The sequence below is a fragment of the Tinamus guttatus genome, unplaced genomic scaffold (genome assembly GCF_059628265.1).
Source record: "Tinamus guttatus ecotype Peru unplaced genomic scaffold, ASM5962826v1 Tinamus_guttatus_pri_ptg001087l, whole genome shotgun sequence".
Classification (NCBI taxonomy): Eukaryota; Metazoa; Chordata; class Aves; order Tinamiformes; family Tinamidae; genus Tinamus; species Tinamus guttatus.
Genome location: NW_028289621.1, coordinates 1270174 through 1341278, shown reverse-complemented (window position 1 = coordinate 1341278; position 71105 = coordinate 1270174). Strand labels below are relative to the sequence as shown.

At 44.8% G+C, this 71105-nt stretch overlaps 1 protein-coding gene across 2 annotated transcripts; it reads left to right on the top strand.

Moving 5' to 3' along the window:
- Positions 1-41282: 41282 nt before the first annotated feature.
- On the top strand, positions 41283-70866 carry HTR2C (5-hydroxytryptamine receptor 2C). Of its 2 annotated transcripts, XM_088538554.1 has the most exons (3): positions 41283-41876; positions 59863-60063; positions 69600-70866. In XM_088538554.1, exons 1-3 carry the CDS (start codon positions 41492-41494, stop codon positions 70427-70429), a joined length of 1416 nt encoding a protein of 471 aa, XP_088394680.1. In that variant the 5' UTR covers positions 41283-41491; the 3' UTR covers positions 70430-70866. The 2 variants fall into 2 exon arrangements, with proteins under 2 accessions (XP_088394680.1, XP_088394681.1); XM_088538555.1 differs by lacking the exon at positions 59863-60063.
- Positions 70867-71105: the final 239 nt, after the last annotated feature.

Here is a 71105-nt window from a genome sequence, read left to right as displayed (position 1 = left end):
AGGGGAGAAGTGAGAAAAAGCATTTGGTGAATTATTATATGAACTGACATCTGGGCAGAGATGGAAGAGGTTCTACTTGGAGCACCCACAGCTCCAGTGTGAGGATGGGAGGACAAAAGCGAGACTAACAAACTTATTTTATTTTTTTCTTCTTCTTCTGAATAGAGATTTAGCTCTTCATTCAACACTTGGCACCTTCATGCATGAAGCTATTGCACAAAACCTGGGCCAGTGTAAGAGAGGATAGAGTGTTAGATAAAGCATTTGGGCCCAGAAAGCAAAGCAATACAACACAAGCTAGAATAAGACGCAATCCTGGCCTCCCCTTTGTGATGTTCTTGCAACCATCTCATCATATGACTCGCTTAACATTTTCCTTAGACTTGCATCGAGTGGTTTTTATAAGCATGTGTATTTTTGACAAGCATTTGGGGCTCTTTCCTAACAGAAAAGCACTTTAATTATTACAATCATAAAGATGCATCGCTGTATGATTTGCAGGGCACTTAAGGGGCTTGGCAAATCACTTTGAAACTCAAAAGTTCCTTTTGAAACCTCTGCTGGAATTTGTCCCAGGAGTCACAACTTTGTGTAGCTGTTTATCCTGGCACGTGTTCAGAACATGTGGTGGTTTTGCTGCATGGTATTATTGCGGATCTGATCCCATAAAGATAATCTCGCCTGTAATACGCTACAAGAGTTCCTGCTGGGGTGGACCCCATCATTAGGAGTGCTGTAAACTTGCAGAAAACTGGTGCCCAACTCGAAGGGGAGCAGTGAGCCTCGAGCAGCTGGGCTCTTGCAAGGCATTTCCATTTCCAGTGTGCTCTTGTGGCCAAGAAGGCCAAGGGGATCCTGGGGTGCATTACGAAGAGCGTCTCCAGCAGGTCAAGGGAGGGGATCCTGCCCCTCTACTCAGCCCTGGTGAGGCCACATCTGCAGTATTGTGTCCAGTTCTGGGCCCCACAGGACAAGAGGGATGTGGAGCTGCTGGAGAGAGTCCAGCGCAGGGCTACGAGGATGATCAGGGGCCTGGAACATCTGCCCTGTGAGGAGAGGCTGAGGGAGCTGGGCCTGTTCAGCTGGAGAAGAGAAGCCTGAGAGGGGACCTGAGCAGTGTCTAGAAGTACCTCAAGGGAGGCAGTGAGGAGGATGGGGCGGCCTCTTTTCAGTGGTGGCCACCGACAGAACTAGAGGTAATGGCCACAAACTGAAGTACCAAAAGTTCCACAGGAACTTAAGGAAATTTTTTTTAACAGTGAGGGTGCCAGAGCCCTGGAACAGGCTGCCCAGAGAGGTTGTGGAGTCTCCTTCTCTGCAGATCTTCAAAACCCGCTTGGACGCAGTCCTGTGCCACGTGCTCTAGGTGACCCTGCGTGTGCAGGGGTTGGACTGGATGATCTCTAGAGGTCCCTTCCAACCTTCATCATTCTGTGATTCTGTGATTCTATGATTTGGTTGTCCAAATTCACTAGTTGGGCTTTAAAATCCTGCCATAGCCGTGTAGGCCGGAGGAGGGTTTTTGTCTTCGATCCCTTGTGTCCTCGTCGCAGAAGGATCTCCATGATCTGTTTGTTCTCTACCGCCCTCGTATGTGTTAAATGTTGTCTCGGTGTAGAAAATGCCATGACCCGCTCAGATCTCGTCTCCAATCACACAAGACTGGTGGGCTCAAGAGCTGTGACCTGCCTTCTTGTGCCCCCTCTGACACGGGTGCCCTGGGTGATGCTGAGCAAGGTATTTCTTTTTTTTTTTTTTTTTTTTCCATGCTGTGGTTTGCTTCTCTGTAACTGGGAGATAAATCTGCAGGCTCGGAGGGCACAGATGCAGTAACGCTCACCCATTTGCATCCTGGTGTTGGGAAAGGCCTTGGAAGGACTGTGCACAAGTCATGGTTGCTCACAGCTCACCCCATTCTGCGTTGCATTCAGGAGACAGGAATTCTGAGGGCCAGTGTGTGTCTTCTCCCTCTTCTCCTGTAACCCAAAGCTTTTATCTGGGGAGATGTTGAGCGTAGCTGTGCGTTTGACAGGGTAGTGATGAAAGAACCTATGGTAGGAGAGGAAAAAATACAGCAAGGAGATAAAAGTGTAACCTATCCTAGGTAATCTAGGATGATGTTCCTGTGCCAGCCCATAAAACTAATAGTCCGGGCAAAAATGAATAGAGAACACTGAAGAGCAAGTTATATTAGGTCATCTGAATGACTCTGAGTTACATATGGTGCCTTGAAAAAGAGTCTTTGGAAATGATTTAATTTTCCACTGTGCACGCACAGTGTGCTGAAAACAGCACACGTCCTTTAGCAGATGTGCTTAAGAAACCAAACGTTTTCCCTTTGGGAGCGTTTCCTTGGTTGTTTTTTAAGACGCATCATGTTTCTGTGTGTTTTGATGTCCCCGGGCGCTGCGGATCGGCTCAGATGCAGGGTGGCACTTGGGCCACGGGGCCCTCTGCGCTATCCCTTCGTCTCTGTGTGACCTGTCCCTGTCCGTGGGACCTGCCATGTTCTGCGAAGCTCCTGCAGGCTCCAGTTTGCCAAGAGGATCAATTTCTTTTCCTCATTAAATTGTAAATACGTGAGCGCTCGTCTTCGCAGCCCTGTCTTGGGATGCTATAAACAGCCGTGGGGACTCTGTGATCCCAATGCACTGCATGACTCTTGCACGTTTGGTGGTGCCTGTAGTTTGAACCAACTCCCCTGAAGAAAAAGGAGGCCAGATGGAGCTCTGAGGGGTCGGAGAGCCTTGGCCGTGCAACCTGTGGGAGCAGCCGTGAGGCTGGGAGCTGTTTTGGAGGCTCTCAAGGAGCTGAAGATCTCCCTAGGTGGGTACATAGTGAGCTCAGCTGCTTTCAGGGTGGCTCTGTGGCACTGGGAACCTTGGGAGACTCATCTGGTGGGTGCCCAGTCCAGCTGGGTAGAGGAGAAGAGGCTGGGGAAAGGGCGAAACAGCTAAAAGAGCCTAGCAGAAAAGGTGAAATTGGGGAGCGTTGTCGCAAGGAGATCTGTGGGCCTCCTGGCAGCAAAGAGATGGGGTCCTGCGAGCCCCGAGCCAAAGGTGCTCAGGTTGCTCTGAGGTCCCATGGGCACCTCCTGGCAGTGCTGGAGCATTGGGATGCCCTGCAGAGCTTCACTGCATGCAAGGACTCAGCACCTCCACGTGGTGACGGCTCCAGTGTGTCCCCATGCATGTGCCGAGGTGGCCTTCCCTTGATCTGCCACCAAAAGCAACATTTGAGATGCTTACTGCTCCCCTGCTTCACTAAATAGGCAGGGGAATAGACAATTCTCGTGTCCCCTTTTTAAATGTGTTTTTCTAATGTGTTACTTCTGTTCGATCGCATGTTTTGCAAACAAATAGTTTATTTTTGCTTATTGTCATTTTGTCCCTGTTACTAAAAATATTCTTTGGGGGATTCCTTGGAAAATGAGAATCGTTTCTTTGGTATTACTAACCTCGGAGGTATTCTGCAAACTGAGATTTGCATGCATGAAAAGCCTTCTGGGATCACCTGTGAAAGATGCAGCTTTTATAACTCAATGATGGAGATACTGATTAACATCTAGTAAAACAGAGCTGAGAGTAAGGTAACAGAATCCAGCGTATAACTGCTTTGGAAAGTGCATGGATCCTTCTTTGCGGTCGTTATTTACTTACCAATTATAAAAGCAAGCCATAACTTTTCTTTTTTTTGGAATGCTTTAAGCTGTGTAATTTTCTTCTGAGTAGAAATTACTCAGGCTTTCACTTGGTGGCTTTTATTGTATTAAGCTTTAGAAACATGCTGTACTTTAATCGTCATTATTCTTTTCAGCCATATCATTAAGCACAGTGGTAGCGAGCTGGTTAAGGGCATGGGGTTACCGCAAGGAAATTTGCTTTGTTGGGGAGAAAAACGGTGACCAACTTGCATCAGCGGTTAATAAATTCCATGCAGTCTGCAGCTGCTGAAAAGACTGTTTTATAATGCTGTTTCCTGAGTAAATGCCATTATAGAATTTCCTTAATTATCCATCGTTCTGGTTTTGAAAATATCCAATTTCTGCTGAAGCTGGGTGGTAATGAGCTCACCGGCGGCTCGGCACGAAGCTTCTAACTGGCAACGAGACTGGTCTGCGATTGCATTTTTGCCCCTTGCAGAGCTTCCGTTGGCTTGATGATTTACTGAGTGTTAAGATTAAAAAAAACAAGCCAAAAAAAAAGGCTTTATGGGAATTGTGACACTGCTGAGGCCCTGCTGGGAGGGGAGCTGAGCTGTGGATCCATCCGTGTCTCCTTCCTCCTTCCCGATCTGCCTGTCCTGGAACGAGGCCGGAGCCACTTGTTGGAACCAAGGTGATGAGCTCTCGTCTATGGAGACGCCATCATCTTCCTCATGCACAAATTGGTTTTTCCGCATTAACGTTGGATACAGGATGAACGTGGCATGTTCTCATGGCCACGCGCTGAGGCTCTGTGGCCGCAGAGCCGGGCTTGGACGTTGCAGACCACCCTTCTCCAAGGATGCCAAGATGCCCCTTCCTGAGGTGGCAAACCCAGTACAAGGAGCAGTGGCCCCGAGTAGGTCGTGTTTGGAAAGCCCATCCCGTGACAGCTGTTTTTCCAAGACGTGGCAATGCCCATGGATATAGGTACAGTCGGCACCTCCAAAAACCGGCGCTCTTCTATACGTCTCCAGTAGCATTCCCAACTGGATCACGCTAAACGGAATGCATTGTTTTGTTGGTTGAGCTCTTAAGATTAAATGCAGGGTTTTCAAATGATGGAGCCTCAGAAAACATCATTTTTCAGCCAGCCTCACACTCGGTCAAATTAGGAACTGAACCATTGCCTTTCCGAAGCGCTCGCAAGGGGGATTGGAGTTTTCTTCATGAATAAAATTTTATCCTCGCAGTTATTTTTGCTGTGGAATGATGTTTCTGTTTAACATCCAGGAAATTTTTTACTCCTCCAGAGCAGTAAGAGGCTTTTAGGGATGTAATTAAATGAGGATTTTATGTTTCTCTTGGGATCTTTTTTGGGGGGCTTTTTTTGCTGTTGAAAGAATAGGGATATAACGTAACTGAAAAAGTTTTTTCAATGAATGGAGCATTTGATACCGCAGAGGCACAGCTGCAAGAGGTTCTCCAACCTCAGATTAGCAAAACTACTATAAATTTATTTATAATACAGTGTTCTCCAGGTTGCAGCCATGCTTCTGCTACCTCAAATTTGGTAAAAGTTAATGGCATAGAAATGGATGTTGCTCATAAACTGTATTGATTAATTTTGGAGCTACTGGTTATCGTAGCAGATCTGGATTCCTGCATCGGAGGCCGGTGGGGATAATTCATTGCAGGGTTGCAGTTGGACTTAACGTTTTGGGTACTTAATCCAAGGGGCGATAGCTCTAAGGGCCACCTTGAGGCGACAGCAAGAGGTGTTTGTAAGAGGAAAAGGTTGACGTTAAGAGGAAGAAAATGTTTCACAAAGGCATTTGGGATCAGGGAGCTGCATCTATTACAATGAGGAATATTTGGAGCCATCCTCGGAAGTCTCGGGTGCCCCAGGGACCCACAGCAGCGGGTAACTCCGGCAGTCCCGCACGGTGGCATATAGGAATTTTGGTTATAGTCAGAATCTGATTTATTTTTTATTTTTTATTTTTATCACAGAAAATCTTTCTCTAGTAATATTTGCATTAAAGGACAAAAAAAAAAAAGAAAGTCCCCGAAAGCCCCAAACCTGGAGACACGTGGCAGTTGGAATCACATAAGCGTGCTGCCAGCTTTAATGCATTTGTCAAAACCTTGGTCACGGCAGACTAGTCAAAACGTGACCCCTTTTGGAAAAGGCAAAAGAAGCCTTTTCTCGAAGAGAAACTCGGGGAAAATAGAACACTGCTGGAATTGCTTTTCATCGAGCAACACTTGGCAGCACTTTTTTTTTTTTTTTAATTCCTAAGTGCTTTCTCTCTCAAATGAATATAATTAAAGAGATTATTTACATGCTTTAAAATAAGCTAACAGAATCACTATGCATTAATGTGTTGAGGTTTTTTTTCTTTTTCTTTTTTTTTTCCTTTTTTTTTTCTTCTGGTTGTAAAGAAGGCAGAGCATGCACAGCCCAGCCACCAAAAGGAAGGCTCTTAAATATCTGTAAATCAGACTCGTTTAATATTTAATGGGGACTGGCTGATCTTTAAAAGCAAGAGAGATGGCATCAAGGGGTGCCGTCCAGTTAGAAAATTCATTTTAATTCTGGGTATCCTGTCCCTTCTATCCCCAATACAAAAATAATGAAACCTGCATTGCCTCCAAGTAAAAATACGTATCTGAAAAGTGAAGATTACTTCCAAAACTGTATTTAATTCCTCTGTAGAGTATTTGATGTTTGCTTGGGACTCCCACCAGCTGCTGGATAGACCCAGCTTTGGCCTTGGGCGCTGTTGGGTGCGCGATGGTGAACAGTGCACAGGGCAGCTTGGTCAAGTGGTCTGGAATAAAAATGATTTCCAGAACAGTTATGAAACTCTTTTAAAGGAATTTATAACTCTTTTGAGCAGTGCAGTCTTGGCACACATTCAAAAATGATCAGTCAGCATCTTTACATTGAGTTTTTTTTCTTTAATGGTTCTTTTAATTACTTCTGAAAATTGTATCCGTTTCAGGTTTGAGCTATTTTCAGCTGCTGGTTCTCAACCATGGGGATTAACCCCCTGCTCCAGCTATAATGAGAACTGAAATTCCCACTCGGTTGCCTGGTTTTGGAGTGCGAGGGCTGCAAGACCCGTGAAACGGTGGAAGTTTCCAATGTTGGCAGCTTCAGACCTAGAATTCAACAAGCCTGGGACGCTCTGATGCCCTGTGCTGGCTCTGAAGGTTGTCTGTCCGTCCGTCCTCTGTGGCACTTGCTCCGTGGTGGCCGGGATGCCCGTGCAGCTCTGCTGCCCTCCTTCATTTGGGTGGACCGTTTTGGATACCCAGCGATGCAGGACGTGCATCTCTCTAGTTTACGTTCCCTGTTAACTCCCTATTTCTCTATTTTATCTCTCTATTTTATGTTCCCCGTTAACTCCCCTGCTGTGCCAGCTGTCCCGAGGAGCTGGACAGCCAGACCGGGCTCCAACATTTAGGCAATTGGACAGGTTGTTCCCGCTTTGGGCGAGTGTTGCGTGCAGGGACCGCATGGGACCAGTCATTGTGTCGGGCTGTCACCGTCCCAAACCTGCACGTGGGTCACCCAGGCTGCAGAGTGGGTGCTGTGGACCCGACTCATTTGTTTGGTAGAAAATGGGTAAAAAGGGTAAATGAAAAGGATATTTTATTGTGATTTTCTTTTCTTTTTTTTTATATATATATATTTTCATGCAATTCATGTAAAAGACTTCCAAGAATTTAGACCATATGTGGGATAATGCCATAAAAGAGATGCATGTAATGGTCTTACATTACTGCTAGGAGGAGTTTTTAATTTCCAAACTGGGGGTAATTGAAATGTCGTAGGATGTTGTGGCTGCTTGGCCCGTGCTGGAGGAGCACGAGGATCCCCTCGGCATCCTCTCTGCCCGCACAAGGCCGTGCATTTCCATGAGCTTTAACTGTTATTCATCGCAAAGTCATTGCGAATCCAATGTTTCCCGGAAGAAAATGAAGTTTAAGGCACCGTTATTTTACTTAAAAATTGCTTTGGAACTCCTCATTAAAAGGAGAATCATCTTAAGATGTTTATATCCTAGTTGTAACTATAGAAGTAAAATTCTAATGTGAAAAAGTCAAAGGGGGGGAAAAACCACACGCATACAAAAAAAAAAAAAAAAAACCTCTTAACATTTAAACCCCAACTAGCTCAGTGTGACAGTGTGATTCAGTTATTACTGCTTTTGCCCTTGCAATTTTTTTTCTGAGACCATCTTGAAACACTAAAATCCCTAAATGAGTAAAGCTGCAGTTTTGTGGGCATGAGCTTTCCAATCAGCCCTGTGCTCATTTGTGTTAGTAACGTCCCTTGGAGCAGATGCAGGGTGTGTGAAGAGCGTGGCTTTCTTGTTGTTTTTTGCCCTTTCTTTAATTTTTCTTTTTTTTTTTTAATTAAAATCTGATATTTCTATTTGAAGGCAGAACATTTGAAATAACCCCCTTCAGAATTGAAATAACAACTCGTAATTTCTCTGTTGAGGTTTAAACCCATCATACTTTTGTAAATTTATGTTCAAATTAATATTAAAGATATTAGCTGTTTCCCGCTAAAACATAAAGCAAGCTGCTGCTCAGAGAAATCTCTGGCTAAATGCACAAATTTATATTATTTACAAACATTTCCAGATAGCTCTGCCTCCCTCAGCAAGGTGACTGCTGTTAATTCTTTCTTATAGGTGAGGTCTCTTCTAACCCTCTGACCTGATGAACATCAGCTGCACTTGGCTCAGTTTGCTTCATTAGGGATGTTACTTTCTTCATGTGTTGACTGATTTAAATGCAGATCTAAAAAAATCTGCACTAAAAAAAAAAGTGTGTGTGTATATATATAAATGGGTGCCTATGCATATACATATATATATATATAGTTCTCAAAATCCAGCTCCTACCCAAAGTCTTCTCATGCCCTGATGTTGTCCTGCTACCACGCCAGTTTCTTAGTTAAAATCGCTAAGCAGCTGCAGATTATATTTAAATATTTATAGAATTGTTTTAATCTTTCAAAATAGTCATTTCTCCATTCAAAATCTAATCTGTCAGCTCAGTGATCATTTTGCTTCTGAGCCACATTAGGAAGCTAGTCAGGAATGAGGTTAAAAAGCTGCTGCATTTGAGCAGACGAAAAACTACCACCCTGCCAACTGATTGAATTTTTATAATGCTTGACATGTTAAATTTGAAGCATATGATTATTCCAGTTGATGTTTGACTGGGTTAAGCACATGTAAAACGAAGCATGTATACAAATCTCAGAGCAAGAAAAGTACAATCTCACATAATAGTATTTTTATGGCCTTAAGGATGTTCCTCTCTGTAAAGAAAGTCTTAGCTTTAAAATGTATCACAAGGGTCTCTCCAAATCCATGGCCAGCATCACTTCAGTCGTCTGCTGCTTTTGAGTCATCCTTTTCCCCAATATGATTCTTAAAAGGACAAATCAGTCTGTCCCGATGCTGTTTTAAAGAACCACACACACATGAAAAACCAGACTGGAAGGGATCAAGGCCCACCTGCTGCTCAGGTCTTTGTCCAGATAAGCTTTGAAAATGTCCAGGGATGGACATTGTTCCAGCCTCCTCAACACCTCCACTGTCATGGTTCAGCCAAGAGAGTAGATGCCTAAGTCTTTTTTGGGAAGGAGTTCAAGCTTTTCACTTATTGCTCCTGCTTTCCCCATGGGGAGTTTTGTTCCTGGTGCATCTCCTCATTCTTGGGAGACCCTTCCTCCATTGTGTCTGTTCTTTATACGCTTAAGGGTTATGAGATCCTACAGGATTTGGGACAATTTCATGGAACTGTAGATTGCATTTTTTTCAAAAAAGTTAATGTTGGCCAGATAATGTGAGATCTATAGGAGTTTTCTGGATTTGGTTTGTGCTTATATGTGTTTTCTAGTACTTTTTCAATGCAGCTATAAGAACTTGCAAGATTGAACCTGTGTTTCATGTATGTGTTTCTACAGTATTTCATAACTTTCCTTCTAGCTTCACTGGATTTTACTCTGTAGTATGAAGCCTCTGAGACTATTCGTGCATTGCTATTTGGACTTGAATGGAGCATGTGTTTAATTTTTTCTTGGCCTCATTACATTTCATTTCCTGCTTCACTGCATCAACTGTCTTGTTAGTCCATAAATTTGATCTATTCTAATCGCTATAATTCTGTGTTTCTCTTCACTGTGTGTCACCACTGAGACTAGTCACACCAGAAATTCCATTTCTGGAAGGTCATTTCATAGGAGATGTAAGGGAAAGAGCTGTGTAGTACCAGTTGTTGAGGCTGGTGCTTGTTATGTGTCTGAGCCTCAAAGCAGCTGTTGAAATCTGTATTCCGTTCATAGGCTAATTTTGGTAGCTAGCATAGGTTGAGATGGCCACCCATGTGGTGGCTTGGGTCTCCAACTAGGAGCATGGCAATGTCTTCAGTGGGATTTATGGCCTATAAGCCATAAAAACCTGTGTTTACAGGTTGCTTCATGGAGGCGAATTGCCAGCTCAAAGTTGTTTTAATGGGAAAAGGCCTTTCCACAGAAAGATTTTTCTGGTACTTCTTAGGAACAGACAGTGGTACGGAGCCAAGAACATGCCATGGCCACTCCACAAAGGGATTCCTTGCGCAAGAGCACGTTGTCCTCATGCTTGACTTTCTTGCTCCTTCCAAGAGTGCTGGGGGCCTGGTATCAATGTCCATGTAGGTATGTAATATCACTGAGACCAGTTCTTTTCAATAACCTTCCTGTTTTCCATGATTACAGGTGTCAATATCTACTGCGCTTCTTTTTTTCTTTCTTTTTTTTTTTTTTTTTCTTTTTTTAGTGTTGATCTCTGCTCTGGGGCTGGCCTGGTGACACAGGCACAGGCCACAACTTGTGCTCACCTGCTGACAGCATTGATGTTATTGCTTTGCCTCCTGCTCCTCCTCGTTCTGCCTCATTTATCACTTCTGGGTGATGTTAGATATCCCGTGTGAACTCATGGATACAGATCATAGAATCCCAGAATGCTGAAGGTTGGAAGGGACCTGTAGGGATCATCTAGTCCAACCCCTGCACACGCAGGGTCACCTAGAGCCCGTGGCACAGGACTGCGTCCAAGCGGGTTTGAAGATCTCCAGAGAAGGAGACTCCTGTTCCAGGGCTCTGGCACCCTCTGTCGCTGTCAATAAATTTTTCCTTAAGTTCCTGTGGAACTTCTGGTGTTTCAGTTTCCAGCCGTTTCCTCTAGTTCTGTCGGTGGCCACCAGTGAAAAGAGGCCGGCACCATCCTCCTCACTGCCTCCCTTGAGGTACTTCTAGACACTGCTCAGGTCCCCTCTCAGCCTTCTCTTCTCCAGCTGAACAGGCCCAGCTCCCTCAGCCTCTCCTCATAGGGCAGATGTTCCAGGCCCCTCATCATCCTCGTAGCCCTGCGCTGGACTCTCTCCAGCAGCTCCACATCCCTCTTGTCCTGTGGAGCCCAGAACTGGACACAATACTGCAGATGTGGCCTCACCAGGGCTGAGTAGAGGGGCAGGATCCCCTCCCTCGATCTGCTTGAGATGCTCTTCTTAACGCACCCCAGGATCCCATGTGCTCAGTTTCTTGGTTTCTCCAGCAGAACGATCCCTGCTCGGTGCTGCTTCAAGGCTTTGAGGCCTACTTGACTCAAGGAGTTTTGTCTGTATTTTGGGGGCCATTTTGCACTAACGTCTACAGGAAATGCTCTTCAGGACCCCAAGCCCTTCCCTAGGCTGGGCTCCCTGACTGGGCTCAGTCCTTGTTCTGGCCACACTTCCCTTTAGGCCCTGAGGCTCAAGGAGGAGGCTTGGGAAGCTGCAGCTACTGCAAGTCATGCTTGCAAGGGGGAGCTATTTGTTGTCCTGGGGAAAGTGCTTTGATATTCATGAGCGAGGGGGATGTGATGAAAGCTGGGTACTACTCTTTTTAGTTCTTGGATCCCCCTGTCCCATGTTTCTCTTCTTTCTAGTGTTTTGGACTAGTATCTGGTTGTGCTATAAACACAGCCGCATAAACGGAAAGTCACTGAGCTTCAGCTGCATTACCAAAGGGCACTTCCAAAGACATCTGATCCTATTACAGTAAAGTTCAACTCTGCTGCTCATAGAGGCTTTAATTAATTAATATATTTGTTTAATTTCATCTGGTTTAGTAGGGCTTTTTTTATGACCTTTTCTGTTTGTTTCCATCCATGGGTGACTCGCATTATTTACTGCCCTGGCCTAGGGGTGCTGCAAAATCATGTGTCAAATGATCCCGGCTTTGCTGCTCCGCTGGTGCTTGCAGAAGCCCTGCTCCCTGCAGCACAGCAATATGCTGCTGGTCCCCTCTGCTCATTTGTCACGTTTGCTACTTTAATTACTGCAGTTAATGTTTGCAGGCCTGATCTCTCCAAAACTTGGGCGACAGGCTAAAGCTCATTGCCTAGAGCTTGCCGGCCAGTTGAGTTTGCACAGAAGCAATTGCAGGGAGCCTGAGCTTATATTGCTTCAACCGGGAGAAGAAATTTAGTTGTAAAACAGGTCGAAGGAGCAAATGAAGTGGGGCGAGGTGTGATGTGAACTCTCCTGGGTGTTTCTATGCTGAAAGCTGTTCGAATCTGAAGCTGTTAATTGCTGGCAGGTTTCGAATGGAGTTACAGGGTTTAAATTACCCGTAATCGTCTGATCACAAAATACTAAAACCGTGGCAAATTCAGAGTAAACCGTAGCTGATCAGGTCATCCCGATTAATAGGATTTTAACCAGTGGATGGACTTAATAGGGTTTTTTGAAAGCTGCTGTGCAGAAGCCACCCATAGGTTTATATTTAGAGGATGCCCATGTTCTTCATTCCTCTGTCACTCTCTTTTCTTCTCAAGGGCTCCCTGGTGACGCTGTAATTCCCGCTCGGCTCCGTGTCGTCGGGGAGCGTCGAAGCGAGCCCGCTGCAGGGATGGCAACAAGACCCCGACTCGCCGCCGGGACGGGCGTCCTCCGCGTGTGACCGTGTCCCCTTCGGAGCCGCCACCGGCAGGGCCGAGCTCTGCTCTTTTCCAGCTGGGGTCCTCTGAGAGCTGGGCTGACGGGGGACAGCACCGAGGTGCGGGGTGAGCGCGTGGTGCTCGTCCCGGGGCCCGCGCGTGTCCCCGCGCTGCCCTCCCTGTGACAAGGCCCCGATGCGCAGCCCGCTGCACAGAGCCTCCTTCCCCGAGCTCCCGTGCCGTCCTTCAAGGAAAAAGTAAGTGTTGGTCACCAAGCGCTGGGGAAGGTGCCACTGGGTGCTTGGCTGGAAAGAGCTGCCCCTCTCCAGCACGGCTTTGCAGGCCTGAGGAGAAGGTGAGGGGCAGAAGGCTGAAGGCTGCTCCTGGCCATGGGCTTGCACTGAGCTGCTTGAGAAGGGTCCATGCTCCCACATGGGGTTATCCCAAGACTCTGTTTTGCAAGTTTACGGGCCGTGCTACTTTGGGCACTTTGCAGCTTCATAGTAGCCCCCAGTCCCGCAGTGTCTGCTGTTTTGTGTTGGTGGATATCTTAGCTCTGAAGCGTTCGCATCAGCCAAAGCAGCTCTGGGCTCACACACAAAGACATTTACTCTTCATGGATCTCATTCATGTCCGGGGTGAACCTGAGGGATTTAACCCTCGGAGCCAAATAGCTTCAGGCTCTCCGTCTGGAGCACAGAGGCACTTACAGAGGTTTTGGTTGTGGTGCTTTCAGCTCTGGGTTTGTTGTGAGCACCAGGCTGGAGCCCTGTGCGGGTGCTTCAGCACGTCCTCCTCTGATTCAGGTAGACACGGGACGTGTTTCATCCAGCGTGTGCTGCTTTTGCTGGTGTTGGCAGCACAAGTAACTGGTGAACATGTCAAGGGAGACTCCTACCGTGCTCTTTGAGAGGTTCCTAGCATTGGAACTAGCCACCCGAAGAACAAACTTATGTAAAAAGCTGTTCATTCCAGAAATAGCGGTATTGAGGATGCAGAGGCTGTTATGCAAGTTGTGCTCACAGAAAACATTTGTTTCTCCTCTCCTGGCAGCGGTGGGAATTATTTGTGAGAACTGATGTAAGAATTCATGAGAAAGTAACTTCATAGGGGAGACGTTAGGAAAGCCTTGACAGCCCTGCAATTGCTTGCAGATTTGAAGTTTTTTGACTTTGGGGAGGGTATTTCCATGAGAATTCCAGCAGTTCGGCTGTGATTCCAGAGCTGCTGTCTAGCAGTAAAAATGCTTTGAGAATAAAGGTTGTTGAGAACCACGCAGGTTCTTTATGAAGGAATATTTAATCCTTTGGATGGTTGCAGTAGAACTGCTTGATGTTTCTGTTAGGTGTGAAGAAGCCCTCCTAACCTACTGGCCCACTCTGTGCTGAGTGGGGAAACGTGGACATCTCATGTTGAGCCTACCTCGAACACTGGGTTTCTCCCACACATTGATTGCCCCTGAAGATGCCATGGCAGCTTGCCATAAGAAATAGTGCCTTCCCCTAGCTTTAAAACACCTTGTATTTAAGATGTGATGTGTGCATCGTTATTTTTTTCCACTTTCCTCCCCCTAACTCTGGGCAAACATCCAAGGAGCCGCTATTTTCCTTGCATCCCTTCTAGCTTCCCATCCCCGGTGCTACTTGCCTACCTGGGTGAAGGCTGTTGGGTGCTAGGGTCAGGTTGTCCTTGCTGGCCCTTGGGTCCATTGAGGCAGATGAGGAAGCGTTTCTTCCTCCAGGGATGGTTGAGCAGGAGGGATCCACCACGTGCTTTATCAGCTGCCCCATTCATTGCCTGCCGCGTGTAGAATCTCCTGACATCAGCGTTCAGAGACCAAGGGAAGCCACCTCCAGCTGGATTTCATACGGAGATATTTGTCTCTGAAAGTGCCAGCAGATTTAAATAGCTGCTGCTGTTGTCAACAAGTTCCTCCTGCGTGTTCTGTAACGATTAAGGTCCTTGGAGGTTTTGGATCACTTATGTTTCTCAGTGTAGCTACAGATTGCGAACATAAGGATTGCATCAAGTGTATTAAATAATAAATTCAAAAGCAGAGGTTCCTTTTTTCTGTGTACTTCAAGTAGCAGAATTCCTGCTGACTCTACATTTCTTGCCACTGAAAAAGGTAACTTGGTCAGGTAGTTAAATGTTAACTTGACGCTTGCCAGCTTTCTCACTTGACGTACAATTGCTCTTAGAAGCAGCTGTGGCTTTGCTGCATCCAGTGCCAGGGAGCGTTTTGTTTGATGACTTAATGAACATGATATCCTATGAAGAACTATTTATGGATTCATATACAGATGTGGGTTGATAATTATGGAAAAAAAATTCCTTGAAATTAAACATATCTGTCAAACATACCTCTGTTTTGTCCTGGAAAAGAAAGAAAGGAAAACAAACAAACAAAAAATCAGGCTTGGACTTTTTTAAAGAGTTGTTCTTGAAGGAATCTCAATATGGAGATTGGCCGAGGCAACTTTTTGCAGCATCACGAATTTGGAAACTGAAGAACTGGTTTTCCAACATCCTGTGAGCGGTGCATCCAGTCCTCCTCCATCAGCGCAACCAGGCTGAAAACTTCTGGTCACTCTCAGAGCTGCTAATTAAACCCAAAGGGAAGTAATGACCCAAAGGGTCTGCAGGAAGGCTTTTGAGGATGGGCAATTTGGGGTCTGTCTCCCTTGTTTTATTTTAGTTCCCTGCCTGTAGAGGAGCCTTATCAACTAGATGGCTGGCAAGGCTGGGATCACTGGTGTGCACAGCATTTACAGTGCTTTAATTCTTTGAGAAGAGGAAGTCTGTCTTCTCTATTGCAAAGACTATTGCCTTTTATGCTGTGCATAAAATCTGTTTTTTTTTTTTTTTTTTTCCTCTCCCTGGGAATATTTTTCATTGAAACTCCTTGCTGCTGCTTTGAACCTCCTGTTTCCTATCAGTATTTTGATAAATGTTGCAAGAAACCAATATCTGGTGAGTGGCCAAAAAAAAAGAAAAAAGGGAAGAAAAAGACATTTTAATCTAAATCGAGTTCCTGTAGTTCTTGTTCCTAGCTGGTTTTAGAGGCTTTAATACATCCAGTATATTCAGCTGTATTTTGGCTAGTTCTATGAATGTAAAAGATGACTGACCTTTTGTCTGGGACAGTGAGTACATTAAATTGCATGTTAAATTTTCTTTTAAAAGACATTTTTGATTAAAATAATAAAACCAGATTTCTTTGGAACCCCTTATCTTCTCTTCTCAAAACATTACTCAGACATTTGCAAAAACTCAGATGAAAATCTGACATTCAATTTGTTGCGCTTGATAGGACTTTTTATTTACTGGGCTTTCTCCTAATCTTGTTCTCTCCGTTTTTCTCTTGTTGCAAGTCCATTATGCTCAGAGTAAGTGGGACCAAAATCAGAATTATTACATTTTTTTCTGCAGATCTTGGTACCAAGCTTGCTCTGTGTGTCTTGGGAAGAGTTAATCATTCATCTCCAAGTGAATCCTGACCTATATGTTCGCTTGGCTAACGGACTGTCCCAAAGTCTCAGCATTAGTTCAGGAAATAATCCGTAATCCCAGTTTTCACAAACTTTTGGTAGTTTACAGAATTACACATTTCTTTTGCAAAAGAAAGCTCAGTAATTAAGGAAACTAATGAAAGTTTGTGAAATTGTCCTTTGGGTCTCGTCCGTCTGTCTTCCCTAGTATCCTCCTGGCCATGTTACACCCTCATTTTCTTAGTGGTGGTGGTATTTTGTTTTTAAATTGTCCATCATTCCTTCCAAGTTGGTGCTAATGCAGACTCGCTTTTGCTGCCAGGTACGTTTACCTATTTTTATAGCTGTATTAAGACAAGCTGCCAGGAAATAAATAAACAAATTAAAGGCTTGCTGTCTAAGCAGGATGTACAGCGCTGTTGTACCCTTTATAACTCCCTGCAAAGAGCAGGAGGGAACAAATCTGTGGCCTGACAGTCATGGTGGCTTCTGGGAGGCCACCTACCCATTTTCTTAAGCTTTGCAACTTGAGCACAGCCTGTATGGACAGAGATATAATTATTGTTACTGAGCTCTCCTTCCCTCTGCTTGTTTGAGCAGCTCCTGGTAGGCTGGTCGGCAATTGGAACACCACGGGATGATTATGGTCTGCAGCCTTGTATCATAGGTTGCATGAAGGTATTTTGAAGCTAAAGCCGGGGTGTGTATGCAATGTCTCGGGAGATGTTTCTGCTCACTTCTTACCTTCCAGGAGGCTTCTCCTGGGTTATTCTTAGCTTTTCCTGACACCCCTGAGCGTTTCGGGCTGCGGGGAGGTGGGTTATTGCTGTTGTGTAATGAGTGCTGCCAAGCAGGACACACTTACTTTTTTGGGGCCAATAAGAGCAGAAAAACTGTTGTCCCTCTCCCTGTTTCATTCTGAGCAATGATGCTGACTGCTGGGTCCTGGTAACCTTGAGGGGGAACCTTTCAGAAAAGCAGAGATGTGTTAAGAACAGAGGTAGATGGTAGGAGAGGGAAATAGCTTCAACTGCTGTTGTTTGTGTCCAAGTGATGATCTGCTGTTGGAGATGTTGGCCCCATGGGCCTGGGGTTTCCACCTCTGTGTTGCAATGCAGAGCACGTGCATGAAGTTACTGCATCCAAGGAGATGTGGGACTGTGCAAGGAGGCTCTTGGGGTGCTTTGGAAGTCAACCACTTAATCCCATTCTTTTGCACCCTGGTGTTGTTGCTGGCTCTTTGAACAGGCCGGAGGAAGGGAGAGCAGGATTTCCCTTTCTGACTCCTTGGCTTAGAGATCATCTACTCGACAGGGATCGAATGTCATCCTGGTTCACCCATTGGCATTTCCACACGATGGAGACAACATTAGGTGGCCAAGGCAACTGGTAGCTCCATAAGGCATGGCCTTAGAAGGCTCCCCATGGTTATCATAGGGAAGCCCTGAAGCCAACCTGTTCAGGCTTTGCAAAATGTCTTTGGTCTTGTCAAAACCATGTGGGGAATGTGTCCAGCCCCAAGAGGTTCTCATGCTCCTATTCTGGCCTTGTGTTGTCACTCAGCTGGGAGAGCAGGAGGGAACAGTCCCACCCAGTCCCAGTGACATTTTCTTATGAAAAACAGTATTGTTACTGTTTGTAACAGTCAAAGAAGGCTTCTGGACTGGAGAGAACGAGAAAACTCCTTATGACTTTTGCCATGAGAAGGACACCAGTGCTGGAATGGGAAGAGTATTCAGCACTTAAGGCTACATTTAACACCCCCACTGTGACCTGCTGTAAGAAGAGAGATGAGGACGTTAATGCCCAGGATGGCCTGTGAAAGGATATGTGCCTTTAATCAACTTCCCAATAGTAGGATAATAAAAGCATTAATCCGTTTAGTATTCTGCTTCTGCTATCTCTACCTCTTCTTCCAAGGTCACTAAGACAGTAAACAAGGGGGATGATAAGCTTCAAAGGCATTGAACTGTTGAGCAGGGAGAAAAATTGCACCCAGCAGTGGATTATTCTGCTTTTGCCAGCCCTTTTTGTAAGGGATTCAAACCAGGTAGAGAACAGACAGTGACATCTCCCATGGCGCTGGTCACAGCGGGTTTTCAGCAGAGCTTGAGCTCATCCTGTGGTCCCCGAGCATCACTTGTCATGTTCAGGCTGGGGATTTGGACCCATTCCTCTTGTCAGGAGCTGACACTCCTTGACCTAGGAGCAGCAGGGTAGGGCTGGTTGTGTGAGAATGTGGATGTGTTGCACATGTGGATGTGTTGTGATATGTGAAGTTATTGTAATAATTTTGATTAAAAACAAAATGGAAAAACAAAAATGGAAAAATGTCATCCCACTGATTTCTGTTGGTGGTGTTTTTAGCATAATGATTTGGATATAGCAGTGAAAAGCTGCTCTGGTGTTGCTTAGGTACCCAGAGTGTGTTCAAGCTCCGTGGTGGTGAGCCCATGCCAGGGAGCAGGAATGCCTTTTCCCAACTCCACCAGGCAGGTATGCAAAAAACACAGCTTCAGTGTGGAGAAGAGCAATGAAGAGCAGCAATATGGACCAGGGCATCTTTTGTGAGCTCATAACATATGAGTGACTGTGGTGGTTGCTTAGATCCACCTCGTGACTCCAGGAGAAGCTGCCAGGGTGGGAGGCTGCGCCGAGGACACGGGAGCTCCACTCACCCCTGATATTTCCCACTCTCCTGCAATTCCTGCTTTGGGACTTCCTGAGCCACATCACCCAATTTAATAGCCTGGAATGGATTCTGTTATTTCATTTAACTGATTTTCTAGACTCATCTAAAATTTAGGTATTCATGACATTCTCTGGCAGGGAATCCAGTCATTTTTACCAAGGCGTTTTTGAACGTTTTTTGAACCTTCTCTTGCTTTGGAGGATTTCTCTGGCCTAGCTGGTGGTGTCTGCTCTCCTGGCTTTTGCATGGGAAAATGCAAAACCTTTGGGATTGACAGTTATGCATTGAAATTCCTAAGGAGAGGAATTTATTCTAGCTGTGGGCAGTCAGTTGTATACAGCTGTCCTGAACACAGGGCTTCCCTAACCATGTAAATATGTGGCTATTTTAACTATGGGTGGTGTTGCTTTCACCTATGCAGACCCTTTTTGAATGCTCCTCTTGCCTCTAATTTAGTCCTATGCGACTTGGCAGCATATTTTGTTCTCCTGCATAGCAAATGTGCCATTTAATGAGTTTGTAATCTATCGCATTTTTATTTCAGCCTTGTTTCTTTCTTACTTCGATGTCACTTTAATTTAAGTAGAACAAGCAAGTTGTGTGCTGGAATACCAAATAATTATTCTAGAGTGGCTGTTTTGGTTAATTATGCGATGCAGCCGAGCCCCAATTTGCTTTACAAGGTTCCCTTTGGTTGACGAGGCTTCGAGCTGCCCTTACAGCAGCGCTCGTGTTCGTGCCCGTTCCCGCTCCGCGGGCCCGAGCGGCTCCCGGCGTTCCCGGGGACGGATGGGACGCTGTTGGAATACGCGTGTTGAGCATCCATGGGCATCAAGCAGTAATTTATCATGTCAAGAGAAAATCAAAACCTGATCTTATTGGACCTTTTGCATTGCAAAATGTATAGAATTTGTTTCTTGTGCTGGAATCACAAGGGACTTTTTGATTTTAGGTGATGGCCGGTTCCCTTTTCTCTCCGTGCTGTTGCTGTCAATGTAAAAATCCAAGTTTTATCGCTTACTGCGGCACTGCAAAGATTTTGTTTTTGTGTATCATGCTGTGAACATCCAAGCCAAGTTGTTGACAGTCTTAATGTGTTTCACAGCAAATAAATTTCCTGCAGTACGGTGCGTTCCACCTTATCCTTTAGCTAATATATCCATTCCGCCTCAGGCAGAGGTGCTTAGCATCGTGTCTCCTGCTTGTTGCTTTTAATTTGAATTCTGTTATGAGCATTGAAGGAGTTGTCTTCATTACGATTGCTTTAGGTTTGCAGTAGAAATGGTCTCTGAGTGTTTAAAAATGGTGCAAAATGCATGTAGCTCCTGAAGTTCTGAGGAGGAAAGCAGAGTATTTATTAACAAAACTGGACAAATTGTCCTATGGTAATTTTTTCCTCGAACAGCCTTTTGAGGACTCAAGAGCAAGGAGGGAACTTGATTGAATTTAATGCTGTGAAAAATGAACATATTGGCTGCAATGGGAGGTTCATCCCGGTGCCTGTCCTGGTGCTGCTGGTGGCTCCGGACCCTCCTCAGCTGCGTTGGGAGCTGGTGCAGCCGGTGGGGAATGCAGAGCTCATCCTCAGGAGAGCGGAGCAGCTGGGATGTCTGCGGGTGCAGGTGCTGTTTAGTTTAGGGGATGTTTAAACACGGAATAGTTTCTTGTAGCTGGCTGTGAGTCTCGTCTTTCTCCTGCGGTAATTTGCCTTAGTGGGTGATGCTGGCGTCAAATACCTCCCGAAGGGGAGAGAATGCTTCACTAACTGCTTTTTAACTATACCACTGATATTTGCCTCTGCAAATAAGTCATGTGTTCCCACCTGCATCCACTGTAACAGCACTGAAGCGTGCGAGTTCAGTACAGTGAGTTTTGTGCAGTGCATTTCCAGCTATTTCATCTCCCCGTTCGGGGCTTTGCTTTTACATTTGCCAGTCTGACAAACAATGCGGTGACCAAAGGGTTTAAGTTTGTATAAAAGGGGCCCCTTTGCTCTCCTGTTGCAAGAGCAGAGTGCAGCCTTCCTTCCCTCTGGTTATTTTTTTTCACAGGATAAATCTTGATTTATCTACTTGTAAGCTGAATACAGCGGTGCTCACCAGGGTTGTGCAGGGGTTGTAGAACAAAAAGGCTGTTGGAGAGACCTCGGGTCATTAAGTTGCTTTGCAAGTGCTTGTAATGAAGGTGTCTAGCTAAATTAGCTGTCCCTGTTTCTGCAGAAACTTCCCTGCAAAGATATGTCAGAATATTGGCGTCTTCTGGATGCTTTGAGATAGGGTGACCTACAGAAAGAGCGTGTCTAAATTAACTCAGTAATTTTTCAATGAAACATAAAATGGTGCTATGAATTTCTGTTATACACTAGGGAAGAAACTCGGGGTCATCAACTCCTGGGAGGATCATGAACAAATTGAATAAACTTAGGTGAATATCTCTAGTGAGAAATGATAGATTTGTCTAATTGCTCGTACTCTGGGGTTTCCTTTGGGTTTTATGGGATTGCTGGATAGAAATGATGGAAGAGAGATAGGAAGAGATGAGGCAAATGAATTAAAGCAAAGCAAAAGCCAAAGAAAAACCTTATCCCACTGCTGAGAAGCAACCTCAAACCTCATTTGCAGCCTCATTTGTCTGTCTTAGCTCAGTGTGTCTAGTACAACACCTACGTTACTGCTGGGGTTTGGTGCATGAAAACGGACACCTAAGCAGAGGAGTTGAACCCATCATCCATGTAAGGGCGATTACTGATTAAAGCAGACGTTGCTGTACAAATATATGAGATATTTAAGTTGTCCTTTGAGTAGAGACTAAACATGGGTCCTTCCTGCCTTCCCTCTAGTCCAAACTTGATTTCCATTTTACGCAGAGAGGAATAACTTGAGGGGGTGGCTTGTGGAAACAACCTTGAACCTGAGGAGGTGACAAGAAACAGGGAGCTGTAGGGAGCTGACGTGCTTTATTAGGAAGAGCTGGCTGTAAATGTGTGACCCGCCTCACTGTGGGCATAGGTGTGATGAGTTTGCCTGTAAGGGGGTTATTCAGTTCTCTGGCATGCTGTTCAGGTGAGCAAATGGAGCTTGACCGATACCCGGTGCAAGAACAGAGCTTTAGGCACCAAACAGACCTTGGGGAATTGCACTGAATTACAGGGAGCCTCTGAGGTGATGAGTGGCCGAGCCCTGAGCGGCGCTTCATAGGATCATGGAATGCTGAAGGTTGGAAGGGACCTCTAGAGGTCACCTAGTCCAACCCCTGCACACGCAGGGTCACCTAGAGCACGTGGCCAAGCGGGTTTGGAGATCTCCAGAGAAGGAGACTCCACAACCTCTCTGGGCAGCCTGTTCCAGGGCTCTGGCACCCTCACTGGGAAGAAATTTTTCCTTAAGTTCCTGTGGAACTTTTGGTGCTTCAGTTTGTGGCCGTTTCCTCTAGTTCTGTCTGTGGCCACCAGCGAAAAGAGACCAGCACCATCCTCCTCACTGCCTCCCTTGAGGTACTTATAGACACTGCATCCCGGAAATCCTCCATGGAGAGGGCCAGAGATGCGCTTGAATTGGGATCTATGAGAAGATTCTGAGCCCTCGCTCATGGCGTTTGCACAAGTTACAGATGGTTGGGTTTTTTGGCCTCTGCCTGGTGTCTAGTATTCAATGAGTAGTTTCTGCTTTATCAGTAGGCAGCCAGTGCGCTGTCATCGCAGTGATTCATTCCGTCGCTATCGGTCTGCATGCAATCTATCAGCCTGAAAACAGCCTTTATGAAACACCCGGGATGTTTGCAACAAGAGAAAAGTGCTAGGAAATGGAAGGAGTTCTGTGGATAATTAGGGGTTGGGGTCCGGACCATAGATAATATAGTGCTGAAATGGCCAGTGCTATAAATACCTTGGTAATGTTCAGGAAAGCAAATTAACGTGGAAGAAAGGCCCAACTGTTCAGCTGGCCCTGCCATAACCCCTAAATCTGTGCAAACAAATGTTTTTGAACAGAATTAGCCCATTTGGCTATACAATCTGTACATTGTGTGCTTGCTTGCTTGCATTTGCGATAAATGTGAACGCAAAGCTTCATATCACGCTGCTCTATGGGCAAATCCAACCTCAGCTCTGCAAAGCACTTGCTCGTGGATCGTGTCCATTGGTGCAAGGGCCAAGTGTCTTCAGACCAGTTCTTGAGAATACAACCCAACAGGTCAACCACAGAACAGCCCTCAGGGCTCTCGGTTTGGGTTTCAGAAGGGAAAATCCCTGGTGGACACTCAGCTACCCCATCCTGGATACCTCTGTCTCTGCGGATATGTAATATCCACCGGCAAAGATGGGAATATTCCTCTTTCTGCCATGTCAAACCAGCACATTCGTTGTGCGTCAGGCAGATGTGGAGCCTCTTGGTATTGGCTGCACATTGCTAAGCAGAAGCTAAGCTTAAAAAGAAAGCTAGAGAAAAAGCTTAGTAGGTGCTTTTTTAGCCCTGGAGTGTTAAGATTTTAGACTTTTTAGTCTTTCTTGCTGTTCTTGCAAGGCATCTTTTCAGTGGAGTTGAGGAAAAAAAAAATTTACAAGGTTTCCTAAATAGGTGTTGTGGCCTATAGGCAGCAAACTAGCCACTCAAAATAAGGTTCTTCTGGGAAGACTATTCTGTACAACTCCAAGCTGGTCTCTCGTGTTTCATTTTTATAGGTGTGCAAAAATGCCTGGGATTCTTGGGGACTTTTTGTTGTTTTCTGAGTCCTCCTCAGCCTGCAATCTGAGAAGTGGGGTTTTGTTTTTCTGGCCTGCTTCCATCCTACCCGCAGATCAAATCCGAGATGACAAAGGTAGACTTTCACATTTCAGAAGCGTGTGAGCTTGGATTTATGCCTAGTACAAGGGTAACAGGGTTGAGCACTTTCTAGCTAGGATTATCTTTCTCGGGTATGCAGTGTGACAGTTGACTCGCTTCACATAAGAAGAAAGTAATTAAATTTATTTTGCAGATACCAAAAATACTCAGTGGAGTGACCCTACAGCTCATGATTTTGTGCTGGTGATTCACACAAGTCAGTCCCTTGGCTGAGGATTCTGGAGAACGACCTTTCTGTAAGACAGAAAATCTCAATTATTTCAGCACACGCCAAGCTGCCACCTTGAGCAGCTTGGAAGGGGTTGACTGTGCTGAACCGAGCTCGGATACAGGCATGGAAATCCTAGACAAATCTTAGGTACATATAAACTTGCTGTTTTCTTCTGCTCCGGGGACTGCTAAGTGAAGAAACACTTCTCTGTGTGCGAAAACTGTGAATGATAAATGCCAAAATTGACAAAGATACAGAGATTATTGCATATTTGGGCTTTAATGTGTGCTGTTTTCCTGGGAAAGCACTGATTCCAGGTACAGTGAATGCATCTTGGCCCATAGTGTCTACGGCCCCAGCACTATGGCAGGATCAGGCTCATAGAAGAGCAAACCAGAAATCAGTGCTGGTTAAATCAAGCTTGGAAAAGTTCTGAGGACTCTTTGTTGAACCATAGCTAACAGCAATAGATTAAAAAAAATTATCAGGTAATTATTAGAGAACAATAACATTGTTAGGCTGCCTGGGCTATCCACCAAGGGCTGTCAATCAGGGCTGTTATGAAAAGTATGGCATTTAGGGACTGTCAATCATACCTGTTTGTAAGAGCCAGAGGACTTGAGGAATTGTTAAGCCTAAATTTACCAAAAGCAGAAATAACAAAAGCAGCCGAGAGTTTCACGCAGGCTTGAAGAGCAGTTCAGGGAGATCTTGCGTAAGGTCCTTTATTCATCTGAATACATCTTACGACACTGGAAGCTTGGAAAGTTTTCTTTTCCAGTGAGTTGCCTTTATCTCACTGCTTTTAAAAGCTGCCTAAGCTTACCAAATCTGATAACAAAAAAAGTAACTTTTTTTTTAGGTTTCTTTGCTGTGAAGCAAAAATGCTAGAGTTGGTGTCCAAGTCCCAGAGTGCTGATGCTAGAGCTGCTCAGCTTTTTTGGAGCGTTTCGAACACTTCTGCATATCCAAAACATTGCAGCAGAGACTGGCTGGAGAAGTTGAAATGTCTCTGATGACATTTTTCAGTAGCTTGGTCTCCTCACAAACGTGTTTTGTGTTCAAAAAAAGGGAATTTCCAGTACTCTGTAACCACCGTGCCCCTCTGGAGGCTTCCTGGATTTATTCAGAGGGAAAAGGAAGGGAAGGATTCCTTTCCCTGTTTTCTGAACATCATATAGACCTCTTAGCTCAGTGTTTCAGTCAGACTGTGAGTAAAAATCTCTGACCTCGTGCTGCTCTAGCATGAGTCACCGGGGCAGCCGAGGTTGTCCCGGCCTCGCAGAGGTCGGTGGCAGTGGGAGCTCAAGATTTACTGCATCGATGATGTCAGTTCTGAGCTCAGCTCATGATCGGGGATGGACTGATGTCAGTACCCGGCGCTGAGGTCACTTATTTGCACGTTTTGCTTGGCCACTCTTTCTAAGCATCCTCCATCCAGGCTGGGCAGAGTTTGCTCCAGAGAATTTGGACATCCTGTTGCTCAGCGTGTCCAAAATTTGAAATGCTATTTGAAAACGTCTCTGTTTCTGAATAAATCATGGATTTCTGTTTCTCTGAAAGGCCTCCATTGAGAGATCCGGTGTCATTCAGGTTTATCCCAGAAGATTTGGGGCTTTTATGAGCTTCCTTGCTGCTCTGGACGCTGCAGGAGCTCTGGCATTAAGCACTGCCAAGGCAAAGGAGCCCTCATAGCAATTTTTCGTATCTGTGGGAGCTCTGCTTTACCAGGGGCGATGCCAGGAGCACGTTTGCAGTGTGTGGGTGTTTGGGTCCATTCTCAGGAAAAGCTCCGGTGCCTGGCACAGTGCAGAAGCCACAGGGTCTCCTGAGATGAGTCCTAAGGCATCTGCTCCCAGGGCCAAGCTTGGGCATGGGAAGAACTTCTTGACTGTGGATCTATTGGGCACCCCATCAGATGTGGTGGGACTGACGATGGGTAAGTCTCTGCTCCAAAAAATTCATGGCCCGACTTTCCTAGCTAGATACAAGAAGGAAGGGAAAGGAAACCCAAGAGAACTCCAAAAGGTGTCGTGCAAGGAGTCAGTAGAAGACTAGGGACAGAAGCCACCTCTCTTACTCTCCAGATGACTGTGTTGGACTCACCTGGATGGTGACCACCTCCCATGGCAGCTCATCCATGTATCGCGGCCGGAGGTGTCATCCTGTAGCTGCACTCATACAATTGGTGGTTAATTTAGTGAATTTTAATCAACTGTTAATGATTAAACACAAGTGGTTGATGAGTTTCTACAGAAAAGATCCAATTATACTCTTCGAACATGGGACTAGAATTTGGGCTAATTAGAAGACCCACGTTTTTCCTGCGAGGGGCAGTTGCTGAGGGGGTAGTTTGGAGGCTGTTGTGCCAGTGTTTGCAGAGGTGGTGCCAGCCAAAGAACGGAGCTTTTCTGGGGCTCTCCGCTTAAGCAGTAGCTTCTGTGGAGGGCTTAATTATATTGTGTTCATTGCACAGTTCATTAGGTTAGAAAAACAGTGAAACTTGTGTTCCACGTGCTTGATATTCACACATTTATCTTAATGTGATAGAACTTATCAGGTCCAGAGAGTAACACGGCATCCCTTTCTTTTAATTCTGTCCAAACAGCAGAATTAGTGGTAGGTGGGAGGCAGCTTTTTTGGCCCACAGATGTTACTGAAGAGTCCAGTTTTCTGCCAGAGATTCCAGAAGATGTAAAATGTCAAAGATAGGTGAACTAAAATCCCACCAAGAAATAAGTTTGAGTCAATTAAGTTATTTAGATATCTTAATCTTTGGTTACTGTACAATTTGCACAAAAATTCTTTGTGCTGCTATTATGTTAAAAGTCAACATGAAAAAGTTATTTAAAATTTTAGGAAAATTGTTGCTTTCAAAATTTAAACCTGATTTTTTTTTCCATATTTGTCCCCAGTACTTTTCTTTTGAGGAAAACACTTTTTTTTCCAAGAAAAAATGTTTTGTTGCTCTTTCCAACCAGTGCTAATTTTAAATATTCCCTTTATTCCATCTTATGGTCTACAAGTCTACAAGTAAGCACCATTGCTCCACAGCCAGAATTTGTCAGAGGTGTTGAAATAAAGCAGATTTTTTTTTGTGCATATAACACAGTCTTTATGGCACAACAGCATATGAGAAAATAACCCACCTTTACTAGTCATTAAGCAGATGAGCAGAACGGGGCCATTTCCAGCTTTTAGAAGCTGGCAGTTACTTTTCTTCCCTTGCAGAAAGGCTCAGCCCATGGCAAGTGGAGGAAATGCTGAGCAGAAACCAGAAAGCACCTGGTGTGATCATATATAGATGCGTGTGCATGTGCAAAAGAGTGTGTATATATTAATATATGGACACACTATGCATCTGTATTAATTATTACTTTCCGGTCTTAGCTGGATGATGGGAAGAAATCCTGGGAAGATTTCTGGATTGGGAAGAAATCTTCATTTTCAGTGACAAACCATCCTGGTAGGGCCCAGGAAGGTCCTGGTTTGGGCTGTTTCAAGCCCCTGAGCAGCGCAGAGCTCTGCGTTATGGGGAGATCTCACAAGTGTCACAGTGTCCCCAAGGTAAGAGATGCTCCTGGCACAGAGGAGCTCCCCGGGGGGTTGTGGCTATCGCTGGATTAATTCAAAGTGAAGTATCGCTGGATTAATTCGAAGTGGAGAGTGTTGAAGCACAGGGCAAGGGAAGAAGATGCAGCCGCTGCTCCTCGAACATCAGCGCGCGGGCACGTCCGAGGGCGCGTGGTTTTGTTGTGATACCTCTGCATGAAGCACATCAGAGCAACCACGCTTCACACTGCCCCTATTGCTAAAGAGATCTTCTAAATAATGCTTCTCCAAGCAGGGAGAGAGGCAGAAATATGTTTCCAAAAGATCTTCCATTTCCTTGTCTTGTTGGGAGGAATTGTTGAAGATTGTAGCTCTGCCTATGTGGTATGTGTGCGCCTTTTATTTTATTGAGAGCTTGCCTTCCATTTTCACAACAATATCCGGAAAAAAATATGCAGGGAAAATATACAATCAGCTGCTCATTTTGGGGGCAAATGTGATCAGGCACAGCAGCCTGTTGGGTTAATACAGTGCACTTTCGTCACCTTCTCTATATTAATGCAGCAAGCTTTTCTAAAAAGACAAAGTTAGGATTTGTGTGTATGTGTGTAGGTTTTGTTTTGTTTTTGTCTCTAACTTTTGCCTTTTATTTAAATTCCTGTGCTGGCAATGGGAATTAATTTGCTGTTTTAGGGCAGTGTTGCACGGGTAAGGAAACGTGTTCAACTAATCACCAAAGCAGCATCTTGAGGAAAAGGATTGGGGCTGTCCAAACCCTTGTGATCTAGGAGGCTTGCAGGGTAAGCTACAGTTCCTGAGTTTGTTTGCACAGACTGTGGCTCTTTGGCTCATGTTTCTGGGACACTGGGCACATGCACAAGCGTTGGCCCCCTTGCAATAGCACCTTTCTCATGGCCCTGTGTCCCCTCCAGGGCCACGTAGTGCCCGGGATGCACCCAAGCCCGGAGCAACGTCCTGCGGTCCCACAAGCTCCAAATCTCCCTTTCAGCAATACAGGATTTTATTTTGGGGGTGCTGCAAGCAACGTTACGTTGGAAGCGTTGAAGGGCTGATAGGAAGCACAAGGCCTGATTAGTGAAATTTCAACTGTTCTGGATGTGAGGCTTTCTAAGGGTCTCTTGTTGATGTTTTTGTGCAGAGTTACTAGTCTTGATGCCCCATTAAAATCGAGAGCCAAATCAGAAATTTCAGGTGTTACCATGCCCTGCTTGTATTTGTTTGCTTTCTCTCTTTTAAGCCTCCAGGAGATGGATTTTTCATCCTTTGCTCGCAGCTGTGAGGGCTGACAACAAACAGCCTGAAAAGGCTGAGATTTAAAAACCCAAGACACAAGGTACTAAAAGATTTGAGAGGGAAAAAAGCGACAGTTGGCAGTGCTGGGCTAACCTCATATTTCCCTTAATAATAGGAAAACTGGAGCCCAAATAACTGACCTGCTATTACCTCTTATCCCTGGGCTGGGCTGTGGTGGCCAGTGTGATGCGCTTGCCGTAACCCTGTTTCTGGTGCTATTTGGACTCTTTTTGTGCCCTGGGAACTGAGACATGGGTTTGCTGCAGCTTTGGCCTTTCTTTATGCTAACCTTCTTTGAGGGTCAGATGCATATGAGAAAAAAAATGATGCCAATTTAATTAGAAAATTTGGTGATGAGCTTTTTTAGCTTATCTGCACGTGGGAGTCTATTATTGCTTGCTAGTTAGTGGAGCTAACGTAATTGTTTCATTTTTAAAGTGCTGCCATTTTTCAAAACGTGTTTGTGTGGTCAAAAGCTGCTGATGAAAAGTGGCTTCAACCGTTAGTTACGTGACCAGGGCAGTTTTGGATAAAATGTGTGGAGCGATTCGGCCGTCCCAGAGCTCGTGAGCCGGTCGCATCGTTGTCATACGGATAAACCAAACACCAACTCCTCTAAGTTGTTCCTTGCAGCTCTGCAAGTGTGTGGGAGGAGACACGTCTTGACCCGGAATATGCCAAAAACATGGCCAAATTAGGCATGAGGCAGCTTTCTCCATGTTATTTAGTAATTAACAGACCCACAGCCCAATGAGATGTCTGTCCCATGGCTTTCCCAGCCTTGAGTAGTCCCTCTCCCATATCCCGTTGCTCCCGATGGAATATTTCCCTTTGCAAAGCGCATATTGTATCCGGAGGAGCCCGGGCTCAGCTCGAGATGTTTCTTTTCCAGTTGTGATTTACCCAAGGGAAAAATATATTTCCCCTGCTTGACAACTGACGGCTTGTTACTTCCGTAACTCCGAGCTGTTCTCATGGATATTACCTTGCTGACAAAATGAAAGCAATTTAGTAATCGTTTTCGGAAGAAAATTGACTCCGAGTTCAGCTGCCTTTTCGCAGTATTAAGACGCAGGCGCTCCCTGAGTCTCAAGCAAATTGTTTTGATAGTTTTTTGTTATTATTATTTTTTTTAAGGTAAGTTTATCGAGTTCTGCCCACCCCGCTCTGCCCCCCGGGCTGCAGCAGAGCCCCGGCCTCCTCGGAGTGATGGGGACGGCTCCATCCCTGATTTTCAGCCTTACGGTTGTTGTCCGGACACAGCCATCGGACACGGCCCATCCGGAGAACACGGCGGAGGCACCTGCCCGTTTTTGACTAAATTTGAAGTAAATGTAGGAGAGGGGAAAAAAAAAACAACAAAAAAAACCTTAACCAAGGAGATGACTGCTTTGAATGCTGCTTGGATACTGGTTTATAGAATATAAGAATACTTCGAAATAAGAGTTTTTCTTCACAGTCTGTCATTGAGACTGGAGGATGTCTTTGCGGTGCAGATACCACCTTAACGTTTCTTAGTCTTTATGATGATGTCCTTACAAGGGATTTTTTTTTCTCTCTCTCTTTTATTTTTTATTTTTAGTGCTGTTTTCCCCTCCTGTCTCGTTCAATGCAACCAAGCATTTGCTGGCTGCATACACACCGGGCAGCTTAGTCCTGCTTTCCTCGCAGCTTTGCTCCATTCCTGCCTTTGCACTTGCCCCATATTTGCCGTGGAGCCCAAAAGGTCCCACTCCCCATTCCCCTGTGCACATCAGGAAAGAGAACCAGATTAGCACAAACAACAGGAACTTTTTGGTGCCCCCTTTGCTCTTAGGGCCGTGCTTGAAGGTTGTTGGTTTTAGAGCTGAAGCGTTTTCCAGTGTGTCCCGTCTCCTTCCCTCCCATCCCACTGACTCATTTCCTGATGTCACCGCCGGCGGGTTGTGTCACCACCGTTTGCTCCCACGGCAATGACTCCTGCGCGTGGCATTTGGTACCTCAATGGTGACATCTCTCCTACCGCGGGAGCTGTTGGTGCCCGTCCGCCTGTTCCCGCACCGTCAATGAGCCTTTTCCTCCTGGTTCCAGGCACTTCACACACCCTGACTCATTCACCAGCGATGTCTATTAAACTGTCAAATGCTTACAAGAAATTAAATGATTTCTCTGAACACGACGCCTGCTCCTGATCTCATTGGAGGTGTTTTAATGCAATTGGCCTCTTTTCTAAGTGCAGATCAAGAGCAGCCAGGCCAAAGGCTACCCAGCAAGGGGGGAGATTGGGGCCACCTTGTTTAATTGGGAATGTTTGTGCTGTGCTGTCTTGTCATATCGAGATGTCCCCAGGGTGGCAGTTTGGGACTCTCCACGTTGGACCAGAGTCTAGTGACAACCAGTGCCCGGTGCCTCCTGCAGCAACAGACCCGGAGCTGGATGGGAGCTGATGGAGTCAGGATTGACCATGGAGGAACAAGGTAGAGGGGGTGAAGTTGGTACGCGGAGAACCAAGAAATCAATTAGATGCTAGAAGCCTTCTAGATGATGGATGTAGCTGGAGAAGAAAATGTTCTTCAGTGCAAGCACGTCCCTTGGAGGAAGGCAGAGAATACTTGGAATGCAGGAGTTGTCCCAAGTGGCTTTGCCTAGATATGTCAAACCCGGCCACGCAAGGCCACCCTGCTTTTCTGCAAGCAAGAGTCATGGCCGTGATGCCACCACGGAGGAGCTGACAGCAAGAAATGCACTGGGGCCATGGGGGTGGTGAGGACCGGTCCCACTTTGCTGTACACACCATGCACTTTGCTTTTATATGCGCTCAGTTTTGCTAGGGTTGCAAGTGGAATCTTTTTGTCTTTTCATAAGAGACAGCTCCTTTCTTCCCCTACAGACTCAACAGCCCTTTCTTGGCCCGTCCTCGGAGCTGGCAGGATCTGTGCTGATTCTTCTCTGCTTAGTTGTATCTGGGAGGCTCATTGACCTCCTGGGTTTACACAACTTCTTATACAACTTCCTATACAGCTTGAATTGCCAAAGGAAATGTTTTGTTATGGGGTTATAATCACCAGAAGTATGTGACTCTGCAGAGCAAAGCTTGCTAACCTCAACCAGCAACTTGCTTTGAGAATGGACGTCTCCATTCTTTGGAGTTTACCTAATGCTTTCCCTGGTGACACCGAATCAAGTGGCTTAATGAAGTCCATGTAAATGAGATGGGCTGTATTTTCTTTTTCTTCTTGCCTGGAAAATGGTGTATGAAGAACAAAGAAAATCCCCAGGCACCAAGTCAAACCTTCCCCAGGCACATCTGGGAAACTCATGTTGCATTTTATGGAGCTTTCCTGTCTCTCATTATCTTCCTTTTCATTTTGAAACTTTTCCCTAGTGCTTAGTTCCAATGAAAAGGTTTATAACTGAGGTACAGCCTCTCTGTAGCTGCTGGCATCACCTCGACCGATTTTTTTCAGCTATTTCTGCCCAATGCTGCTCTTGTTGTCTTTCTTTTCTATGCCTGTCATTGAGCTTTTTCTTTTCTACCTGCTCTTGCTTCTTTGTGGTTTTCCTCAGTACGGATCTACCAAAATATTCAGCTGCGATATATTTAGATCAGAGAAGGGTTGGCTTCCTGATTTTTTTTACTGTCAGTCTTCCCCTTTCAGGTCCTTATGGATTAGTTGCCCAGAAGAGAATTGATTCACTAAAAAAAAAAAAGAGAGAGAACAGAGATATTTTTGCTGTGTTGTTTGTTGTTGCTTTTCAAGTTTCTTTAACAAATACTTCACCTTTTATCAATCCTCTAACTGTACCCAGGATCCAACATATTCCCCACGTGTTAAATATGTGCATAAAGGAAAAGCAGCATCCAAAGTGTGAGTCCTGAATGCTGGGGGGTCTTTGTGGCCCTGAGGGTTGCAGAATGACAGATCTGAGGCAGCTGCTGCTTTTTGAGTAGCCCCAAGACCTGTCCATACACATCCTTGGTGGCAGAACAAGCCCCTTAGTGCTAGGCAAAGGTAGAAGGATGCAGGGATGCTCGTGGGGCACAGTTTTTGCAATAAAAACCTTGCACCTTCCAGGAAATGGGTCACAGAAGGAGCTTGCTATAGCACCCATGTGGTTAGAGGCTGCATGGGGCACAGAGCTGGTTTTGAATCACATTTCTGTGTCATCCCTAGAGCAGAAACCTTTGGCTATTTTTGCTACAAGTTTTGCGGAAGTTTTCTTACATCAGCTGTTGTTACGTATGAAATGTAAATAACCAACTTGCTAATATTTCAGTAGTCAGGCAGCATTAATATCCTCTCTGAGGTTGTGTAGATCTATGAAAACAGATATTTAATTGCACTGTTACACTACAAACCCTGAGTAGTTTTCTGTTTCACTAGAAATACTGTTTATTCTGCTTTGCCTCTCCTTTTGCTTTGCTTTTGCTTGGCTTCTCTGAGCCCGTGGTTTCTTGAAGAAGCTCCAGTGATGCTGCCAGCCGAGGAGGTGCTCAGTGCTACGTGTTCGTACAGGTAGAAGAACTCTGTTAACCATTTTATACTTTAAGTGCTTCTCCATGTTTTAAATTAGGGACTTTTGAACCACTAAGTTCATGAACTTAGGGGGAAAATGAGTTTTGGAGAGGCAATCTCAGCGCTGCGGTGAGCGGCGGAGCGGGGTGACCTGCCCGGCCATGCACTGGCACCCTGGACCCAGCTCCCCGAGTCCCACAACCCGGGACCAAAGGCTCTCCCTGCCTCGAGTGCATTGGGGCAGGAGCCTCTGCTCGTTGCTTAAGAAATCCTGGCCTCTTCGTTGGAAAAAACAATGTTTCATAACAGGCGCGATTGCAGAAAATACAAAGGATTGCAGTGAAAAGAAAGCTACAAACACAACATCAAACAGATTTCTTGCTTGATTAAGAAATTGGCTCTATTAAGTAATGGGTGAATCACAGCCACCCTTCTAAAAATGGCCCCATGTGTTTTATGTAACGGTGCGTGTATGTGCAGAACGTGACTCGTGATCTCACTCCGAGTACTCGTGGCCTCTCCTTCCAGCTTCACGGCTGCTCCCTATTACTCCTGCAATGTACACACAGCAGCTTCAGGCTGTGCAGTTCATTTTTATTGAGTGAGAGATTTCCTGGAAATAAATTGCATTTGATCCCCTTCACTATGTGCACATACTCGTTTAGGTGCATGCACACAGGTACAAATGCCATATGTATGGTCATCCGTAACCACGCAGGTCTATAAGCACAGACAGGTTATATGCTGCTGCAAAAACTGACTCTTAGGTGTTTGTATATATTTTAATGAATCTAGGACTATAAACCAAAGATCAGCTATTCATATATTCGTATTGCCTACAAAAGGATAGACAAAGACTTGTTTTATATTTTGGGGCAAACATTGCAAGTTCTTATTTGCAGACACTACTGTTGTATTTAAAGGGCTGCTGTGTGAAGCTTTTTAAGAGAGGAGAGAAAAACCTTTTGTTATGGAAGTTTAGTAGTCGATAACAGCACTTAGTGCAGCAGCCCTGGAAAGCTGAGGGTGAAAAAAGCTACCACAGGAGTTTTTCCAGCAATATTATAATTGAAAATGAAGAAAAAAAGGGATGGAGAGTGTTATTGCAGTAGTGGGAGAAGTGGGATCTTCGCAGCTATAAGAGCTGCCTTGGGCTTCTGCAGATTGCTCTGAATTTGAGATTAAATCCACATGCAGAGGCATGCAAATATCCTCTGTAAGGATAAGGATAAGAAAATATGCCAGCCAAGGAGATGGAGGGATGTTCACCTGGTCTTTTTTACAATGGCAAATTTCAGCCCCTGGGGACATAGTAGTGAAAAAAATATACAACAAATAAACATATCTGCATGTAGAAAATGTGAACTTCTACAGTGTAATCATCTCAAGAAGTTAAGACAGTGTGTGAAGAGACTCAGGTTTGTCCTCTGGCAGAATTTCTGCATGTACCTCAGCTGAAGTAGCAAATTTGTCCTCATGGAGAGGGGCTGAGAAGCTGCATCGTCCAGGGAGGGTCCTAGGTGCTCTTCCTCCAAGGGAAAATAAAAATGCGGACACTAATCTCCCTGCCAAAAGATAGATTAAGATGTCTTCTGTATGCCTGTATTGCCTGGACGTGCATTAAAAGGAAATTAATGCCTCCCTGACTCAGTGTGATGGAAGAGACGGAGAGGGAAATAAATACCATTTGGTTTTGGACTGAATCGTAGCGATTTGTTATTATGACCCTAAGATAGCTACTAAGCAAGCGTCTAAGAAAATCTGTTTTCCTCTTGTTGGGGAAAAAAAAAAGTGCTCTTGTTTAGTTTGCATGTAATTAAGTACTTCATTTCTATGTTGCCTGGAGCTGGCCCTTGGACAGGAGGCTTTGGTTGGTGAGTGCTTGCTGCAGAGAGCCCTTGTTCCTCTTTGAATCAGCTCTCTTGAAAATGTAACGCTAAAGAATAACTGTATCTTGTGCCAATAGCTTTAATTCCCCTTTATCTTTACAAGAAATCTTTTCCTGGATGTGTGTCTTGGATTGTATCCATCTTTTTCATAGGACTATTGCAGTGATTTGTGGTTCAAGCACCTAAGTAATTCTCTTTATTTCTTTCCTACTGTTAAACTCCCAGCTTATAGCCACCCTCTTAGTTATCTACAGATGGCAAGATCATGTTCTAGGTTATTTTATTAGTTGAGTCCTCAAAGCCATCTCGTTCCTCCAGTCATTCCCGGTGAGGGTGATGCATCCTGGGTTTGAATCATCAGTAACTTGGATTCCCAAAGGAAATGTCTTTCTGTGGGGTTATACTCACCAGAAGGATGTGACGGCAGGTCAGAGCTTGCTGACTTCAACCACCCGTTTGCTTCAAGCCCAGGCTTGGGATTTTCAGCTCAACTCAACTCCATCCCTGCTGCCGCCGGTTCCATGACGGCTCTGTAATCGCTTGGTTTGTCCCCATTCTTTGGAGTTTACCTCATGCTTTCCCTGATGACACCAAATCAAGTGGTTTAATGAAGTCCATGGAGATGAACTCAGCTGCATTTTCTATTTCTTCTTGCCTGGAAAATGGTGTATGAAGAATAAACAAGCAAAATCTCCAGGCACAGGGTCAGACTGACCCCACGTGCATCTGGGAAACTCATGTTACACTTTATAGTGCTTTTTCTGTGTCTTCCTGTCTTTCATTATCTTCCTTTTCAATTTATTCTGAAACTTTTCCCTACTGTTTAGCTCCAATGAAAAGGTTTATAACTGAGGTACAGCCTCTCTGTAGCTACTGGCATCACCTCGACCAATTTTTTCAGCTATTTCTGCCCAATGCTGCTCTTGTTGTCTATGCCTATCTTGAGAGTTTTCTTTCCTACCTTCCCTTTTATGATTTTCATCAGTATGGATCTACCAAAATATTGAGCTGTAATATATTTAGATCAGAGAGTGTTGGCTTTTTGATTTTTTTTATTGTCACCCTTTTCCCTTTCCAGTCCATATTGATTCTTGTTGAGCTTTCATGTAATTAAATGGTAATTTTCTGTGCTGGAATTAAAAAATAGTGGTGAAAAGCTGTATTTAAGGAGGTATCCCTATGGTTTAAGTGTTTCTTGTGCTGATTGATTTACAGTCTTTATTGTGAAAACTTCCAGAATTCCATTGTGAAACTTAGAAGGGAATTTCAGATATTTCCTAGGAAATAATGTGCCTAAACAGGGCACTGGTCATACGATCCTCAGTTGAGGAATGACTCTGGAGGGCTGAAAATACCAACTTTAAATTAGGCACAAGTACTTCTCTGGGCTGCATCTTCAGTAAATTTTGAAGCAGATATCCGTAGAGTAATAATTAGGTTTTGATTTTCTTTCCCACTGGAATCATTGTGTTAATGTGCATCAGTTTTTCTGTAGTCCAGAGCTTTCCTTTTAAAAGGTAGGAAGATTTCCTAAGATTAAAATGAAGAGCGGTAATGGGAGAAATCCCATGTTCAGAATCTCTATTTGAGTGGTGAATTCACTGCAGGGTTTGCATCCAGGGCCAGGAGCTCCAAAGCACTCGGAGGGTTTGTAACTGATATTTGGGTCCCTGTTCCTGGGTGTTACAGCTTGGAGAATGAGGTCAGGAGAGCAGAAGATGCTGAAGAGGCCACGTGCTCCCTGTGCCCATTTCAGAGGTTCCAGTATTTGGCAGTCCTCATTGTGGTGGATTTTTTTGTTTGTTTGTCACTTTTTTTCTATTTTTCCTGTATATTCTCTATATATAATTTCCCAGTATTTGGCGTTGTGACAGATAACTCTTGCCCTTTGCTGTGCGGCTCTTAAAGACCCTCGTTCCTTGGTCTCTGCAGGATGCTGATTACATCCCCCTTGGTCTCCTTTCTGGTGGGCTGGACCAAACCCAGCTCCGTTACTTGGTGGAAGCTCCTGAGCCCCTGCGAGGGTGTCCTGGAAGAGATATTTTGACACAACCATCTGTTCCAAAGAAAAATTAGAACGAACGTGGCACTGCTTTAAAAAGTAAAGAAATAGAGACACAAATAGCAGGATACAGAAAACTGAAGGTGAAAAATGAAACCGCAAAACTGCCTTCTTGAGCCTAAATGGTGTGTCCTTATTATATCATTTTAAATGATTTGCCGTTTTGTAGAGGGCTTTGTAGAGCTGTGGTAATGTATGTCAGCTGAATAACTGGCTCATGGTTTTGTGCTATCTGCAATAGTTTTCCTGTCAAAAATCGCAGTATGTGCAACTCACTTCAGTTTTATTTTTAAAATAAATATTAGGCATTGTGGAGGTCTAGCTTCAAAAGCCAGGGCTGCAGAAACACTTTGGGTTGAAAAATATGTTCGCTCTTTAACAGTGTCTAGACTTTCATCTGCTTTCCAGTGAAACGTGAAGGAGGGTTAGAGAATTAAGAGTCGCTGATAGTTTTAAAGAAAAATCTCTTTTGCTCACACATGGCTGTGTCCCTTTGCCAAAGCCTTGGACAGTTCTCGATCCTCTTGTAGAGAGTCCTGCTGAAAGTCATTGCTTTCCAGCATTGAGTTCTTCTGTTTTTTACGTCAAACTTGCTATGAATTAACGTATTATTCTCTCCTCCAGTGCGTGAGATTGCTGCTGCTTTTTCTGGGCTAAATTGGTAGTCCTCAATTAGCAAAGCATTGATAGTCCTTGCTTCTCTTCGGGGGACATCCCCATCTCCACCAGCTCGAGGCAAAACAGTTTGAAGACAAATGGATCTTATTCAAAGGAAGAAGATCCTGGGGTTTGTTCTAAGAAAGTTTAAGCACTTTTTGTTGCCTGGGCTTTGTTTTTCCTTGCAGCAGTCGTGGTAGACGTGCCTGAACCCCACTGGTGCCCTGCAGGTACAGATCTCCGAGGGGTCCAAGCTCCTTCCCTCCGACTCAACCTCCTGCAAGCATCAGCGTGCCAAACTCTCCCATTCAATAATTCATGTGTTTTCAGCAAAAAAAAGAAACAGGAATGTTTTTCTAGCTTGGTTTTGTTCTCAACCAGGCTTTAAAGAAAAACAAAACACCCAAATAATCCCTTGCTGACACCTACCAGGAGCAAGAGCAGTGCAGACCAGAATTTGGCCTTGTGGACTGTTTCAACAACCAGTTTAAGGGCTGTCAGGAGTAGGTAGGACTGGAAACGATGATTGACCGCAAGATTGAGTGTCTGTGCTGGCAAGTTACCTGCTGGAAAGAATCTGTGATCGGCGCAGGTTTTAATTTAAAATTATGGAGATATTTCTTAAATATATGCATAATTCATGATTAATATGTGAATTATTTTTCTGGTACAGTGACAGGCTCAGAAGGCTGTAGCTGAAGGAATTAGTCATAAATGTTTAGCTCGTGGAGACTGAGGGATGCAGCGGGAGAGAATGTTTAATGACTTCAACTCAGAATCCATGTGAAAAGCAAATAAAATAGAAGTGTTAGCAAAGCAGCAGAACAGCTAATTCTGAAGGTGGGAGCCAGCCTCAGTGCTGCTGTGCTCAAGTTCCCACGTGCCATTAGTCAAAGCGAACAGAGGTAGGTGAAATGTTTCCTGTATTGATTTAATGTTGCCGAGACGGATTTTTTTACCATTACGGCCCTGGGTAAAAACCTGCCCTGCATCTGCAAGATGTTGTTATCCCGATGGAGGAATCCATCCGAGGGTGTTAGAGAGCTTGGTGCTCCGATGGGATGAAGAGCATCAACTGCAGCAAGGAGAGCTCGAATTAAAGCAGGTAGAAAGAGAGGGTCCAGGAGAGCGTGCCTAGAAAAGCGCTTTTTGATGCATCTTTGGGACTTCCTTCAGTTTTACCAGTCCTGGCTTGGCCCCAAACTAGTCGTGGCTCTCCCCGAGTCACTTAGGCTAATAGACAGGTGAGCAGGCCAAGCTTTAAAAGAAAGCGTAATTCATTCCCTTAATAGCGAAGATGCTCTTTGGAGGCTGAGATTCATTTTTGCAGTTACAGTCCTAATACCAACGCTAATTTAATTTTGGAATATCATAGCCTAATGTTTCTGTTGCTATAATTACATGTTCAGTTTTAACTACTGACGGGAGTGGGCGAAAAAGGAATATTGAGAAAACCATTAGATTTTAGAAAATATACTTTTATTTCTACAATAGTGTATACAATTTTGCAAAATTCACTTCGTGTAGAAAGCGTTTTGCTAAAGGACTGAGTTTGTTTGAACAACTGCTTGTTTTGAGCAGGAAAATGAGTTTTGAAGTCTGTCTGTCTTAGGTCTTACTAGCAAAACAATTTTTCACCTGAGGTTAATTTAGTTCAAAGCAGATGTTTTGGTGACACTTGTAACTTTGGCAGCCAATAATTTGCAATGTTTTAGTAGCCAAATAACCTACAGTTTACAGTTTTTAAAACTGAAACTGAGGAGCAAACGTTCTACCAAATGAAATTTAACTCTATACTACCCATATATCAAACTGCTGCTTTGATGTAGCATCATCCATGGAAGAAAATATTACTGCCCTTACAGCTGCAAAACACAAGCTGGAAACAACCTTTCAGACCACTTCAAACTTGGGCCCTAAATAGTTGGTGGTTTGGAAAAAGAATATTTTCATTTGCAAATTTAAAGCAAAATTTTAGTTCTCCAAACATATTGTAGAAATATTTGAAAACTTTCTGGTGAGACTTTTTTTTTAATTTTATTTTTTGATCTTGAGCATTCGAGTAGGATAAGTAAATGGTCCAGTGGCTGTTTCCCAGTTCATCTGCAGCTGCAAAATTATTTTCTGTGCACATAGTGTAAAACTCCTTCCTAAATATGAGGTTTAGAGACCCTTTGGGAGTAATTAACTATAATGTAGAAGCAAATCTGGGTTCATTGTACACAGTGCTCATTTAAGAAATGTTTTTCTGCACAAAACCCATTAGCAAGTTTCCAAAACCTCCATGAATGTTAAACATTTTATAATAGGACTTATTTTACATAAAATTGAATGTAATTCCATAAATTACATTTAACTTTTGATCCCTGGATAGCGAATTGCTGAGTCACATGTCTGCTTAAAAATGTATCCCAGTGCTAAAATCTTGCTTTAAATATACATATATGTATTTATATATGTGTGTGTATATCATTACTATAACAACTTTATTTCTATACAGAAATATACTTGAGATATACTCTCTATAGTTGAGAGGGATATGCTCAAAAGAAATTGCCTACTATTTTATTCCATTCGTTGGTCTTGTTCCATAGACCATGTATTTTCTTGTGATTATCCTAAGTGCTTTCTTTTTTGAACTTTTATTTCTGCAGTTTTCCCTTTTCCTATCTGATCTGGTGGAAAGGGCTAGCAAAACTTCTGTTTTTATCTGCTGTGCAGCAGTGCCAATCAAAAATACCCCTGAAGGAGCAGAGATCCTGCAAGCTGCTTGGAGGAAACGTGGGCTGCAGCCCATGCGTGGGACCCGGCAGCTGCTCCTGGACGTGGTGGGATGGGGAAGACTGGAGAAGGGCAGAAACTCAGCTCCTTGAATGCTCCTCTTTTCTGGGTTTTATATCCCAGGCGTTTCTCCCTGTAAAACCCAACTAGGGTCTCTTAAGGGAAGGAGCTAAACATTAATATCAGAGAGTCTTCTCGGGCTTCATCTCAGAACATGCAGGATTCAGCCCAGCCCTTCCATTTAGGGGGATGGTTTCTGCTAGCTGCATTGACTGGAATTTCGTGCAGTTACTATTTTACACAGAGCCGGAGTATCTGTGAAGTGGCTATCAATTGAGACGTATTTAGCTCTTCAGACTTGCTTTTGCAGGTTGCACAAAACATTTAATTAGGGATAATCAGCTTTTAGCCAGCCGGAGCACACTGATGTGATTCTCTTCTTCTCCCTCCCCGTTGTAGACATCGTCTGTGTCCATAAGATAAATCCCTCGCAGTCGGGAGAAAGTCCTAAGCAGCAGGAAGAGGGAGACTACGGAGGCTGCTTGAAGGGGATGAAGAGCATTTGGGGTGTGCTGGGATTGCAGTGAAAAATACACTTTTCCTTTTCTTTTCAGGATGTTGGAGCTGGAAACCTGCCGGCGGTTGCAGCGTGTCCTTCTCAACGTTGCTGCTCAGCGCTCACCTTCCACGGCCCGAGCGGGAACTAGGCGAGCTCTGCGCTAACCTTGGGACGGTTTGGTCCACGATGGGAGGCCCAAAGATTTTCTGGCTCTGGTTTTGTGAAATTGGGCATCTGCCTTGGACCTGCCCTTTGAAAAAGGGGTCATCGCTGAGGCGCAGTTAAGAGACGGGAGACGTGGTCCCGGACCATGAGCGCTCTAAGCAGCACTGGAATATTGGTCAGCCTAACGACGGTGTCCGTTACGCTGGATTTTGGCTTGCATGGTGGTCTCATGGCTTGGTCCTTAAGCAGCAACTTGACTCTGAATCAGAGTTGGCCGACGTCTGATCCTCTTAACACCTCTGACAAGGGGGACGTCTCTCGCATGTCGGTGAGGGAGAAGAACTGGCCAGCCCTCCTGATCCTGGTTATCATCCTGCTCACCATCGGGGGCAACATACTGGTAATTATGGCCGTGTCCTTGGAGAAGAAGTTGCAGAACGCCACAAACTTCTTCCTGATGTCTTTGGCGGTGGCAGACATGCTGGTGGGTATCCTGGTCATGCCCGTGTCCCTCATTGCAGTCCTGTACGGTAAGTGGCTTCTCTCCTTATCGTGCTGTGCACCCCGGGAGCTCCTCTCCATGCCGTGAATAACCTGCAGACAGGTCTGGTGATGGGCTTAGTACTGAGACCACCCTGAGAACCCACAGTGGGGAGTTAGCTTGGTTGAACGGCCCCCAAATGAGCTGGGTTGGAGGAGCTGAGGGAGAAGTTGAGCAGTGTGGTTGCAAGTGGCCCCCTTTCCAAGGCTGGATCAGCCCTTAAACTCCCATTGGTATTAGCTTAGTCAAGAAAGGAGGTTGTGCTGGTAGGCTGCATGCTCAATCTTGGTGGTTCTTATTGCCTGGACTCACCTCATGCCTTTAGGTCATGTCACTTTTCCGTGCCTCAGTTTCCCTATCTCAAAACCAAGAGGGATGCGCCCATTTCCCAGCCCTTGGGGCTTCACGTGTTCGGGGTGAGTGTCCCTCACCGCGGCCCTGTCCCGCTGGCTGTCACCCATCCGTGTGGGATGTGCAGGATGTGTCACTCGCGGTGACGAGTTCCTGCAGCCCCTGGTGAGGACCCATCACACACATCCCTCCTCCTTGTCTCTGGTTTCTCAGCTTGGTGCTTGGACCCAGCATCTTTGGTCTGGCATCTGTGTCCCCTCCACCAGGTCTCTGCATGTGACACTGTGGACACAAGTCCTATCAGGCCCGTTTTCCAGCTCCTCTTTGAAAAGCATTTTCATATCGGTAATTCTTGGGGGGCAAACAATGCTGTTTACCTACAGATTGGGTTAGGAATCGGTTTTCTGTCTTAGAAGGTAAAAAGTAGGGGTGTTTATGTGACTTCTTCACTTGCCTAAAAGATTAACTCAGACAGAGATTCATTTCTTAAATTCACTGATGAAGCGTGCATAATTCCAGAGCTTATATAAGCTGCCTACAGTGAGCTAAATCAATATGTGATTTAGATAAACGAGTAGCTGTCGAGATCCTATGCATGAAGTGTTTTATTTCGAGTTGTCAGTATAGTTTCATCTCTAAATATTCTGCATATTACAACACGTGTATTTTATTTTTAGCATTTCACTCTGTTTCTCGGGAGCTCGGAAGGGAGCGTATAAATCCTGAATGATTTGATTGACCTGCGCTTGCATAAATTCTGGGTTAAAAAGGTGAATTTATGGAAGTGATGTTCCTTCATACATCTTTTCTGAATCTTTTGAAACTAATGGAAATGGATTTTCTCTTGTGCCTACAAAATGATCACTTAAGGTCGTGTAAAGGTGTAAAGCGTGCTGCATATTTAAGAGGCAAGTAAATATCATTGATCTGAAGAGGAATTGCAATTATTTCTTCCTCTGCTGCAGCCCCAGTGTTAGCGACCCAAACGCTCCTCTGCAGGCAGACTGCTTTTAAATAGATCTTTGGCAAAAGTTTTTATTTGGGAACACGCGTGGAAAAATGATGGAAAGACTGGGAGGAATGGGAATAGCTGGGGAGCCGTTTCCTCAGTGCGATGCTGGTCCCTGTGGTGCTGGGGAGGGAAATGCGGGCTGAATATTGACCCTTCTGCCAAATGCCACCACAGGCAAATAGGGATCCCGGCTGTGACGGGGAGGGAGCTGGTGCTTGGAGACGCGACTGTGAAATTTCAGTCATTTCTTTCTATTCTCTATAGTTTAACCTGGGAATTATGGTCATTCTATATAACGACAACCGGCATGTGCTGCGTGTGCCACAGAGCATTCCTCATGCAGGCAATCAGAAGGAACCTAAACAATACTTATATAAAATAGTAAATATGCGTGTGATTAAGTTACTTCTCAGTTTCCACATCAACGCTTTCTGGTCCAATGATAAATTCCAGCTTGCAGAGAAGATTCATTTCCTTAATTTTCGTCTAATGATGTAGATGAAGAACATTTCACTTCAAGCATAACCAGCAAATTGAATAGACATCCTCCACAAAGACAACTTTTTTTTTTCCCTTTTAAATTAAAAGAAGGAAAAATCAAGTTGTCAGTTAGTACCAGAACCCTGTTACAAAGGAAGTGATGGCAGGATGCATCATGCTGGATTTTTCACCAATTAGTCAGTGCTCTGACATATTTATAAATGAGTCTTTCTTAAATGACTTGGGCTAATAGATGAGTTGCATTTGACAGCTGAGAATGTTTTCCGTGGCATGTAACATCTAAAAAAAATTAAACAAATGACTTTGCTAATTAATAAACATGTATGAGGGAGAGTAAGTGAGAAATGAACACTGGTTTTAATCCCAAAGAAAAAATACTGGTGTGAGCTGAGAGGGCAGCAGCTGCTTTGCCTGCACTGGAGCTTTGAACGGGGTTACAGGCACTTTATATATATATATATATGTGTGTGTATATACGTATATATATATAGATAGGGGGAGCATATAGAGACAACTTTGCACTTGCTTGTTCTGTACCTGTGTCGACCAGAGAGACGGATTAATTTATAAGTAAAGGAATATTTCTTATAGCAGCCTTTCCTTTAGCACCTTGCTCAGTGCAATTAGCTGTAGGTACATTAATTGTGCTAATCCACTCGGGTTAATTAACGTCCTCCCACTTCTTGCAAACCACTGGGGCTTTCTTTTTATCAGGGTCTTACTTGGCTGGTGCAATGTATCCAACTGTCAATAGCCCTTTATTTCATGGGCACGACTTGTGCTTAAAGCCTGTCCCTGGCCCCACATCCATGCAGATATACATGTCTATATGTCTTGGATGTGTAAGACTCTCATTTATGTGCCTCAGGGCACATAAATATTTTAAGTATAAATAGATATTTATGTATTTATTATATATTAAAAATATAATATGCATCCCTGCTTTGGGAAAACTGCATTTCCGAAGCAGTTAAGGTGCACGTGAAAGGAGCTGATTTTTCAGAGCTCCTGCTGGGTCTCACTTCCCCAGGGACCGCAGAACTGCCCGGGTCTCCGAGCAGCCGCCGGCACCCCGAGCCGGGAGCGGCTCCGAAGGGAGCGCCGGGAGCTGCTGGGATGCGCTGCTGCCTTGGGAAGTGGCACCGAGAAGATTAATAAAGGGAGCATGGGAAGTATTTAAAACCACGGAATGGAACAAGCCTTGCAGTTGCAGAGAGCTGGAGCCTTCGAGGAACTGCAATGAGGATTTAAAAAAGGGGAATGGAAGCAGTGCGAATATGATAAACTATGGACTTACATGGGAGACCCTGGAGAACGAGGCTGGATCGTGGGAAGTGCCAGAGCAAAGATCCTTGTGTCTAATGTCCTGTCTCTGACCATGGCCAGAGCAGCGCGATGGGTTTCCCCGTGTCAGGGTCCCCAGGCTACAGAGAGGCTTTTTCAAGGGGGACTTTTCCGTTCCACGTGATATTTCCCAGGGTTTGGCTCGTGCCCTTGTGCATCACACACGTTACGGCCCTTGCTGTCCACCTGCCTCAAGGTTTTGCCTCACTCTTCTGCATGGGATATCCAGGATTGGACCTGGATGTGACATCCAGGCACGAGGAGTGGATGATCGCTTTGAAATTCCTCCTTACTGTGGCCTTAGCTACATCTTAGCTGCACCAGGCTCCACGTGGCAGTTGCATTATTTTTAAAAGCTATTTTTCATTTCTGTCAGTTTTAAATATTGAACCTGTTTCCACGGAGGGGCCATTTATTCCTGACCTAAAGAAAGGGCGAATGGAAACGCCAGGGCTCCTTGTACCACCTGCTATGTTAGGAGTTAAAAATGATTCCCGCTTCCTCATCTCCAACAGACTCATCATATTTTTTTTTTCAGTGTATTTTGTACAACTGAACGTTACAGGGAGGTTCATGTCCTTTTGCTGAGATGAGCTGAGCAGGACAGAATCAGGCCGTGGGGTCACTGCAGTTTTTGCAAGGTTTTCATTGTAGGAGTATCTCCCTGCGAGGGTTTCGGGCTGGAGGGGTGAGAGAACCCGTGCCTTGTAAAGCTGTTGAACAGAAAATTCCAAATTAATTAAATTAATTAAGTCTGTGAAATCTGAAAATGTGCTACCTGATTGTTCTATCGTTTTTCTGGATAATTAAAATACATATTAAACTGTTTTTGGGCATTTTAGTATCCTATTAAAAAATGCCTCTTTAGCTAATGTGATCGACAGGATGAAGCTACCGCATTCCCATGGCTGTTGGGAAGGAAACTGAGCACAGGGTGCCCTGCGCTACTGTCAGCTTCTGTTTTGCTGCCCAAAATTTAATTATGATTAAAGTTAAAATAAAAAGGATCTATCTAGCCTCCTGGGTACTCACTGTATCCTGCTGAACACTGGACCTCGATTGCAAAATATTTTGAGGCAGCCAAATATTCCTTTGCTGGATTTTCCACTTTCCATTTGCTATCCTGAAAGCTGCTCCATCTGCGTCAGTTTTTTTCTTTATTTCTGATCTCATCTGAGATTGTTTATACCATTTTTTCCCCTTTTTATGTTTTTTTATTAATATTTTTGGTTATATTTCCAATATGAGATTTAGCACGACAAAGGCTAGAATCGTGGTTGTTGCAGCAAGTGTTGTCATTTGGGTAGTGAAAAGCACTTTGAAATAAGACCATAGTGCTCGACGGTACTTCATGTTCATCTTCCTGCTGCTTTCATTAATGCAGAATTGTTTTTATAAATTGTCACAGGGATTTAACTTATTCCCATCTTTTGTTATTCTTTCTTATTATTTTGACATGTCTTTTATTGATGTCTTGTCTGAAAATCTCCTCAAAGTTTTTCTGCATTCCTTTGTTATGAGAGATGAGAAATCAAATGTGATATTTGCCGACTGGCTCCAGTACAGGCTGTATCCATTCGATTGGACATTTTTTAATCTAAATTTTTTTTCTGACTTTCCACTCGGTCATCTAAGAAGCAACCCCATCCTCAGGACATTCTCATCAGGGACTCTAGGGCAGTACTCCCCAGGGGCATAAATACTGTGTATAACATTTCCACGGATGCTTTCTTCTTTCTATCTGCCTGGATGTCATTTCTTGTTTCACTTCAAGAAAAGCAAATACAAGATACGTTGTAGCCTGATGGTGGACATAGAAAATCAAAAAGCCCATGGCTCAGACTGGGGTGTTTTGCTGTTGTTATTTTCCCCCACAAAGCATTCGGCAGTCCCAAGAGCAAGGACAATATTGGATGGACCACGAATAAATGGGACTGACCTCACATGGACACAAGTAAGTGAGAAAACGCGCTTAGGATACTGCTTGGTAGAGGGAGAAGGGTCTTAAACCTGGTTTTGTTTTGGGTAGAATAACTGCAGTGCCATGGCAAGAAGGTGTAGCAGCAAAGCTGGGATTTTGGTCTCGGAAGGGAAGAAATTGGATTATTTTTCTTGTCCAACTTGGCCTGCGCTGCTCCAGGTCTCTCTTTTTGAGACGAGGTGCTGGTTTGGGGTTCCCTGCTTGCACGTGGTGCATTTACAGGGAAGCAAGGCTGGAAAGGCTCTGCTGCCTCCTCGTTAGGAGAATGTGGTTTAAGTGAAGCTGAAGCATCGCTTTGAGCTGGGCTGGACCTCTGCAGGGCATCCCAGCCCAAAGCTGGGCACAGCAAGGAGGGCATTTAGCTCCCTGGGACGCAGTTTTGCATCGCTCCAAGGCAACGTCATCCTCCAGGATCTTTCTTTTAGCAGATAAAATTATAGCCAAATGTCCAGTGTTTGACCTGCCATCACTTCTTTGGGCAGGCAGTAATGTCCTCTATCAGTAACGGAGCTGTTTTTCCTGCGTTGGCTGTGGCTTCAGGGACAGATTTAGAAAACCTGTCACTTTTAATATAATAGAAACCAGCCCCATAAAAATTCAGATTCACTAAAACCTTGGCTTGTATTGTAAATGCCTCCTAAATAATTCGGTGGGACCCACAGTAAATCTGCTGCGTGGAAGCTCCGTCTCCCCTGGGACACATCCATCCCTCCCTGAGCAGGCTGGCACATCCATGGAGGGAAGCAGCACGACGGAGGCAGCAAGGATGAGAGGCAGGAATACACGGAGAGCTGGCGTGACTTGCTAGAAGCGTGCCCCAAATGTTGCTCCAAATTGTGTCCTCAGAGATCCTACACCCCACTTTTTATTATTATTATTATTATTTTTGCTAAAAGATGGCATGTAGCCAAAACTGCAACGCGGTGCAGGAGGATCTTCGTTTCTACAGCTCTTCTCCGGGGAAGCTGGAAGGGGGCCTGGGTTCCTGTCACTGCTGCTCAAGTGTTCTTGCTGTACGTGGGAGTTTGAGTCCCCGTTCCGCCCACTTGACAATGTTCTGTTGTGCAAAAATTAAGAATTTAGATAGTAACCTAAGCTCTGGAGTGTACCAAACTATGCTTCAAGCTGCAAAGTGGAACTTCTGTCTTCAAAATCATTGTGTTTTTTTTTTTTTTTTTTAATTTTTTTATTTTTTTTTAATTTTTTTTAACATAGCTCCATTCTTGCAAAAATGTTTGGAGGTTCTCATACTTATGCTTTCCGCTGCCAAATGAAAATGAATTTCCCACCCTGTATAATGCTGAGAAGCTCAACATCCTGCAGGAGGGCCCTGGTTTCTCATCTATCCCTTGGGCGTTGCTTGAGATTCCCTGCGTGCAGCCGGTTTCTCTGCGGTGAACGGAGGAGCCATAGCCTGAAGTCGTTTCCCAAACTGCCTGCCCCGTTTTGGGCCAGGACAACGTGTGGGAGCAACAAGGACTTGCCCCATGGTTGAGTGCCACCTGCCATCGGAGGGCATTGGGATGGCACGTTGCGTCCCCGTGCTGCTTTGTCCCCACTCCTGCAGTGACTCTTTGTGACAAAGCTCGAGTTTATGGGGCTCAGGAGGCCGATTTCTGCCATCAGATACAGATGCAGAACTGTCGCTAGTTAATTTTTACCACCTGCCTCTTTTCTTGTTATTTCTTTGCTCGGCGCTCACTATCCATCACTCGACACTGGTTCCTTCCTCCGTGTAGGCAGTGGTGGTTTTTTATTAGCCTCCCCGTGTTCGCTCCCATTGACAGGAGGAATCTTGTCCATATGTCACTGTAAGCAGAAAACGCTGGAGAATAATCCATGTTTTATATATCCCTTCCAGCTCCAAATCCATCTACACCGTGGTCTTGCTAGAAAATACACAGTGGTCCTATGCAAGAACTAGCCATGGAAAAAAGGAATTCCAACCCAGAAAGGTCCACCAGCCATCTCAGCAGGGAAGTTCCCTCTCCAAATGCTGCACACAGGACCAGGGGTGCCCTTCCTTCTTCGTTCTTCCCATTCCTGACAGCTGGAGAAAAAAGAAAAATATGCTAGATGATTTCAGTGGAGGAACTTCTACTTACAGCAGCTGAATGTATTGCCTTTTAGTTCAGTAATTTACCTGCAGGAGCAATGCTGCACCTAAGCAGGGAGCTAGTTTTCATATTTTAGACATAGAACTGAGCAGGCAAATCTTGCCCACCCAGCGTGGTTGCGAATTGCCCATCCAAAAGAAATCTCGTGTGCTCAGGGGTGATTCATCAGGGTGATTTTTGAGTAGTACACATTAAGTGCTGCTGTTTAATGCAAATAATGATTAGCTGCAATTATATTCTTAATTTCATCCTTTTGCAAAAATAATAAAAAAAAAAAAAGTTGGGAGATGCAGAGGGTTCCAAGAGCCTCAGCCTTGTTAAATCAGGTGCATTTACACCTCTGTGCAGCAGTTCCATGTGCAAGGTGTGCTGTGGCTGTTGTGGAAGGGGTTAAAGGCTGAGGTTAGTAGAGTGTGTGTAGTTACTGCTCTGGTTACATGAGCACCGACTGCAGTTTAAATACAGCAGCAGTTTTAATGCTGGCAGTGTGCTATTCTCATGCCCAATTTGCTTCCAGACCAGTGAAACGAAATGTACTTTAAAATGCATGATTTTTTGTTTACTTTTTATGACAGTAGCCTGTTAGCTCTGGTACTAGCTCCATAAGTGCGTTGCTTCCTTGTGATTAACTTTTATGACTTCAGTTGAAAAGAAATAAGAACTTACACGTGCTGCAGCAGACCAGAGATTGTTGTAAAACCATAACAAAAACAAAATTGTTTTATATAAGCTGAAAGACCTATGATGAACTGCTCCAGAAATAAGTTTGCTGCTTTATAAAGATACCAAGCAGATCACTGAAATTACAAGTAAAAGGAAGATGGTTGCTGCCTTTCTTGGAGGCTCCTTTAGCCTCCTCTGATCAGAAGGACCAAGGTGACCTGGATCAGGGACCGAGGGTGACAGGATGTTGGTTATAGGGGGAGAGCCCCTGTTGAAGCGTTCAACTTCTCCACAACATCTCGCCCTCAAGGGAGGGAGGGCTCTGCTTGCAGGCTGACATTTGCCTCCATTTGTTTTTATGAGGCTTGTGATTAAAATGGAAAAAAAAATACATAGTAAATTCCGTGGAACGCTGGAGAGAAAAACCTAGGAACTTCTCACAGACTTTATTGAAACATTAAGCCAGTTTAGGGATGTGAGAAGTATCATATTCTCCGTTTGGAAGCATCGAGCGTGGGTTTGGAAACGCGGAGATGACCACACCAGCCCAGCCTGAACTGTGCCAGGAGCGCGTTGCAGTGGCCCATCCCAAACACCCCATCTCAGGTATTACTTTTATTTCTCTTTTCTGTTGCCCATAAAAAAGCTCTCACTTCCCCTCCTGGAAGCTGTTTGAAGCCGATTCTAGCAACACTCTTTATGTACTCAACACCCGGGGTGCATTAGCTCATGCTGAGCACTTGCTATCGCTTCTCACTTGCCCCAGCAGAAGGAAACTGGGGCAAGGAACTGCATAGCAGCAGGAACTCCCAGCGCTTGCCAAGGGGTGGTTATAATTTCCAGGAACAGCTCTACTTGCAGCCTGTTGTAAGGATTAGCATATGGCTCCTTTTCCTGTGCTGTCTGCAGCTGCAGAGATTGGAGAACTTAAGGGGAAAAGGAGAAGGACTCCAAGGGTGGTCAGCTGCATTTCTGTGCTCTGCCTTGACTGAGCAGCATGCAATTGGAAAACTCATCCTTGTTCTGTATAGAACTCCTCAGTATATTGGTGCACAGCCTCTTATATTTATTTCTATTAAGACATGGTGCATGGGGGAGAATTCTGCGAAAATGAGCACAGTTTCTTTTCCTCGTAAGCTATTCCTGAGGTTCTCTATGTGACTGATACCAGGGTATCGTCTTTGCTTGCCTAATGGGCCCTCCTGTGTGGTGGCAACAGGCCAAGGCCCTGAGGAGCAGATTCCTGGAGCTTTTGGAGAGGATCCTGTAACCTGTCATGGGCCAACCCAGCTTTTGAGATCAAAAGCGAGGTAAAATCGCTGCCGTTATGCAAGCGAACACATACGTGAACAAATGATGGAAAGGATTAAAGAGGAAAGGTGAAGTCTCCAAAAAGTGCAGACACATAAATCAAATACACTAACCTTATATACTACCTTCAAATATGAACATTTCAGGATTGGGTCAGTTAACTTATAATTAATTCATGTTTTTTTTCTTCTACTTTCTCTCACATCTGCCTGTTGAATTGATATCATTAAATTCCACTCAGCTGATGGTCATTTTAGCATCTCTCTGCAATTCATGGAACATATCCCATGAAATTCAGGTTCTGCGGTTGCCTAATCCAGTCTTTGAAAGGTGCCCACGTGTCCTTGCAAGGACCTGCTGACAACCTGCTTCCGCTCTTGTGTTTTCTTGGCACGTGCTGGGAATGCAGCTGGGCTGGGATTCCCTGTGCTTGCACGCTGGTTAAGTGGGAATTGTGTTGATGGAAGTGGGGCCGTTGTGCTGATTTCTCTGCCTTGCACCAATTTACACATTACCACCTTGGTGTAAGGCAGCCCTGCTCCAACAGACAACCCAACAGTGGGTTGTCAGTGGCTTTCCTGCCAGGATTGCCATTAGGAATGCTAATGAGATGAAGGGAAGTTGTGGATGAGCGTGTCTCAGAGCTGGCGCCGTGATTTCCACCATGCGCTACGCCAACACTTTGGGTTCGTGCATTAGCTTTCAAACCTACACTCATGTCACAGAAACCCTTGCTGATCTTGCAGGAGCTCTGCTAAGCACAATATCTGCAGTGGGTTTAGTGAAGATCTCTCCTCCGGGACGGCAGCTCGGTTCCTAGATGAAAGCGGCTCAGGACTACAAAGTTCAAGCAGTAATCCATGGACACGAAACACCTTGTTCCTGCATCACTTCTTGGGTATGAGGATGTATGGGTGAGGCAGAGCAGTCGTTACAATTCTGTTGATTCTCTGCTACTTCTCAAGCACTCTGATTTCCATCCTTGTTGACACATTGGCAGCAAACTCTCTTCTCCAGCTGTGCAGGAGATATCAGGACAGACCAGCTTTTCCCCTGACCAATCCATTTCTACCTTTTGATGTATAAATATATATGTTTTTAGAGGATGATGTGTTTATTTGAGATTGGGATGTTGTGCTTGTCTTTATGAAAGTCTCTTTGCGTCCAAAATCAGGGGAATGGCAGCAGCTGTAGAAAAAGGTCATGGTTTTGTTGACATATGGAAATTGTATGACAGGCTTTTAGCGCACCTGCTCGGCACCCACTGGGATGCAGAAGGCTGTAAACATGTGTCTGACACCCGTGAAGACTGATAGCTATTTTTAGGTGGAGGCAGAGCTTCATAATAGCAGTTTCTTTGCATTGGTTCTGAATGGTAACTTCTCCCTCTGAAGTTTGAATCTTGAATTTGCTAGGTTAAACTTTGAATTTGCCAGGTAAGCATTTGCTGGTCTGAAATGACCCCAAAGATCAACTGTGTTTTTACATACCAAAAAACAAAAGGTGTGTATTTATTATTAAAGTCTAGCTCCATCCAAGCCATGCAACAGCAGAAAAAGTTGCTGTTGACAACCATAAACACTGGAAAAACAACCTCCAAGACCAAGCCCTTGAAATATATATTTTTACATCCTTCTTTATTGACTTTACATAATAATATTCCCAAGCATTTTCTAGACCGTATTGGGATATGTACCTGCTGTGCCTTGGGAGTAACTAGTTCTACTAGGATACCCATATTACTCATTTACATTTGTTAAATCTATAGCAAGACCTATTTTACTGTGCTTCGCTGTGTTATTAAGTTAACACATTATTTTATTATCATAGCTCTCCCTGGTTTTGATTTGTAATCAAATGCAACATTATATTGTATTAATAGCTGATACCATGATAGTGAAATAATGTTGCAACTGCTTACAAAGCAAAACCAAGCCTATCAAAATAAACCACAGGCTACCTTACCTAAATACCATGTACAACTGTACCCAAAGCGGGGGCAAATACGGAGTTTCACTTCACTTGTGCTCCTAATCCTCTGGGAGATATTCTACCCATTGAAGAGTTGTTATGTGAAGAAGGAACACGTCCTCCTGTGTTGGCAGCTTAGGACTTCTCATGATTCATCCCTGCAAACCCGCGTCATTTCCTGGAGAAGGAGCATCAACTCTGCCAGAATTGATATTTCTCCCTGTTTGTTTTCTTCTTTGGTGGAGAAATGTCACCCGCATCGCTAGGTGTTAGGGTGTGAGTGTGGAGTTACGTGTGTTGGTGTCATCTGAGGTGCCTGCAGATCTTTGGAGCTGCAAAGACACTTGTGTTGACAAGACTCTAATGTGTCCTTGTGCAGCAACTTGACAACAACCCAGAGTTTCGGCGGATGGGAACACTGCTGTATGAAAGCACCCCCTTCCTAAGCTTAAGTCTTATTCCAGCTTGGAGAATCTGTTAGTTGGGAGCAGTTTTGATTTGCATCAAGTTGTATGCAAAATGTAATATAGTTTTATGGTGTGGACTGTCATGACAAGTGCAAATTGGCTTGCTTGGACTAAGTGGCAGAATTCAAATTGTGACAGATTGGCCCTGGTAGAGGAGTCAGATCCTCCTTCCCTGCGAGAAGGCACCATGCAGGGACTGGTGGTGTCTCAGCACTGTGGTGGCACAACTGGGAACCTCTCCTTCTGCCTTCCCATTGCCTGGCATGTCACATGGGAGACAAGAGGCCCAAGCCAAGGACAAACACTTGTTCCTGCACTAAATTAATTAATTAGATATTTGAATTTGGCTTATGTATCTGATGATTTCTGTTCCGCTGCTGTTTCAGTGGTGGATGGCGACGCTTCGTTGCGTTGCTTCATTGAGTTGCCTTGTGCTTGGAGCAGGTTGCAGGTCAACATGTGGTGGCTATTAAGCTGCTAGAAAGCAGAGCAGCCTCAATATTGAGGAGAGGGTGATGTGCAGTAGGGAGGAAAGCTACTGCCCGGGCTGTTTAGATATCCCTAAATTCATCCAAGTCCTTACGTATGGGTTTAATATTCCATTTGTGCTTGAGTGCTGCAAGCCTAGCCCTGCGCTGAGCAGGGACCGAAGCAACAGTTCGTGTTATGCTCCGTTTCCTGAGATTCCATTCTTTTTTTCCGCATTAAAACAGTCAGTATTGAGGAAAGGAAAGTTTAAAAAATAGTAGTGACCAGGCTTGTGGGTATGCCAGTTTAGTAAATCTCCCCCAAACATCCTCATTTGTTAAATGGATGCCTCTGTGATTTGCAGAAGTTTGCATAAATGCGTTCATTGAGCAGAGTGATATGTCTCTTCTTGTATAATTGCTCTGCTTTCTGGAATATTTAGTAAAAATATTGGCTCATTAAAGATGACAGCTCTCCGAATATGGAGCAGTTTGCATCAGATAAAGCGAATCCATACGATGTCTCTGTCTGCGAGGAGGCATTTTTTTCTGAATCCAGGTCCCTTCTCTTGGCTTAACAGGAGGTAGGACCAAGCTGAGACCATGGATAAATCCCAGGTGGGCTCCGAGGAGCTGCCAGGGTGTCCCTGACCTCTCCATCACTGCTGAGTTATGCTGAAAGCAACCCAAGGACCTCAAAAAGAGAAACCCTTGTGTGATTTTTGGGTCCTCTCAATAGTCCCTGGAACAGTTCAGGCTTGTGGCATAGAGCCATGGTCTGAACTTGGGTTTCTTTGCCCCAACCAAGGTAGCAGCCGAGCAGCCAGCTCTGCTCCGTGGATAACACCAGATCGTTTGCAGATCTAAATTTTTGTTTCCTCAAATGATCTGTATGTTTTGGCAGTTATGTCTTGTGATGATGGATCGCTTTCAATTTCATCAGAAGTAGGCAAAAACACCTGCTATTTTCATATGTTTTGTGCACTTTGTTATGTAACAGCTTTTTAGAAAATATGTATATTGTTGCACTTAAATGGTATTAATCTGTTTGCTTGTCGGCTTGTTTTCCAATGCAATGCTGGTAGAATTAGTGCTTTATTACTCGTTTAACATCATGGATGAAGGCTGGTCCACACCGTGGTCATGGGAAGTTAGAGTGGAGGCTGCTGTCCTCACACTGTCCTGATGTCCACGGCATCAGTGACAAGAATTGCTCCTGACATTAATATTGTATTAAGCTATGGCTTTGTTTACACAAAGTGTCAGGAATAACTTTTATCTCGGATTTGTACAAAGTGATCAATGCATGCAGACAGCCTACATATGATTTAATTAATCATCCCATTGCCCTTATCGCTCTACATGCAAATTCCAGATAGAGCTGCAGATACTGAAACTGCAAACAGAGAACACTATTGAACTTAGAGATTTTTCCTCTGATTTTTTTTTATTATTATTATTTTTCAAACATAATTCTCATTTCCGTTGGTAGATAAAAAGATTAAGATAACGTATGGATTTGAGGAATGACAGGCCAGACCCAAAATAGGTATTTCCCTGAAAGAAGAGATGCTGCCTTGGAGAAGGTAAAGGTGTGCAGTGTATTTTCTTCTTAACAAACATCCTGTTTTATTAGCAAGGATGTTTTAAGTATAGTTTGCAATAAAGCTGGTTCCTTATCTTTTGAAAGCTATTTAAATGGTGGGCAAGCAAGTTTTCTGTAGATCACACAATTACATCTGTTCTGGCTTTATCTTTGCTCCTTCCTCACGAGCCCTGTCCAGACTGCGAGTCACTGCAGGCCTGGGTGGAAGGCAAAACCCAACCGCGTTATTTAAAATTCTTCGAACAATTTAATGGGCTGCAATTGTTTAATTCCCTATAAAATAGGGCTAGAGCTGGTGAGCAAAAACCAAGACACACTCTCCACTGCGGTAGTGGTTCCCATAGGAGGGAAATGGATTTAGAATCATTGAATCATAGATTTATTATGGTTCAAAAAGACTTTCCAGATCATCAAGTCCAGCCATAAACCCCTCACCTGCATGCCTAGTACTTATGATTTCCTCCTTCCTGGAATTCTGGCTGGTTTCAGAGGGATCTCTCTTTGCAACCGCTGTTTCTTCCTCCTACCTGGGAAGGTTTCTCCGTGGTGGCTGGAGTTGGCTTAAGCCATCCATATAGCTTCAGCATATTCTTTTTTTTTTTTTTTCTCAGTAGAAAAATGCAAGCTCAATACTCTATTTAGACATAAACTCAAGGTCTCATGTAAGCCTGCGAGTGTTTAATATTTAAGAAAAACATAACATTTCACTGTAGTGATGATGAAACTGCAGTCAGTGCTGCCCTGGGGAGCAGCTGATGCTGGGGCTGGGACCAGCAATTGCAGCATCGAACGGGGCTGATATTTGAGGCCAGGAAATAATCGGGTTCCGAGATAAGAGAGCGGCAAGAGGATCATTTAAATTCTTGCATTCCCCTGGGAATAATGCAATGCAGTGGTGTTAAAACTATAAGGAATTTGTTTCTATTTTTTTGCAAAGCCTATGACAGCTATGAAACTTTAAAGTGAATCCTGGAAAGCCTGGTTGGACTCATGGTACAGCCTAGTAAAGCTGCCAGATTAGCTCTGGGAGGCTGGGCTTTACGCCGGGACCCAGATTCAGTCCAAATAAAGACTTCCTTCCATTTCTAGTTCAATTTTTTTGAGACTGTAACTGTGGGAAATACCAGAGCCCAAAGTGGTTAGGAAAAAGCGGGATGAGTATTGCATGTGTTTTGGTTCCTGGGCAAGCCAGCGATAATTGAGGCTGTTCTAGAAGAACGTCTGTCGTTCTGGTTTTACACCTGTTAATTCTGAGTTTATAGGTGTGTGTGAACAGACACCCGGTGATTTTCGGTGGCACAAGCAGGCGTCTTGTCCCCGAGCGCGATAGATCTGTCACAGCGTGAGGCATGGGGTTTGCCTGGTGACTCTGGGGTCTGCAAGGGAGTTGCAATCAGTTTTGGTCTATTTTGTAGTCCCATGGTCTATTTTGTAGTTCCGTAAGTGGCTTTTCGATGCTCCTTTTCCTGCCTCCTTTCCCGCATTCCCTCCTTTTTCCTGCCTCCTTTTTCCTGCCTCCTTTTTCCTGCCTCCTTTTTCCTGCCTCCTTTTTCCTGCCTCCTTTTTCCTGCCTCCTTTTTCCTCCCTCCTTTTTCCTCCCCCCTTTTTCCTCCCCCCTTTTTCCTCCCCCCTTTTTCCTCCCCCCTTTTTCCTCCCTCCTTTTTCCTCCCTCCTTTTTCCTCCCTCCTTTTTCCTCCCCCCTTTTTCCTCCCTCCTTTTTCCTGCCTCCTTTTTCCTGCCTCCTTTTTCCTGCCTCCTTTTTCCTGCCTCCTTTCCTGCATTCCCTCCTTTTTCCTGCCTCCTTTCCCACATTCCCTCCTTTCCCGCATTCCCTTAGAATCTGGAGTAGTTCCGTGCATTTAGTTTTGCTGTGGTTTGCTGTGAGATTCCCCTCCTGCTGCAGGGGCCGGTGGCTCCGTCTCTCCGGCCACGCTGCCCGTGACACCCGTGCAAACTGCGCTGTTCTACATGCAATAAAACCTCTAATAAAAGTGATTCAGTTTCGTTGTTGCTATCTCCTCAATGCACAACACAGAAATTCAGGGTGACTGTCATCTGACAGCAAATCAGCTCCAGAAGGATGATGAAGTGAGACCTGGCAGAGCCCACAACACCGAGAGCTGCCCAAAACCCAAGGGAAGATATTTCTGCTCTTTAATCCTCAGGGTGGGCATTTTTCTCTTTGAATTTTCATTTTTCTCCATGCATTTGTCCAATATAAACTTGCAGCATCCACCAAATGTCCTGAGGCAAAAAAATACCCTGTAACTCAATTTTACACAGGGTCAACAAGTATCTCCCTAGGTTTGACCAGCAAGATTCATTTAATTCATATCAACACTGTCCTGTAGGATTTACCATTTAGTGTACTAAAGATATGACTGAGTTTAAGATTGTTTTAAATGTATAGCTTTGTTAGCAGAGGTTTTTATTTTAATCTTTATTTACCTCTTGGCACGGTCACAAGGCACACTCCTGTGGTTGTGCATATATATGATGCAGAAATTAAAATCACTTTTTTTATTATTTTATTTTTGCCCAAATCACTGTCTTCCCAGGCTGTGTAGGTGTTTTCCAAATGCACACACCATTTCTACTTAAAAGAAATTGCCTCTTGAGATAAGATGTATTATGGCCTTTGTATCAATCTATAACCAGGTGTTACGTGCTGCCATCCTGCACATTTTAATAGTGACATTTTATTTTCAGAGATAATTTAGAAAACTTCCGGAAAAAGTAAAATTTCTCCTCATACAACTACCTTTTCATCTTGAAGCCTAACGCGCTGACTTAGGGCAGTAAAGACTAAAAGGATGAGCCACGAGGAGGGCTTTCAATATCACATTTTTATTTTAAGCACATCCTAACAGTTTACCTGGGCAGCAATTCAGGGCAATGCTACTTTGATCTATTTGCAGCTATTTTCTCTACGTGCAAGAAAATACTCCTCGGCATCTGCGGTTTCAATGGCTGTGAGTTAATTTGGGCTAGTAGCCGATGCCAGGGGCTTTGCCATGAGGTCCCGGGACCCTTGGAGAAGAGCAACGCTGCTCTTCCCTGCAGCAAGCCTTGCTGGGGTCCAAGTCCTGTACGTTTTCCCAGGTTTCTCCCTTTCCCATTGGGATTGGTACGTTGGAGCCTCGTCCTTCTGCAGAGCAGTGATTGGGGTCCTCAGGGTAAACACAGTTTGTTTAGACATTCGCTTTCTGGATGAAGCTCCAGGAGTAGCTCATGAGTCAATGCTGCAGAATGTCCCCCCTTATGGACAGTCCTGGTTGGTGGGGAGAAGTGACCGAGAAGCGCAGAGCTTGGCAATACCCGTTCCTGATCCCATGCAATCCATGCTGGCTCTCGTGCATAGGAGTCTCATTTGCAAAATACGTTTTCCCTGAGCTTTAATTGAAACGCAGGCACCTCTGGGGCATCTTTCTGGGTCACTTTTATTCTCACGCTGTACTGAGGAAAGGGGTTGGTAAATGCAGATGCCCGGGTTAGCTGTGTGCCAGCTGCCCTCAGCTCTACCTGTCTGGTCCCCTCAGCTTGGTGGTGGCTGGCCTGGGTCCACAGAATCCTTATGGTTGGAAAGGACCTTCAAGATCATCGAGTCCAGCCATAAGAGATGCTCAGTGCTGCAAAAGGGGCTGCTGAAGGTCTAGCCGGGCAATCCCAGCAGCTCCATGAGGAGGCAGCACTGCAGGTATTAGGGCATGCCACTTAGTGCCATGCATATTAAGGGTGTTTAAGGTGAAACGAAGAAATCCAAATGCAATGTAGCTGTCTTGAAAACCTGCTGCTATTCTCCTCTTGATATGCTGCATGTATCGCTTTAGAGTGGATCTGAGTAAAGTTAATGCCAGGCAGCACCATACAAACCAAACCAAAGAATGTAGTTATACAATGACAACTGAATGTGATATTTAATTTGGTGAATGCTTTGGGGGAAAGGTGGAAGGAGGAGTGGAGCTTGCATGCCCACCTGAAGCATTGCCAAATTGCCCCTTTAGCTGCTGGTAAAGCCCGTCACGGCAGGCAGAGGTGCGGGAGCTCACGGAGCCCCTTGCAGATGCCGTCCCCGGTGCCGCAGGGTTCCAATATCCCCTGTTTTCTCCAAAAATGACGGCCTCGCTTCCCAGATTATTTCCTTTTCTTTTATTCCTTTCATTTCTTTTCTCTCTATGTTTCAGATTATGCTTGGCCTTTGCCTAAACAGTTGTGCCCTATATGGATTTCCCTAGATGTGCTCTTTTCAACTGCATCTATAATGCATCTCTGTGCCATCTCTCTTGATCGGTATGTAGCAATACGCAATCCCATTGAGCACAGCCGCTTCAATTCCCGCACCAAGGCTATTATGAAAATTGCTGCAGTTTGGACCATATCCATAGGTAAGCAATGCGGCTCACGATCTAACCGCGGCTTAATTTATAATAGCATTCCTCCCATTTTCATTTAGGATTTTTTTTTTTCCTGAGAATACTCCAATTAATTTACCTGGCCTGCATGAGTGAATATAACAAATGATTGCTGGGAAGCAGAAATCTTTCTCTGGGACTGGTCACTGGCTGAGATAAGGAGTGATTTTTCAGAAGCCCGTTGCTTCCAACGCGCTGCTGCTGTATGCGTATCAATATGCCAATAAGGGCACTTACGCAGACGAATGGAGCCATAAAACTGCTGCATAAACAAAGCGGCAAATAGCATTAGCAAAAAGGGAATAAAATGCTGCCGATGCGCAGTGCAACTTGCAGGGGAGGTAACGCAGTGGCCGAGGATGGCTACGAGCCAGGGATTTATTGCTGCTCCCGGTCCTGCCGCAGCTGGAGCGCGGCGAGTGCCGAGCCAGCGAGTTGGAAGGTGCCGCGAATGAGGAGGAGACATAAAAGAAGATACTTCCTTATTACATGGATAAAAATGATACATAAAGCAGTAAAACAAGAAAGAAAAGGGGGAAAAAGGCATAACAATATGACTGTGTAATATCAGGAATTATGTGGCTTGTGTTTTGGGGAGGAAGCGTTCCAGCATGCTGTGTGAGAGGCATTGAGACTAGGTCAGAGGAATTGTGTGACCTGTTCCCCCTGCTATATTGCTTTTTTTGCTTCAATAACAAGCAATCTTGCACAGATTTAACATTTACCTTTGCTCTCATATTGCGGTTGTGACTTTCAGCCCTGTATTTCAAGGAAAATAGTGTTGTGGGTATGTGAACTTCCCTGAGTCTCTGCCTGCATTACAGATGGAACATGATGCCTTATGTCAGGGTGCTGCAGGGCTACTTGTAAAGACATTTGCTGAGTTCTGGGGGAAAAAAAGGCCAAGAAATAGCAGATGCATAGCTCTTTCAGAGCATAATACTCTGTTGGAAACACCTTTCAGTGTGCAAATAGAGCCAACCCACTGATGTCTTCCCTTGCACCCATTTCCTTGAAGGCATGGGCAGAATTGATAGCTCCAAAGGATTTGTTCAGTGTGTGGAGCTCCCAAATGCTGTTGAATTTCTACTATTTCCAGTGCATCTGATAGGGCTCATCCACTTGTCTTTGTTGTTATTGTTTTTCCCCAAATGGTTGCATTAAATGGGGAAGAATGTTTAGTATATGCTTACTTTAGCATAACTATTTTTGCACCATAACTGCAGAAATGGAATAGACAGGGGAATAGACTGAACAGGAAATAAGAGAAGAGCCCACCCAAAGTAGATGGTTATCTTACAGCTCTTACCCATCCATCACTTGAAAAATCTGAAAAGCTTCACGATTTTTGAGAATATGAAATTGGTTAAGCAAATCCCTTCAATATGAACTGTCCTGAAAGAATCTGTGCGTTCTTGTTCACACTTAAATACCGAATTCAGGGCAGCAGTTAAGCAGATGCTGTTCTGGTATGTGTTTTATTAAATCATGCTTTGGTTGGGCTGAAGTAACTTCTACATGTATCTGGAGTCCTGAATTTTAATTCTGAATCAGAATTTAAAATAGAAAGAAAAAAGCATGTATGTATCCCAGTGTAGTAGCTTTTGCTTTCTACTTTCCTGAAATTTTAGTGTTGACAGCAAAATATCTAAGGTTGGTTCTTTGATCACTGAGCTCTGGGTTTGGAAGGTTGCACGAGCCCAGACTCCTGGTTGGAGCTGTTCCCAAATGGGTCTAAAGTGCATTGCAGCCACTCGTCTTGGATTTTAGCAAATGCAACCTGACTTTTTGTATGACTTTTTGTGTACAGTTACAGAAGAAGTGGATGCTGCAAGGTGCACCTTGTGCAGAGGAGCTTGGTGGCAGATAGCCAGGTTGGAAAGAGGAATATTAGCCACTGAAATATCCACGCAGTCAAAATGAAAATGCTATGAGCTTGCTGGCACAGCCTTAATGCTGTTTCAAGTTTGCACCGTCGCACGGACAAAGGTTTTCTTTAGGAATGTGGATGCAGCCCATGTTGTGTCCTTGCTCCAGCCCATCGTGTCAGACTCCCCGTGTCCTTGCTCCAACAAAGGGGCCTTAAGGCCACCCTGACGTGCTGCTTTTTCTAGTAGTTTAAAGAGAGGAGCTGCCTCTACACAGGAACGATAAGGAAGTCATTGACCTTCCTCCCTGCATGATACAGGAGGAAGATTTACTGGGTAATGTCACTGCGAGAGAAATAGCACTTGGGAGCTCTAAGAGAATCAACTTCAGGGGGGTTATCTGGATGGGAGAACTGCATACATCACTTCTGATGTAAATCCAAGTAGGATGTTTTAATTGTGGAGCTCCTTTTTGCTTAACTGTGTGCCCGCGTGCTGAGCAGGGTGTTTCTCTCTGCTCCTTTTCCAAGGGTAGAAACAAACTCTAAGCTCGGCCACTTGCTAGAGGATGCCGAAATCACAAACTTTGTCTCACAGTTTTACTCCGTTAGCAGCAGTTGGACTCCGTTTACTTGCAGTTTCCTGCATCCTTAGCTCCAAGATCAGCTCCAAACTCTGCTGCTGACTCCTGCGCCCAAGCAGATCTCGCATGGTTGCTTTTCCTACCATAGAAAATAGGCAGTTTCTCAACTGAACATGAGATTTCTGATTCTGCTGCTGCGCTAACTGGGCACTACGCTGGTTGCAGCAAAACTGGAAATCCCAGATTTCCTCTGTTCCGCTTCCCTCTGCGCACTGGTTTTATTTCATCCCTCTTAGTTTCACAGGTAAAGCGATTATGAAGCCTTCTTTAGAGGCTGCTAAACTCCCTGAGCTCTTAATGCTCTCAGCACCTCCCTTGCACCACCTAATGCCAAAGCCACCAGCATCTCGGGAATGTTTTTGGATGAGCAGCCCAAAGCTGCGAGCTCTCATCAGGCAGGACTTTATGTGTCCATGAGCTTTGGGATGCTCCATGCCTTGTTTATGCATATTAATCTTCAATGCTTTTTCTTAGCATTTCAGGAATATATGTGGCAAACAACACCATTTTTCTTTTTATTTTTTGGTTTGAAAACAGAATAAGTAATAAAAAAGGCAATGTGACTTTTATGGTAATTACGGTAATGCCATGGTATATGTGTTGTTAAAAATAGGGGTTTTTTTCTTCTCTTTCTCTCTCTGCCTTGCTAATGATAATACAGTTTTGTTTTGGGGTAGCTATCCTGTCATTGGGTATATAATAAACTGTTCAACTTTAAAGGGGGATTTTACATTCCTATTTAGCCATCTAACCATTTTGTTGTTTTGAGGAAATTTATTTGTATAAAGATGAAAGGTATGCACTGTAAGGACCAGTAAATGCTCCACTCAGGTGAAATGCCTGCATTTCTCATAGCTTTTTTGCTTCTACACTGAATGTTCCTTTCCTGAGCAGTCCCAAGCATGTAGGTTTCCATCAGTGAACATCCAGGTATCAGCTGAGCCTGTCTCCCTGGGAATAATCCTGGTTGGAGATGATGCTCAGGTTGAGGAATGTGCTTAGAGTGATACCAGCAGCATTAAGAGGAATTGTGTTCTTTATATAGAGCAAGAGCAGGTTATGCATGAAAGGAAAGGGTAGTGATCATCTGCAATGATGCCCAGAACGTGGCTCGCTCACGTTCTTCAAGCTGCATTTGTTTGGGCTTGTATTGGTACCCACAGGTGTGTCCATCTGGGCTGAGGGACTTCAGGGACATCAAGGTGTTCCCGAGACGCACGTGTGGAGCCGTGCTCACACCTGGGAAGCTTTTCTCTAGGACAAACAAAATGGGACACGGGTTTCATGCGGAGAAAACAGCAAAACCATGGCTAATAGTGAAGGCAAACGACATTAATGTATTTTTATCTTTATGCGTTTGACATTAAGTGTTTGGGAGTGGATATTGGACTGGAATTCTTCCCTCATGGGTAAGAGGGTCATAACGCACATTAAAATCATCAGTGTTTGGTTGTCCTACAGTGGGTGTGCGGGGGGTCCCAGCTTTGGGGGTCTCAGTGCCTCATTTGTGCAGGTCGACAGGGCCCTGTCCATCGAGTCTGGGCCTATTTGCACCAGCTGAGGATCTGGCACAGATACGGACCCAGACATGACATTTTCAGTCCAAAGGAAGCAGCCCGACTTCAGCGGATTGGATAACGAGGCCAAAGAATTCAGTCCTCTCTTGACTCCTTGTGAAATTTTCTCACAAATGGTTTCTTTAACAAGAACACCTAATCTCTGCCTTCCTGGATCCCGAGGAGGGCTTCCTGCACACAGAGAGATATTCTCTTCTCAGAAAATTATAGCCATCAAACTCGAAGCGAGTAACAAATGCAGACCTCGGTGTGCCCGATGGTGGGGATGGCCTTGGTCATCCCCACAGGTTGAAGTGCCGCGGTGGTGGCAATGCCATAGAGATGTCGCTGGTCTTGAGGGAGCACAGAGGTGGCGTTAGCACTGCACATCATGCGACTACTTGCTGATGGCTGTAGCAGATGAGATTTTTCTGCTCATAAATCCACTTTCTGGTCCTGAGCAGCCAGAGACCCTCTCTTTATGGCTGAGAGCATACCACGAAGGTGTCCTCTGCCTCGGTTTCCCATTTATGACGGCAAGGTTATTTCCTGTAAAGACTTTCTTTTACTCATATGTATTTTTGCCATGATTCCCAGGAGGGGTGTTGATCTCCACAGCACCCCAACAAGCGTTATATCAGAGCAATACAGAACAGGGAGCTGCCTTGGGTCACAGGTGCCCGTGCTAGGTTGGTTTTACTCTCAAATGTCAGTGCAACGTTTTGCCTGGGACAGCAGCAGCTGGAGATAGGGACAGTTTTGCACGAGGATGGATTGACCATCCCACCACAGCCGTCCTCAGGGTCAGGGGAGATGCTGGTCTGCTCCCCAAGGCCTCCTTGCTGCTCCTGATCGTTGGTTCCAGCATCCCTGCATGTCTGGACATTCCCGACCGAGGGAACATGGAATCCGAGGCGGAGGGGACCAACGTCGCCCCTTCCTTCAGCTGCAGCCCTGGGAGCGGGTGGCTGCACAAAGCCAGAGAAGTAATTTAGCAAAATAGAAGGGCAAATGGGAAAATCATTTATTTCTTGAGGCGTTTACTGGCATTTGCTAGTTTTCCCTCTGGGCTTGGGTTGTTCAGCGCTCTCCCCAGGTTTAAGTAAAGGTCAGCAGCTTGCTCACGCGCGCTTAGTAATTACCTTGCCCTTGCTTTTCCCTGCTATTTGCAGTTGTGCTCGATGCAGGCATGAGATTGCTCCAAGTTCAGGCCCCTTCTGTCTTTGACTTTAAAGGAATACAAGGCGGGCACTGTTGTTCTGTTAGATAAAACCAGCCCTAATGCTGCCCTCGAGGTGCATTGGTGCTATATTAGCACATGAAACGCAGTGCGATTTGTCTGCTGCCGCGTGGGGAACACAGGGAATTCTTGGGGATTTTTGATCACTTCAAAAAACCACATTCTTCAATTAGCCTCTGAAGAGCTGCCTTCCCACAGCCAGTGCCTTTTCTTTCATAATGCAAGTCAGGAGGTGGTATCTTGGGTTTTATTTCTTGCTGTCTGTTAGTCAGCATTAGGGAGCTCTGCAGGCACTTTCAGGGCACTACTGTTAAGATACCAAACAGATTTGTTTTAGTTTTCTCTTTCTGAGAGGACTGGGAGAGGTGATTCTTACCTCCTCCTCCTCTTCCTCCTCCAGTCTCCCGTAGTGCACAGTCACAGCAGTCTCTGACATTCAGGTGAGTAACTTTTGGAGGCATAAACCAAGTTTATTTTGTATGATAGTAACTAGGAGGGCGAAGGCGCAGATTTAAGCAGTCATTGCTTCGCACAGGCACCTGCAGAGCCCTTGCTGAGGACTGCAGCAGACTTTGGATCCGGTGCTTATCCCAGAAGAGGTGGTCCTGGCATTCCCGACCCGTGCACCAGCACCAAAACCCTCTCGTGTTCATCTCGGAGCAACCCCTGTGTGCAAAGGCAAAGTAAACCGGATTCAGACTCCTATTTCTTTAGTGAGATTGCTGTCCCTGAAGGAAATAAAATCTCTTCTTGTGTAAGAATATTTTCAGAAAGAATGGAAATTAGTTCCTTTTCTTCAGTGGAAGTAACCATCAAAGACTTGGTCTTTCCTGTAATCACTGTTAGTCTCAGGGACATTCGCAAAAGAAAGCAAGATATAAACCACAAAAACAGTGTTGTTTTTCATTCAAGCCTACATTTTGTAACTGTCAGTTGTACATGTGGACTCTTTGCACAGCTTTTTCTCCGGGGCTAGCTAGTAAATGTTTTACTGAGACATATTTGTAATCGTTTCAGTTTTGTTTTATTAACTGGAATCTGTGAAGAGCATCTGTTGCTCTATGTCCGCAGCGTCATGTCAGCCCCATTTGGTGATGTGCTGGGTTTGACAACAGCTTTAAAGCTGGCAAGAAGCGTCGTTAGGACAAGTGTTCCAGCTGGATTTGTAATGCAGAGGGTGTCTCACTGTCTTGCTTTCCACTAGCTCTGTCCAGGAGGAGCTAAGGGAGGGGAGAAGAAGAATACGCCCAGAGATTGTGGTTTCCATTGCTCAGGCTTACATACATTTCCTTCTATGTAAGAGCAAGGCAAAGGCCTGGGGCTCACTTGCTCCTTGGCTTTCACAGGTGAAATCCTGCTTTGGTATGAGGGAAGTGGAGATGGATTCCTCATCAGAGCCACCAGCTCCTTATTCCCTCTGGTTGAGGCTGCGGGTACCACATGAGTGCCCAGGTTTCTAGATGGCCATCAGGACCCCTGATTTTTCTCCTCTCTGTATCCCAGAATTAGGTTCCTCTTCCCAAATGTGCTCCATGTGTGTGACTGTGGAGATATCCTGAAGGCTCATTTAATTTCCCTCGGATAAAGCCAGTACCTGTGAATGCCATGGTGACTGCTTCATGAATGAACCCTTTCTTTCTTTTTCTGTGCTTTCTTTCAAATAAAATGTTTCCTTACAAGACTCTAAAGCATAAAGGGATCCACACCAATATGGCCACACTGCAGTGCCTTTGGTCTGTTCAGATTTCTTCTTTGTGGAAAGGCTGTTTGATCCATCTCCCACCAATTCCTGCATGCCTGTCCTTTCAGCCAAGGCATTGGAAAGGTGTCTTTAGAGATAGAAAGCCAGTGACCTGGCTGGGGGATGATCACTGCAGTCACAAGGGCTTGACATGGGCAAGTTACCAAGGGTTAAAAAGTGAGGAGGACACAGTTACCTTGCCAAGGGCTCGCTGGTGAATGTAACCTCAGCCATGCGGAGGAGAAGACCATAGGAACCCGGAGCTATCACTTGGGGCAATGTAATGCATGCCACAGTGCAGGAGACATTCACAACTGCTCTTCAGAAAAAAAAAATCCTTCACTAACTTACTGGCAAAGGGTTATTTTATGATGATGACAGATTGCAGATGTATTCTCCGGAATCCTGGAAAACACTTAACTGGAACAGGAAAAATGTCACGGTTAATTGCTTTAGCATGTTACTGTCTATTTAGGAACTCGGGTTCCCGGGGGATCAGTTCTAGGACCTGGGCTGTTCACAGCCCTCCAAAACACCATCCAGATGCAGCCCTGGCCTTGGCACTGGTTATTCCTGTGCTTGGGAGAAGCTGCATGGGCAGCCCCACGGGCAGAGCTGCTGGATGCTCATGGAGGCAAAGGGAGAAGGAAAGGCCTTCGGCTGCTCTCCAAAGGCTCAAATGCTCCTGAATGTTCTAGGAATTAGAAAAGAAACAGAGACATAAAATGACTTTTTGCTTGCGGAGAGAGTAGATGGAGTAGTATTCTTCAGCTCAAAAAGAGATGTCAGTTGGTGGAGAAGATGAAGGTCTGTAAAATCAGCTGAGGAGGTGGAGAAGGTAACAGTTCTCCAATTATTCATTGTTTCTTACAGCAGAAGTGCTAAGAGGAATCAAAGGAAGTTTATCAGGCAGCAGATTGAAAGTACGCAGGAAATATTTTGTTCACACAACAGATATAAGTTGTTGAACTAATTGCTTCTATACCTGTGGAGGCATAGAAGGCATGGAGAGTGCAAGAAGACAGGTCTCCTAAGGGTTATTTAAAAAAAAACAAAAAAGACTGTGGATGTAACTTCTGGATGTGGAATTGTCTAAGCTATAATGCCAGTAGCTGCCCCATTTTATGTCATATCCTGAAATATCTGGACCTGGACACTACCAGAGGAAAGATGGAGCTAGGTGAGTCCACAAGGGTCTAACTAGGTCTGGCCCACCATGTCCTTCCTACGTTCTCACGTAAACATGGGTTATGGTATTCCAAAATTCATTCTTATCCCTTGTGTTAGTTTTGGGTGTTCCTAGACAGATTTCTTTGAAGGATTTTCAGCATCTCTCTGTGTGTGAAGCTCATTGAGGTGAGACGCTCCATTGCTGCTCCTCTGCTCCCTCTTCTTTCCATCCCCGCAGTACATGGCTGAGGGCTTTCAAAAGGTAGAAGAGATGAGATATAGACAAAGAATGTTAAAATAATCAGCACTTACAGGACATGAGTATTGGGAGATGTTGCCTAGAGGGGTATGAATAGAGCCCTTGAGATGCTTTCCTTCGTTCCCTCCTGCTGTGTGCAGTCCTGGACAGCCACGCTCCAGGCTGGATGCTCCGGGCTCTGTTTTCTGACTGTTGTGTCAGTCGGACTACAATTTTCATTACACTTTTCGTAATGTCGTGGTGTCGGTTGCTCCAGTTCTTATTGTCATGTTCAGGAGTCTGGGCAAGTACTGAGGCAGGTCCTGTGTGCTGTTGCCTTTGCATTTGAGTGTGTAACTGGCCAAAAGAACTAGAGCCAGATAGTTCAAGCAAGTGATAATTCTCATTTTTGAGGTGAGAACTCCACTCTCTTGTGGATGAAATAACGGGACAAGTCGAGTTTTCCGAGAGCTCTGCTAGCCAGAGCTAGATAAGGACCCAGTCCAGAGCTGGGAGGTTTGCTGCTGTGGGTCTGTAATATGATGGGCAAAGCGGTTGTTTTTCTATCAATCAGGATTATTTAATGTTTTTAGCAAAGTTGCTACTAAATTTTAGTAGCTGTAACTCTTTTGCATTTTGGTATTTTCTTCTTCGAAGTTTACTATTAATCAGTCTCCTGCCTCTGATTTCACAAGCTCCCTGAATGGGGAGGCACAGGGGACCCAGCTGCAACACAGCACGTTTTTGGTGTAGTAACTGCCTTTTCTACCACCACAAATCCCAAGTAATGCTAGAAAAAGAACCTGATGACTCCGTTACACTGGGTTCAGTGCGGAGACCTGCGGAAGCTCCCAGTGGAGGGTGGTTGCACTGTGGAGCTGTGCTCCCTTGGGGGACATTCCCAGAGGTTCTCCCTTCCACCTGGGATCCTCAGTTCTCTTCTGAACAGCTTTTGGCAGGGGCTGGACACAAGCAGGACCCACAGCCTCTGTCCTGCCCCTCTGGAGTCCTGCCCAGGACAGTAACTCACTCTTTCTGCTCTTGCTCTTTTAGGGATCTCCATGCCCATTCCGGTCATTGGTTTGCAGGACGACTCCAGGGTATTTGTAAATGGGAACTGCGTCCTCAACGATGAGAACTTTGTCCTCATCGGGTCCTTTGTGGCGTTCTTCATCCCCCTCATCATCATGGTGATCACATATTGCCTCACCGTGCAGGTGCTGCAGCGCCAGGCGACCGTGTTCATGTGTGGAGAGGTGCCCAAAGGGCGCAGGAGCAGCGTGAACTGCCTCAAGAAGGAAACCAACGCCGAGAACGTTTCCATGCTTCACAATCACGAGGGGGCATCGCACTTGAACTCTCCGGTGAACAAGGAAGCGGTGCTTTTCCGGAAAGGAACTATGCAGTCCATCAACAACGAGCGAAGAGCCTCCAAGGTTCTGGGTATCGTCTTCTTTTTGTTCCTCATCATGTGGTGCCCGTTTTTCATCACCAACATCATGTCTGTCCTTTGCAAGGAGGCATGCGATAAAGGGCTCCTGAGCGAACTCCTGGACGTGTTCGTTTGGGTCGGGTACGTTTGCTCCGGGATCAATCCCCTTGTATACACACTCTTCAATAAAACCTATCGCAGGGCTTTTTCCAATTACATCCGCTGCCAATACAAGACCAGTAAAAAATCAGCGGTGCGACAGAATCAGTGTCTGAATGTTGCTTCCACAGCATTATATGGGAAAGATCTGACTTTAACTAGTTACCGAAACGGCAATGAACTCAACAGCATGGAACTAGATGAAGTTGAGGGTCTACAAATGCAACCAGGGACTTCAGAGCTCTCCATAAACAGCTGTAATGTTGTAAGCGAGAGAGTGAGCTGTGTATAAAGATGGCTCATTCCAGGTCTTTTGCTACAGTGTACCTGTAGCCAAAATATATTGTGTAAAAATGTAAGTGTTGGTCAAAGGACTATGTAAATACTGCATTCTGAACAAAACTTTTTTTAAAAAAGAAAAAAGAGTTGTCTTTCCAGTCCAGTACTTAAAAATCATATATATTAATATACTGCAGTGAAGTTTAAGGTTCTATATTTACTGTTAATACTAGATCAGAAATATTAGTTACTTTGCATATGTCATGGACAAACTGTTTGAATTCTTCTTCCAGTGCATGAACAAAAAATGCTGAATATTTATCTCAGGTGGCATTTGCTGGAGTCCAGAATGGCGCGTTAATAGTTATATATCAAATACATGCTATTAGACTTGGTCAATATAACTTTTTTTTTTTCCAGTTGACAGTAAATATATACTTTAAATCCTCACCCCCATTTGTGCGGCGTGAAGGCTGTGCAGAGCCCTGGCAGGGAGGCATCACCGGCGCGTTGCAGTGCAGCTCGCTGGCGTCTTGGGACAAGCTGGTCCCTGGCCTCCAGGGACCTGTCTAGAGCTTTGGTTCTTTCTTCAACCCTTCTAGATTTCTGTTTGCCTGCTGCTCAGTTAGAAAGGTAGGGAAGACTTCGTTGCCTTGGCTCCATCCCTTGGTGGGGAGCCTGAGATTCAG

Bases quoted from the DNA above. Each gene is read 5' to 3' on its own strand.
- HTR2C (XM_088538554.1), top strand. From the start codon at position 41,492: ATGAGCGCTCTAAGCAGCACTGGAATATTGGTCAGCCTAACGACGGTG. The intron at 41,877-59,862 runs GTAAGTGGCTTC...TCTATGTTTCAG, and splicing joins CCTCATTGCAGTCCTGTACG to ATTATGCTTGGCCTTTGCCT. The intron at 60,064-69,599 runs GTAAGCAATGCG...TTGCTCTTTTAG, and splicing joins AGTTTGGACCATATCCATAG to GGATCTCCATGCCCATTCCG.